Source organism: Heloderma suspectum, chromosome 7 (assembly GCF_057233095.1).
Source record: "Heloderma suspectum isolate Gila_16-S chromosome 7, 16-S_ref, whole genome shotgun sequence".
Lineage (NCBI taxonomy): Eukaryota > Metazoa > Chordata > Lepidosauria > Squamata > Helodermatidae > Heloderma > Heloderma suspectum.
The window spans coordinates 36,437,888-36,508,698 of NC_139464.1; the positions used below are offsets into that span (position 1 = coordinate 36,437,888).

The 70,811-nt window shown below is 44.2% G+C and overlaps 3 protein-coding genes and 1 long non-coding RNA gene across 14 annotated transcripts in view; 2 read left to right on the top strand and 2 right to left on the bottom strand.

The window, feature by feature from the left end:
• Positions 1-1,195: 1,195 nt before the first annotated feature.
• Positions 1,196-9,963, bottom strand: CKAP4 (cytoskeleton associated protein 4). The gene is made up of 2 exons (XM_084809666.1): positions 9,355-9,963; positions 1,196-3,890 (listed from the first exon to the last, which is right to left on the bottom strand). Exons 1-2 carry the CDS (start codon positions 9,733-9,735, stop codon positions 2,565-2,567), a joined length of 1,707 nt encoding a protein of 568 aa, XP_084665792.1. The 5' UTR covers positions 9,736-9,963; the 3' UTR covers positions 1,196-2,564.
• A 3,768-nt stretch (positions 9,964-13,731) lies between these two features.
• On the bottom strand, positions 13,732-19,586 carry LOC146339538 (uncharacterized). The gene is made up of 3 exons (XR_014784271.1): positions 19,368-19,586; positions 16,189-16,467; positions 13,732-15,663 (listed from the first exon to the last, which is right to left on the bottom strand). It is a non-coding gene; the product is annotated as an uncharacterized LOC146339538 (long non-coding RNA).
• Positions 19,587-19,793: 207 nt separating this feature from the next.
• TCP11L2 (t-complex 11 like 2) lies at positions 19,794-54,911 on the top strand. Of its 8 annotated transcripts, none has more exons than XM_084809668.1 (13): positions 19,837-19,994; positions 20,474-20,589; positions 30,333-30,422; positions 31,998-32,061; positions 33,172-33,344; positions 34,983-35,118; positions 35,455-35,575; positions 37,327-37,547; positions 44,121-44,257; positions 47,221-47,411; positions 49,447-49,628; positions 49,777-49,949; positions 51,857-54,911. In XM_084809668.1, the coding sequence occupies exons 5-13, from the start codon at positions 33,206-33,208 to the stop codon at positions 52,099-52,101; spliced, it is 1,545 nt and encodes a 514-aa protein (XP_084665794.1). In that variant the 5' UTR covers positions 19,837-19,994; positions 20,474-20,589; positions 30,333-30,422; positions 31,998-32,061; positions 33,172-33,205; the 3' UTR covers positions 52,102-54,911. The 8 variants fall into 8 exon arrangements, with proteins under 8 accessions (XP_084665795.1, XP_084665794.1, XP_084665793.1 ...); XM_084809670.1 differs by having other exon boundaries at positions 19,858-19,994; positions 20,511-20,589; XM_084809671.1 differs by lacking the exon at positions 30,333-30,422 and adding an exon at positions 21,793-21,924 and having other exon boundaries at positions 19,881-19,994; positions 20,511-20,589.
• A 4,454-nt stretch (positions 54,912-59,365) lies between these two features.
• The window catches only part of POLR3B (RNA polymerase III subunit B), a 79,262-nt gene continuing 67,816 nt past the window's right edge, over positions 59,366-70,811 (top strand). For 3 of the 4 annotated variants that reach the window (XM_084809665.1, XM_084809662.1, XM_084809664.1), the window contains exons 1-7: positions 59,401-59,535; positions 61,985-62,017; positions 63,637-63,693; positions 63,794-63,858; positions 64,754-64,829; positions 66,182-66,282; positions 68,514-68,605. In XM_084809665.1, the coding sequence (XP_084665791.1) occupies positions 59,464-59,535; positions 61,985-62,017; positions 63,637-63,693; positions 63,794-63,858; positions 64,754-64,829; positions 66,182-66,282; positions 68,514-68,605 (496 nt within the window). In that variant the 5' untranslated portion in view covers positions 59,401-59,463. Of the gene's footprint in view, positions 59,536-61,984; positions 62,018-63,636; positions 63,694-63,793; positions 63,859-64,753; positions 64,830-66,181; positions 66,283-68,513; positions 68,606-70,811 lie in introns of all 4 variants that reach the window. The other variant, XM_084809661.1, reaches the window with a different exon arrangement.

The window sequence follows — 70,811 nt, forward strand, 5'->3', positions numbered from 1 at the left end:
TGCCTCCTGAGGAATCTGTATAACGACCAAGTAGCAACGGTAAGAACAGACCCTGGAACAACGGACTGGTTTAAGATTGGGAAAGGAGTACGGCAGGGTTGTATACTCTCACCCTACCTATTCAACCTGTACGCAAAATACATCATGCGACGTGCTGGGCTTGATGAATCCAAGGCTGGAGTTAAAATTGCTGGAAGAAACATTAACAATCTCAGATATGCAGATGATACCACTTGGATGGCTGAAAGCGAGGAGGAGCTGAGGAACCTCATGATGAAGGTGAAAGAAGAAAGTGCAAAAGCTGGGTTGCAGTTAAACCTCAAAAAAACCAAGATTATGGCAACCAGCTTGATTGATAACTGGCAAATAGAGGGAGAAAACATGGAGGCAGTGACAGACTTAGTCTTTCTAGGCGCAAAGATTACTGCAGACACTGACTGCATCCAGGAAATCAGAAGACGTTTACTTCTTGGGAGGACAGCAATGACAAATCTTGATAAAATAGTTAAGAGCAGAGACATCACACTGACAACAAAGGTCCGCATAGTGAAAGCACTGGTATTCCCCGTAGTAACCTATGGCTGCGAGAGCTGGACCATAAGGAAGGCTGAGCGAAGGAAGGTAGATGCTTTTGAACTGTGGTGTTGGAGGAAAATTCTGAGAGTGCCTTGGACTGCAAAAAGATCAAACCAGTCCATACTCCAGGAAATAAAGCCAGACTGCTCACTTGAGGGAATGATATTAAAGGCAAAACTGAAGTACTTTGGCCACATCATGAGAAGACAGGATACCCTGGAGAAGATGCTGATGCTAAGGAAAGTGGAAGGCAAAAGGAAGAGGGGCCAACCAAGGGCAAGGTGGATGGATGATATTCTGGAGGTGACGGACTCGACCTTGGGGGAGCTGGGGGTGGCGATGGCCAACAGGAAGCTCTAGCATTGGCTGGTCCATGAAGTCACGAAGAGTCGGAAGCGACTGACCGAATAAACAACAACAACACGCCTAGAGAGCTTTGGCTATTGGGCGGTATAGAAATGTAAATACTACTACTACTACTGGCAGCTTTCCTTCTGGAGCTAATGTGCTTAACATCATGTCCCTGTTTGGTCCTTAGCTCATTTCTGTCCCCATCTTCTCCCAAGTTGCAGAACTATGGTGGACTTCATCCATAATTAGTTGCAAAAATATATAACAATAAAGAGTTCAAAGGGTTTATTAGGAGTTACAGGTACTGGAAGAATGTTAATTTTACAGTCAACTATACAGTCGTTCAAGACTCATGAAAGGAAAGTCCATGAAGAGCAGCTTGGGAAAGTAATAACTGATCTTAATGCAGTGCATCCTTCTTGGGTTTTAAGGCTTAAGGTTTCTTGGCAGCAGTTTCTGAATATACACATCACTGGTAACATCAGAGGCAGTCGGACATCTTTTCTGCCTTCCACCTGAGGAGTGTCTTACCTTTACTGCTATTTTAATTTTTTACCAAAACTGTAACAATTTGGGTAAGTCAGTATGGGTAGTTTGTAAAAGCATTCCTCAAAGGTCTGCTTCTATTATTAGATAACTTTAAAACATAAGTAAAAAAAAAAAGTGAAAGACCAAAATGCAAATATTTCCTGAAGGAAGTAAACAATAATCCAGGCAGTTGCATAATTCAGCAGTTCTTTAAAAAATGAATATTAATACTTTTTATTTTTTCAATAATTTGCAACATCGGAAGTTTGTTTATCAAAACAGCATTATTTTTAGCAGGTTTTATCTCTCTGACTTGGTTACTACAGATCTCTGCAATAAGGAATTCGGACACCCAAGCTGAAAACAAATTCAGCCTACAACATAGTAACAATCCCATTAAAAGTAGACCCATGGCAAAGTTCTAGCCATTATTGCCAATTTTTATTCTCCATGGCCGATTCAGAAGCATCAGAATAAAGAGCATGCTCTTTGGATACTTTTTATGGAATGGCAATGTTCATTATGAGAGCTTGCAGAGTAGCCTCATCACGGAAACAAAATCCTGAATTTGATTACACTATACTTCTCCATACAAGAACTTGCTTGTAAACACTGTCTATATTACACCTGCACTTGCACACATGGAGCCCTATGCACACTTTGATACGTACCTAGAACGCTTGCATGCACCAGCTGCTTTACTTCAATGGAGGAAGTAGATCTACATGTGCAACGCAATGGGCATGTGAGTCTAGCGTCATTTCTTCAAATCAATGGGGGAGCTTGGTACATAATGAAGACCCCATGTCTGTCAAATGGACCAAGGCAATAGTCATCATACTTTGTGCCCCCTAAACCCTTACTCATGCACTATGGATTAAGCAGCAGAAACAAAAATGATTTGTCCAAGCAACTGAAAAAATAATAATGAGGGAATAACTGGAATGTCTTATGATTTTTCTAGTGGCATCAATAGATCTTTGTTTCACCCCCACCAATATTCCACTTCCCCAGACAACAACAAAACCCCTTTGGCCTATGAAAGCTTCTTTTTTTTTTCCTTTTCTTTTTTGGCAGTTCAATAGTTCAGCATGCATTACACCAGATGCTTAAACTTTTTCATGTATCTTTTCTACTTTCACAAACAACCTGTCCAGGTCATTCCTTATGTCATCTAATGAGCTCTTCACCGACTGCACATCGTTCTCATTGGCTTCTATTTTCACAGAGTAAGCAACTAAACTGTCAACTGCAGCTCTGAGCATTTTTAAGTCAGATTCAACCTGGTCAAAAGAAGATTGAAGTTCATCAACAGAATCTTTCACAGATGAGAGTTCTTCTAGATGATATTTAGACTGCTCTGCATCTGTTGGAGGTCTTTCTTGATCCAGCAAAGCACGAACTTGTTTCTGGATATTATCGAGTGCATCGGCGTTGTTTGGCAGGTCACTCACACTTCTCCTTAGTTCTTCAACATCACTGTACGTTGAGAGCTGAGCTTCGCTAAGACTCCTTACAGTATCAGTCACCGAACGCACATCACCTTCTACTGTACCACGGAGAGACTTCAGATCTTCGTCTAATGTAGCTAGCTTGCTGTCATACAGGGACAGAAGAGATTCTATCCCTTCCATTGGCTGCACAGACGGTGACCTCAGAGTCTGAAGGTTCTCTTCTATGGATTCAAGCCTGGATTCAAATCTGTCATTGCTCTTTTGCAGACTTTCTATCATATCTTTGGAGAGCACACTGCCTTCTTGTACATTATTAGAAGCCTTGATGTGCGCCAACTCTTCACTGAGTCTCTTAAGTTCATCAGGAAGATGTAAAACAGACTCTTCTGCTTTAAGAACTGTCTCTTGTAAAGCTTGTAATGAAAGGTGCTCTGTATCAGCAGCCTCTTTGAACTTTTCATGCTCCTGCTTGAGGTTGATGAGTTCTTTGACTTCAGACAACACATCGGACTCCATCGAATCTATGGTACTTTGCAATGACTCTATGGTCTTCTCTTTAGCTCTCATGGACACTTGCATTTCATTAACAACACCTTTCAACACCTGGAGTTCATGTTTATATGCCTCTGTTTCACTGAGTGAAGCCACCTTTGTTTTTACTTCATTGATTTCATCTTGGCTCCGTTTCTGGACATCAGTGAATTCGGCAATATTGTCATTTATAGACCTGGTTAACTCTGTTAGCCTTTCTTCCACAGTGTTTTCTAGTGATGTGAAATCTCGTTCTCTGGCGTCTTTTACGACATGGATACCATCAGACAGGTCTTTCAGGATTTCGTTTTGTAGTTTCTGAAGAACCTCACTAATGCGATTGATCTCACTTTCCCCTTGCCTAACAGCCTTGTCGGTGACTTCTTGCTTTTGCTGAGCATTTTTCAGTGTCAATTCAAAACCTCCAAATGCAGACTGAAGAGACTGCACCTGAAAGTGAAATACACATATAGATAAATCTAGACATGTCCATTGATGTGAATCCCAAGCAGGGTGGGGAAATGAGCAGCAGAATGGGACGAGGTGAACAGCACTGACATAGCAAAAAAATGCGATGGAGGGAGCGCAATCCTACAGTCCCTGGGCAAGTGTCCTAGGGACCATAAGATTGCTTGGAGTCCCCCTTCCAAGGTGGACTCCAACCTTGTAAGATGGAGTTGGAGATCTGATCCTCCTCTCCTGCCCCCTCGCAGCCAGTGTGGAAAGAACCACACCGACTTACCTCCAAGGCTGGAAAAGTGACCAAGGAGGAAGAAAGGGGCTGTTCCAGTGGGCGGGGGGAGGGAGACCGGAGAGGTCAGGATACGAGTCATCCTGAGCCTCTGCCATCCTCCTTTCCTCCCCCTCTGAAGCACCCTCACTACACAGGCTTAAAAGCCCGTCTAGCAAAATCTGAAGGCAAAGATCACCTTCACCCCTCCTCCCACCCTGCATTGGATGATCAGATACCTCCAAGTTCAGGGGCTTCCGATCACCAAGACTGTAATCAATAGGACTGCGCCCTTAAGTGCACTTATTATGTTTGCGCTCACATCTGTGTTGATACACCAGGAAATGAGGTCCAGTGGGTTGGACTGCAACACCTGCCAGGTTTCTGCTTGTGGAAGTTCTGGGTGCTTATCCTTTCTATTCCTGTATGCTGCTGTGCTTAAGGTGGAACCAAGTTCTATGATCAAAAATCTGGGGAGGGGCCTATAGATCAGTGGTAGAGCACATGCTTTGCATACATAGGGCTTAATACCCAGCATCTCCAGTTCAAGGGTATCAGGTAACAAGGCTGGGGAAGACCTCTCTCCCTGAGTCCTTGAAGAAATGCTGCCAGTACTTGGCTAGACAGAGATATGGTCTGATTTCGTATAAGGCAGCTTCATATCTCCTTTATAGGTTTGTCCGAATTGAGCATGTTAGCTGTACATTTTCAAACTTTTTGTCTAACACCATGAGGACCAGAAGCTTGCAATGTATTTATTTATTTTTAATGAAAAAAGGCTAAAATTTTCATGGTCAGGTTTTGTGCCAATGTTTATGTTCTGCACTGCAAAAACACATGGAACATACAAACCAATTGGTGACAATGCTTCAAAATTGTAATTATACAACTACAGCCACAGTTTTAATCATGCCAGTTGCAATATCAAAGAAACTGATGCATGCATGTGCCTCGAATGTGCTATGCTCTATTCCTGAGCACGAATAGTAAATAGGCTGCAATCTAGACTCAAAATCTGTGCTGAGGAGTTTAGATTAATTTGTTGAATTGCATATTTTCTCCGCAGTCGTGTATACTACTTTCAAGAGTCTGTGTGCACAACAATGGATTGTGGGCAATGTCTTTCCTTTAGCAAGCAACAATAAGACATAATAATGGCACCATTTAGTGTTACTGGAACGGAATGCAGATTTCCCTATCTTAATTTTTTTACACTGGCACAACACAAGACATTAGCTTAGGAACATGGCTGTTACCAGGTTTAGAAGTCTGAACTCCTACAAGCACATTACTTTGCAGGAGACAGATATGGTAGGCTTCTTTAAAAAAACAAAACAAAAAAACTATCCACTTTCACAGCCAAGTTTCATGAACCAGTAGAGGAAACTCTGTGCCAAGGGCAAGTTTCTGAATGTAATTTTGGTAATAGTTAACTAAATTGTAGAGTTAAATCTGTCTAAATTTACAACTAAACACCCTTACAGCCTGGCCCAAAGGGTAACTTGAGCTGCAGCAACGCAGGCAGAGTTTTACACCTTGGTAAGTCTACTCACCACTGAAAAAACTTACATTAAACCATTTCCTTTAATTATCTTAAGTTAAGGCAAGACTTAAGCTTAAAGCTGTTCTGACAACCCCAAGGACCTTGTGCAAGGGATCATCAAAAGTTGACAATCGTACCACATCCCTGGTGGAGTTTAGCCCTTTGCATGACAGTTATGCTGGAAAAGGGGAAACTGCAATGGCTTGTGTTACAGCAGGGGTAGGGGACCTGGTGCTCCAGATGTTTTGAACTACACCTCCTATCAGCCCCAGCCAGTAGGGCCAGTGATCCAGAATTATGGGAGTTGCAGTCCAAAACATCTGGAGGGCACAGGTGGCCTACCCCTTTGTTACAGCAACAGAGGTGGTTCTCAGTAGCAGTATACAGGGAGAAGATTTGTAGGATATCATTCCGCTCAGTTCCGTGCATCAATGCAAAAGTTTCTATATAGAAAAACACCCCATGGGAAATATACTATGTGGAAACAGAATAAACTGCTTGTACTAAAGCCAGTGCTAAAATCATTCATGAGATGATGTAGTAGGCAAACGTGAAAAGCATCAGTTTTACTTCTGAATGCATTATATTAAATTGGATGATACCCAAGTCTCAGAAACATAACAAATCCTTGGGCATCTCCATATACCCCTTTCCAACAACAGCAGCTGTGGGTTTGACTCATCCCAGGATGACTTTTAGCTGCGCTGCCTGCCACAAAATAAGTTTTGAAACTCTACAGGACTGTTGAAGCATGAATCAAACCCAGGTTCCAGCAGGGTTCCTTGCTCATTTTAAATATGGCTAGGTGTTGAGCTACTGAACTACGCTCACAGACTGGCTTAGGATCTTTGATTTTATCCTATGCTAACTCAGTGCATAATCTCACAAACTGTGCTTAGTCTAGCTAACAAAAACAATGAGTTGCACCAAATGTCAGAATACACCCATCGAAATGGCTGTGACTTAAGAGTAACATTGGATACAACCCAACACTTGGAATTCATAGAGCACTTTAGAGTATTCCAAGCACTTTACGCATGTGATTTGTTGAGATCTTTTCAACAATGATGTGAGGTACGTCAGTATTATTATCCCCGTATTGCTGATGGGGGCTGAGAGAGTGATTTCCCTAAGGCTAGCTAGTGAATTCATAGCAGAGGTGAGATTTGAACCAGCAATGTCCTAATTCATAACCCAGTCTCTCCAACACTCTGCTGAACCAGTTCTCACCCAAACTGAGGGTGCAATCCTATGCATGTTTAGACAGAAAAAAAGCTTATAATTCCCAGATGCCCCAGCCAGCTGGGAGCTGTAGACCTTTTTTCTGTCTAAACACGCACAGGATTTTGCCTTAAATGGCAGTCATCTCATAGAAACTAAAGACTAGAACGCTGCATCAGATCAATGACACTGGGCAAGGTGGTTTAAAGAAGTCATTGTGGTAGTGGCAGCAAACTGTGGCCCACAGATAGCCTCTTTGGCTTTGTTATGCAACCTATGAGTTGCAAGAATCTTGATTTTTCTAGACTGCATGGCTGCAAAGTTATGTTTAAAACTTGGTGCAAAATGTCCAGTGTATTCCTCTGTGCTGAGCAAGGTGATTATTTAAAATGCTGTTGCTGAACTGGCTTTTTGTGAAGTGCCAAGAACTTGGCTAGGCTCACTATTGCTTCCCCCCACCCCAGCAAAACTCCTACAATTCCCACTGTCCCTTGAGTAGAAGCCCAGACACCAGTTGTGTTCTGTTGATTGGCCGGAATGTGTGATGTCTTGAAGCCACTTCCCTCTCAGAGCAGTTTTTCAACTTTTAAAGAAATTGACTGTGGTTTAAAAAGAAAAGCAGTCAAATCTACATTTAATTAAGATAAGTATGTATATATTTAAAAGTATGTATATATTTACAGGGGAAAAGAACGCAGGTAGCTGGACCACACATCTGGATGTCCTTGCGCATGTTGCTGCCGAAGGCCCCCCCCCTTCGCTCTTGCTGCTGCCTGCCAGCCCCTCCTGCTGCAACCCCTCATGCCTGGCCCCTCACATGCCCCCCCACTTCCCCTGCTTCCCCCCTCCCCTCAATTTCCCCCTCTGCTCACCCCCTCTCCTGCACTGCTGCTGCTCCCCAAACCCTCCTTTCGCTGCTGGCTGCCACGAAATGCCTGGCTCTGATTGGGTCTTTCCTCAGAGCCAGGCGTTGTGGAGACTGGAGAGGTGTCCTAGGAGACTACCTTTGCCACGGGTGATATCCTGGAATACCTCTTGTCCTGCCCATCCTCTGTTAGCTCTGGCCGAACGGAGCGTGGGAAGCTGCTCCTGAGGAGAGGTGTCCTGAGAGATGTCCTGGAACACCTCTTCTGTCTTCATGATGCCTGGCTCTGAGGAAGGAACGCATCAAAGCCAGGCATTTGGGCCTGGATGGTTCTCTAAAGCATCGAGCCAGCCACCTTCTCTTGCTGATGCGGGTCTCCAGAGGACCGGTAGTGGCGGTGGACCCAACAGAGCTTACTTCTAAATAAACACACACAGGCTTTCATTGTTTTATTTACTACAACAGATGAGGGTGACTAGCTCAAACATCCTCTCCCACAAATGTCAGCCAAAATATTCACCTCCTCCTGACCTGCTCTTTGTATTGCCCGGTGGAGACGAACGAGGACACATCCTCAGAGTTAGGATGACAGGCTTCCCCACTAAACTGCAAAGTGGGACGAGACAATGAAGGGAAGAAACACAGCACAGGCTGGAGTGTTCCCTGTTCTCCTCAACAGGAAATTTTAAAAATGCTTTAGGGTGCAATCATGTTTAGACAGAAAAAAGTCCTGCAACTCCCAGCATTCTCCAGCCGGCCAAAAAAAAGTAGGGCTTTTTCTGTCTCCACATGCATCAGATTGCATCCTAAGACAGCTTTCCCCAACCTGGTGCCCTCCAGAAGTGTTGGACTACAGCTCCCAGCAGCATGGCTGGCTGGGGATGCTGGGAGTTGTAGTCCAACCCGCCTGGAGGGCACCCAGGTAGTGAAAGGCTGCTTTAGGATAGAAATGCCTACCTGACACTACTTAGTCTAAGCTGCCTCTGCGATTCCATACAAAGGAACACTTCAGCATCTCAACGTGTAGCAACGCCATGCCTGTGCACGTGGCGCATTTGAGCAATCAGGTCGTCCTTCCAAAATTCGCAGGTTTTCAGCCCACTTTCTCCTCCTCCCCGCTTACACCTACGTGAGGTCAGATTTACCAGAGGCCTTGGCAAAATCCTCTGCAACACAGCACTCACCCCTCCATCCTTCACAAGGATTTTAAGAATGCAGAGGAAGCAGGGGGGCGGGATTTTGATGGGGGACTAACTGCAACTAACTTAAGACACAATCCCATGAATGTTTAGACAAAAAAAGGTCCTGAAACTCCCAGCCAACCACGCTGGCTTGAGCATGCTGGGAGTTGTAGGACTTCTTTCTATCTAAACACTCATAGGGGTCGTATCCAAAGTTAGTCCTACGTAGAGTAGACCCACTGAGATGAATGAGGCTTCGGTTAGTCACAACTAACTTAAGTCCCATTCATTTCAATGGGTCTGCTCTATATAGGCCTAAATTTGGATACCACCCCCAGGGTTGCGGCTTTGTTATCCCCCCTCCCGCCCCTCACCTTTTGCACAGCCCCTTCCAAGCTGCGGGCCAGCTCCTCTCTCTGGTTAGCCAAGCCTTCTTGCCTGAGGCCGATCTGGTTCACTTCTTCCAAGAGGTGATGGACGTAGTAGCCCGAGAAGGCACCTGAGGCCAAGAGAACGAGGATCAGGAGAAAGTTCAAGAGCTTGCCGAGGCTGCAGGAGGAGGAGGATCTGCCGCCGCCCCCGGCAGCCGGCGAGCCTCCTTTGCTCCCCTTCCCGTGGGCCGGATTCTGCTGCTGCTGCTGCTGCTGCTTCTTCGCCACGTCATCGGGGTGGCTAGAGTGGGCTCCCTTCTCGGACGGGGCGGCGGAGCTCCCGCTGCCGCCCTTGCTGCTCCTTTGTTTGGCCGAAGAAGACATGACGGGCTGGCGTGCTCGGGCTGCTGCGCACCGGGGCGCGCCAGAAGCAGCCGCTGCGCGCGGATGGCGGGACGCTCACGCTGCCGCGCGCGACGTGAGCCGCTGGAGCCCCCGAGGTGCACGAGGCGGCGGCGAGACGACGCGAGCTCGGAGGCTCCGCTTCGCCATTCAGCCGTCGGCGCAGAGAGACGGGAGAGGGCGCAGGCCGGGCTTCCTCCTCCCCGCTCTGCCCTGCCCGACGCCCAGCTCCGCCTCCCGAGTTCCTTCCCGCGGGGGTGGGGAGGGCGAGGCTGCCACGCACACCGAGAGGAAGGGCGCCCGCTCCGGGGGGGTCGACGGGCGCGGAGGGAGGCGGCGTCGGCTGTCCTGGAGAGCTGCCGTCCCGCAGATCTCCCCAGCGCCGGGGAATGTCGCGGCGCTGCGTTCCTCCCGCCAGCATGAAATGCGTGGCTCCCGCCTTTACGCCCCGCCACTTCGAAACGTGTTTTGCCAGGGAGGAAACCCCACACTGGGCCTCAAATCGGAGGGGAGGCTTTGCTGCAGTTGAAAGCCTGGGTTTTATGGGCCTTCTTCCCAGGTAAGCGTGCATAGGCTGGGCAGCCTGACACTGCTCTCCGATGCACATCTGTTGGGAGGCCCCGTCGAGTTCAATGGCGCTAACCCCCAGATAAGTGCGTATGGGATGTACAGCCTGACTCACTTTCCTGGAGTAGTCTCTCACGAGAGGGGCTTTTACATACTGCCCCAGTGCCTGCTTAATTGAAAACCCCTACTGAGTTGGACAGGACTGACCTACTCCCAGCCGGCCCAATGCATGGCTACTCAGAAGTAAGTCTCACTTTACTCTGTGAGATTTACCTCCCAAAGAAGCATGCAGAACATTTGCAGCAATTATGCACGTTTATGCATGCCATGGGGTTTGCACCTATATAAGTATGCATGGGACTGCAATCTATAAAAGTTCCTTGTTTTGCATGGTTTGTTTCTAATGCTAGATCACTTCCACGCTATAAAACAGAGGTGCATCCCTGGGGGAGGAAATTTGAGGGTGGTGGTTGTGGCAGTGCAGGGGTGGGGGTTAGGACACTCATTATTTTTATATAGCACATGGCACTGTTCAGAATAAAACAAAACAAATCCCTGCCACAAAGACTTACATTTTAATAAAATCAAACCAAAGGGAAGGGAATGCACCAAACGGACACGGGGAATACTACAAAAATAATCAACATTACCAAACAATGAATAAAATCTAAACTAAGGTTCCAAAAGCTTTGGAAAAGAGAGAAGTTTTTAACTGAGATTTAAAAACAGTAATTGAAGCAACCATGCGGGAGGCACAATTAAGGCCTTGTGGGGCTGCAGGATGTGCACGCCTGCTATACATCGTAGCAGGAGTCTTCATTGTAAAAACACAGGGCCATTGAAGACCATAAAATAAAGGCCGAATTTAAGCAAAATCACATCATATCCACGATACATACCAAGGGCAAGGTAAGAAGGCAGGCCAAGGTCCATACGGGGAGGTTCAGAAAAAGGCCATCGGGAAATACAAAGCAGGAGTCTGGCAGCTAGTGCATAGATATTCCAGCATTCTATGCCTAGAACTGAAAACCTCTAAGGCTGAACCTTCAGAACCCCACCAGGCAGAGCTGCAAGCCATCAGTTAAGCAGAGGAATGGTCTACTCACAAGGAGGGTCTCACAAGTATCCCTTTACTAATGAGGTGTCCTTATTCCTCAGGCAAGCATTTCTCTGTCTGGTAGCTGGTCAACTCTACATATTTAGGTGCCTGTGCTCCCTAGTATTAGGTAGCCTCTTGGTTCCCTAGGGTTAGGTGGCCTGATTCAAAGTGGGGGCTATCTGCATCTTGAAGGGAAGGTTCCACTACCATCTCCCTCAAGGTCCCTCAACACAGGCTGGTCTTTTGCAGTGTTTGGCTTGCAGGCTCTAGGTCATCCTCTAAAGAGGGTTCCTCCAGAGGGGCAGGACAGGGATGGGGAACCTCTGGCCTGCAGAGGTTCCCCATCTGTCCTATGGAGACTTGGGCTCCCTCTGTGGGCCTGGACCACTTCTACCGCAAGCCCCACCCCTGGCTTGGAGGCTCCCGGAGGCTTGGGGAGGGGGCAGACTCCCCTTGTTATCTCCAGTCTGTGACTGGAGATAACAAGGGGATTCCCCTTACAGGCAGCTCCCCTCCCAATTGGAACTCCTGCAAGCTCTGGCTGAGCATGTTTCTCTCGTCCTTCCCCATGCAAAACAAGCTCCCTGGCCAAAGCACCAGCTGAAAAAGTTCCAGCCGGCAATGTGCTTGGGAACCTAATGACATCAGGGGATTTGGCCACACCCATGGATGTCATTTGGCCTGAAGACAGCTGGGGGGAGGGTTATTAAGCCCGCCACCTAAATGTAATGTCCCACCCTGATATATACCATACAAGCGTGTGTATATCTCTCATCAGGGAAAGCTTTTCCTGGCATGCCAATGCAGTGGTAGTTAAAGCTTCACCCGTTAGTTTTCCATCCCTCAGGTAGCTATTAGAAATGAAGGCATAAAAATGGCAACCTAGTTGAACCAATCAGACTGTTGCTCTGGCTAGCCATTGTGGGTCAGTGGACAGATTTGCCTATGGACCAGGAAGATGTGGGTTCAAATCCTTGCTCAGTTCTTAGACTTGCTGGATAGTTTGGGGGAAATCACTTCCTCCTACCCTACCTCACAGGGTTGCTGTGAAGCTAAAATGGGAGATGAGCCCATTTACACTCAGCTCCTCAGATAAACGTGGAATACAAATGTATGAAACAGAATAGTTAGCATAAATAGAACAGAATAAAGAAGAACTCTGTGATAATTGATTGGCAGTGACATGGAATGAACCAGTTTCTATTTCCAACCTGTCTGTAATGATAATGTAGCTAATTCCTGTCAAGCATATTGTATTCACAAATATTAACAATTGGACAATTAATAATAATGTGTAAAACATTTCCAATGAACTTGAGAAGTTTCTCAGCCTGCTCCTATCCATGTTGAGTGGGATTTACTTCCTAGAAAATGTGCTTAGAATTGCAACCTCTACTGCACAAGTGTTGACTTAAATATTTAAGTTTATTTACAACATTCATAAACTGCTCTATATCTAAAAAAGATTCCCTGAATGGTGAACTGTAAAGAGAGAGAAAGAAAAAGAATGAAAATATAAGAGTAAAAACATTTAAAATCAAGTTATACCAATAAAACTGGCTCCTAATTCAGAAAAGCTTATTTAAATAAAAATGTCTTTGGTATATGCCAAAAGCAAATCAATGTTGGCACTTGCCTGACATCAACTAGGAGAGAATTCCACAGAGAGGGAGCCAGTGCCCTAAACGTTTTACTCCAAGTGGACTCTAAATAAACCTCAGGTCCATGTGGAACCGCCAGGAGCACCTCATCCGATGACCTTAGTGACCAGGCAGGCTGATACAGGAAAAGGCTAGCTCTCAAATATCATGGTCCTCAAGTTGTTTAGGGCTTTAGACACTAGTAACAAAACCTTAAACCTATTACGGCAGCAAATAAGCAGCCAGTGCAGTTCGCTCAGCAAAGGGGTAACATGCTGAAAAGGGGGGTCTCCCTAACAACAGCTGAGCTGCTACATTCTGCATTTGCTGCACCTTCCAGACCAACCTTATGGTCAGCCCCACATAAAGCATGTTGCAGGAATCCAGTCTTGAGGTTACTAGTGCCTGTACCACTTTAGCCAAGCTATCCCTGTCCAGGAGAGACTGTAGCTGGTATGCCAGCCAAAGCTTTATAACCTTTCTTCTATCTTCTGTTTATAACTCCCCTTTCTTCTGTCATGGAACTTAAGGTGGCATACATCAATTTCCCACATGGTGCCCCCTCCTGTGTATACTTCCTGATTTTTAGCTTAGCGACTTAGAGAAGCCGTATTGTCTAAAGCTGTGGGGAAGCATCATTGGCTGACTCAAACTGGAATTTGGGATTCTTTCAGCCAATTACTAATGTTTATTATTTATTTAAAACATTTCTTGGATGCCTTTCAGGACAGGAGCCCTCCCAAGGTTGCGTACAACAATAAAACACATAATAAAAACTGATAGGGTATTAAAAACAATTCAGACAGTAAAAATACAATAAAAACAGCAACAACAACAAAGTAACCCTTCTTATTCAGAAGAGAACAATGGGACATACTTCCAAAGAAGTGTGCATAGAAGTGTGCATAGGGAGCCTTTACAGCAGCCTCCCCAAACCCGGTGCCCTCCAAATGTATTGCATTACAGCTCCCATCATCCCCAGCCAGCTCCCTGGCTGGGGATGAAGGTGGCTGTAGTCCAACACGTCTGGAGGGTAATGGATTGGGAAAGGCTGCTTTAGACAGTAGTGTAGTTTGTCACCCATGAGCAGTCCAAAATCAATTCATGAGTTACCCTGGCTGTTTTAGTACTCATTTACATTGCTGCAAAAATCTTGCTTTCTTTAGACCATATTCCGAAAAAGAGTGACTAGCTACATAAAGTCACTTTTTAAAGGCTCTTCCTTTTCCCTTTGCCACAATGTATTGCTCTAATCTAATACATGGTCCTCCACCCTCAATGCTCTGGCTGCAATCCTACACTCACTTACCTAGGAGTAAGTCCCATGGAGCTGAAGGGCAGCACATTCTGGCCTTATCCATTAGGCAGGAGAGCAAGGGCCACTAGGATGCTGCATCCCCCAGCCTCCCAGAAAGGATATTATTGCAGGGGGGAGACCAGCCTGGCCCTATCCATCAGGTAGAAGTGGTCGTGCTGCTCCAGTGCTTACTTTCCTCTTCCCTCACAGTCCCTTTCCCCTTTTGTATCTTGTTTGTTAGACTACGAGCCCGTGAGCATTTGGCCCAAGTGGAGACATTCACAAACCCTCAGAGGCCCACTGTGATAAATTTACCTCAGGATGAAGTCTCTGGCTTCCTCTCTGGTCATGCTCTGGTAACCTCTGGATGACTGCAATGTGTTCAGATGCTTCAATGAGTTCAAAATACAGCTGGGCAGAATCTTGACTGGGACAGCCCAAGCAGACCACATTTCACCAATACTGAACAAGCTTCTCTGGCTGCCTAGTCATTTTCGAGCCCAGTTCAAAGCTTTGAACTCTTTGGAACCGAGCTACCTTACAGGGCAGTCTTCCCATACCATTCTTCTTGCACTCTAAGGTCATCTGCTGAGGCCTTCCTCTAAGTCTCCTCAGAGGCCAGACGTCCATTGACTCATGTGAGGGCCTTCTTGGCAGTGGAACAGCCTTCCAGTAAAGGTTTGCCTGACATCAGTGTGTTTGGCTTTTATGCACTAAGCCTTTTTGTTCTCCCAGGCATTTTAAAATTTCATCTTAACATCTGGTTTTAAGTATGACTGTGTTATCTGTTACTTGTTTCAATTTTGTTCCGATGTTACCGTTTATTTTTTTGTAAGCTGCCCTGAATTCTTTCCTGAAGAAAGGCAATATATAACTGTTAAATAAACACAATTAAAAATACTGTCCAGTTTTATCTGTTGGGATGTATTCCACCAACTGATGTTCAGCCATGTACCTTCATATCATAAAATAGGGAATTTCCTTACCATAAAATTCTGGTTCTTCAAATAGGAAAGAAGGCATTTTAGTCATGCTTCTGGTTGACTCTTCTTATCTGGCTGGGAGGCAAAGCCTGCAGTTAATTAAAGTGATTATAGTTTGTCCCAGGTAGCCTTTGTTCCTTTCCCTAAGCAATCCTGCTTCCCTCAGGTGTGGTGGAGGATGCAGGCCTATCACCAGTGCTGAAGTAAAATTAAACTGCCAGTCTGGTTGGTTTCTGTATGTGGAGTAGAGAGGCGCCATCTTCTCCTTCACCTCAGGCAGCAAATTTTTCTTCATTCAGCCCTGCTCCAAAGGCCACCTGTGACCTATAAAAAATTACAGAAGATCTATCAGGAAAGGCAGAAGGGACAGTTAAAGTCCAGTTCAGTAACAGTAGCTGGAAGAAGAGAGTACCCATCTTTCTCCCCTCTAAGACATCAACTTGTTCAACTGAAGAGTCTGGCATAATTTGGGGGCCTGAGAGGTAACATCAGTTATAAAAAACAAAACAGTATAAGCTACAGGAAAGTGTGACAACCCACCCAACTGAATAAACTACAATTGATGCAGAATTACTGATTGAGAAGAGCACTGATATAATCTCTGCTGTTGTTAGGCTAATGATAAGGTATAATGCTCTTGAAAACTCAGAACAACCATTCTTGTTCCTTTGCATATTTAGTATACAGTTATGGGACAGATACTGAAATCTTGAGTTATGAAAAATCCCCACTGTGTGAAAATTCACCTCCCTCTATGTTTTTTATAGAACTTGGGAGATTTTAATATATTTGATATGCCCTCTCCCTACTCATTTTAAAATAACTTTATAAGAATTGTAGTGTTGTTACCTTTTGGCCTCAAAAAGGCTCCTTGAAGAGTTCCTAGACAAGGAGAAATTTGACAAGTCTGTGTCCCTTCTCCATCCATCAATGCTGCTCTGATAGGAAGAGGTAAACAAGGGTACTGGGCATCTCTAGCTGAGGTTGTTAACTCCCCCTCCTGCGCGTGCGCACACACAGGGATCCTATGCCTTTAACAAGTGCATAACAGACTGAAATTCAGCAGCTGTGTCTTTTCCGGGCATCAAGGTAGAGAGGTAGGGTGAGCATCACCTGGTGAAGTTCTGCCTGTAATGCAGGTGTTAAAAGCACAGGTGTTAAAAGTGCCAGGAGGAAAACATTTGGTAACTCTAGCTAACCTTATATCATGTATTGCAGTCATGTCCACACCTCTCCAGTCTAGCGAGGATGTTTCACGTTATAGAAGACTTGTTTGGGTTGAAGAGTGACACTCCTAATGTATTCCTTTTCAGGATTCAGGTACAGGCAGTGCTGGCAGATAAGTGATACAACCTCTCTGCTTTTAACTCAATATCTACTCTCCAAAAGGCTGGATCAGTGCAAGCCCCATTGACAAAAAAACAGCTACAGGCCTGTGCATGCTTGAGAGTAAGCCCTGTTGAGTAAGCATTGGGCTGGATGGGTGCTATCTCTAGGAAGTAAGCTTTCTTGAACCCATTGGCTGGCACTTACTAGCACCTGTCAGGTTACGCAGAGGCTTTTGCTCATTAAACAGTTTGAGGAATCATAACTTGGCACAGTTTCTCTGGGATTGTTATTCTAATGTGATGCAGACCTAGGAGCAGAACCAGTAATGTGATATCTGCTGTACTACTGATACCATTAGCTGAAATGTTTTAGCTCCTGAGAGCTGTATAATAAAGGATAAGAGTGGCAGTATGTATCAGGTGTTGCAGTGAAGAAAGAAGAACATTGTATAATATTGCTGCAAGACCGGAGTGTATTTGGAGTCTTGGGTAATGCTAATAACATAGTTTGGCATCCTGTCTTCCAAGAAGGTAGAGTTCTATATTCATGACACAGTGCTGATTCTAACAAGGTGTGGGTTGGCCATAGCAAACACTACTTTAGTTACATAATACAGTCCCTGTGTGCATTCTTGATTAAACTACTTGATTAATAGTGGAAGAAATGATACATTGAGAAATATATGTAGCTAATGTCTTTGCTGAAGCATACTGCTTGATTTAAGTTTAATACTGACTTTCAGAAATAGGACTTTTTTCAAACCAGATTTTGTGATTAAACAAATATTTTTGCTCCATTCAAACATCAAACATTGACAAGTTGGGAGAACACAAGAACAGCCCTGGTAGATCAGGGTCCATCTAGTACAGCAGGGATAGGCAACCTTTATGAGCCATCAGCACATTTTGCCATTTGAAAAACTCCTGGGCACTGCCACAAAATGGCTGCCTTGAGAGGCATGGCAAAGGACAAATCTGCCTCAAAGACTGAGAACAAGCCAGAGGTGAGATCTGAGCCCTAAAACACTACACAACTCCTTTGAACCCACAGTTTTCAGTACCAACAGAAACCTATTTCAAAGCAATCCCAGCTGCCAGTAAGGAAGTGTAGGAGGGGCAGGGCACCTTGGCGGGCACATTGCCTCCCTCTGTAGGATAGAACCCTGTTTTTCCACAGCAAAGAATCAGATGCCTCCAGGAAGCCCACAAGTAGATCATGGAGCAACAGTCCTCTGCCACTATACCTACCCCCCACCCAACAACAGCTAGTATTTAGTGGTATACTGCCTCTTAAATGGAAACTCCATTTAGCTATTATGGCAGAGAGTGGTTACAAAAGAACGTAACCATAAGAACATAGGAAGAGCTATGCTGGATCAGGCCAAGGGTCCATCTGGTCCAGCAGTCTGTTCGCACAGTGGCCAACCAGCTGCCCTCAGGAAACCCTCAAGTAGAACATGAGTGCAATAGCACCCTCCCACGGATGTTTTCCAGGAACTGGTCTACATAGATATACTGTCTCTGATACTGGATGCAGTATATAACCATCAGGAATAGCAGCCATTGATAGTCTTATCTTCCATGAATTTGTCTAATCCTCTTTTAAAGCCATCCAAACTGGTGCCCATCACTACATCTCATGGTGGTGAATTCTATAGTTTAAGTATGTGCGATATGAAGAGATACTTTTATTGTCCTGAATCACCCACCAATCAGTTTCATAGGTGACCCCAGGTTCTAGTATCATAAGAGTGAGGGAGGCAAATGTCTCCCTATCCACTTTCTCCACACTATACATAATTTCATACACCTGTCATGTCTCCACTTGCTCACCATTTTTTCTAAGTTAAACAATCTCAGATGTTGTAACCTTTCCTCACAGGGGAGTTACTCCAGCCCCTTGATCATTTTGGCGGGCTTTTTCACTTTTTCCAACTGTATGAGAATTCTTTTTTAGGTGTAGTAACCAGAACCCTACACTGTATTCTGAATGTGATTGCACCATAGATTTGTATACGGGCAGTATGATATTGGCAGTTTTATTTACATAGGAAGCTGCCTTATATGGAGGCAGACCATTGGTCTATTTTCAATTCATTTCCTAATTATGCCTAACATAGAATTTGTGTTTTTCACAGCAGCCACACATTGGGTCGGCCTTTCCACTGGGCTGTCCACCACAACCCCAAGATTTCTTTCTTGGTCAGTCAGTCACTGCTAGTTCAAATCCTATCAGAGTATAAATGAAGCTGGGATCTGTTGCCTGTTGATCGACCTATCTTCTTGCATTGAGCAGGGGGTTGGACTTGATGGCCTTGTAGGCCCCTTCCAACCCTACTATTCTATGATTCTAGTGCATCTAATCCCATTTTAAAGCCATCTAATACATGTCTACTCAGAAGTATGTCCCACTGAGTTCAATGGGGCTTACTCCCAGGATTGCTGCATAAAGCTCATTATTTTTGTTGGGCAGAAAACATTGCTTTTAAGTTAATGCGTGGTAGAGAACCTCACTGCTTTATTGTTTTAATACAGAATTTCATTTTTCTGCTTTCCCCGTGTAGAATTCTGCTCACATTCAACTGGTGCCCCCTATCCCCACCCCCCAAAAATAAACTTTAGCGGAATATATAACCAGCATGCACCTATTCATCTCTGTGGGGACAACATCAAGCAATCTAAATGCCTAGAAATGCATACAGTAGTTACTTCTTGATGGGCTTCGCCTTAAAAGCCACAATGGCTGTCCACTGCTGGGGACGGAGAGCGGGGGAGAGCGATAAGGGGGGAGATCCGTTTTGGCTACACCGCTGGCACCAGCCCCGGAATCGAGAAGCTGGGAGAGGAAACTCGTAACCCAAGGGAGACAAGGAGAACTGAGGACATCTCTCCCCCTTCCGTAAACACCACGCAGTCCCCGCCCATCTCCCGGGAAGGTAGCACTTTCACCGGAGGGAGGGGTTATGATCCCTTCCGTGTGGCCCACGGTTCTCCTTTCCCCAACCTGTCTTACGCCACCTGCTTGGAAATCGGCTGAAATACTGTGTTTTCCTCTGGAAGGTCATTCTTTGCCTCCGCGCGTTGCCAAAGCTTTGTGGCATGCAGGATGAAATTGCTCCTCCCCCCCTCCCCAGGGGAAATGGAAGCGTCCAGGCAGCTGCTTACAGACAGCCAAGGACTATGTATAAATAAATGGAGGAGGAGGGAGTTAAAGCTCTGGTGAGAACAGCTGAGCAGCAGCAAAGGCAAAGCAAGGCGGACGGAGGAGACCTCTCGGTACGGGGGGGGGGGGGACAAAGCTTCCCCTGCATGGGAGAATCTCTTGAGGTGAGTGAGTTGAATCTGTGTAGGGGAAGGTGGCTTTTCCCCATCTATTAGCCCCTTTTCCCTCCCCCCGGGAATTTATCTAGCTGTAACCCGGTTCAGCTCCGCATCCCCCCGCCGCTTCCAGTTCGACGGAATTCTGCCTTGCAGGGGGCTATTCCAAAGCTCATTTTATCGATGTGTGTTGAGGGTTCAAGGTGACTCTCTTTTACTTTTTTCTTTTTCTTTTTTTTGCAACAAGGCGAAGTATATATAAACATCTTTTTTTGTTTGTTTTTGTAGCTCGATCTCACGGAAATTTACTCGGAAGCAAGCCCCCCTGTGTTCGGCGGGGCTTGCGCCTAAGTAATTGTAGCTAGGATTGTAGCCTTCAGCCGAATGGTCTTAGTAAACAATGTGGTTTCCCCTTAACTATAAGGAGGGGGAGTCATGGCTTACGATCTTAATTGTCTTGTGCATTTTTTTAAAAAAAACAACAACAGATTTTTCCTCCTCTCCCCCCGCCGCCGATTGTTAAAGAGCCGGCAGTGTTTTCTAAGAGGCCTCGGCGTAGACAACTTTTTACAGATGTTAGCAGGCGAAGTGGCGAAGGGCTGCGGTGAGTGTGTGTTTGTTTTTAAAGGCTTTCCTTAGAAACGCTGCTTTTGTTTTGATCAGAGAGTGCCAAAGCGCATGTGCCTCAGACTAACTGCCAAAAATGCATCTGCGGGGAGGGGGTAACTGAAACAGATGGGAGGAAGAGGAGGAGCTGCCAGGGGAGCTTGTACTCTAAAGAATAAAGGCGCAGACGCTTGGAGGGTTGGTGGCTTGGCGTAGGGTCGTTAGTCCCAGTCTTCTTCAAGGTCTGAGCAACAGAGGAGGGAAAGGTTGACCAGCATGCAGCCCAATCCAGTAGAGGTTGGTAGCCAATCTGAGTAGTGGGGTAGAAAGGGGATCACTAGAGGAGGAGCCAAGGACACCTATTTTGCTTCACAAGCGTTACTACACAAGCCTTTTGCTAAACAGTTCAACCCGCCAACGCCACCCCCCAGAAATTTCCCTAGAATAATAACACAGAAAGCAATTTGTGGCAGAGTCCACTTCTCTGTGATTGAAAACAAACGGGGGGGGGGGGGGAGAGAGCAAGAAACCCATTTCACACACTGGCAAACAGAGGCAGCAGGAAATTAGAGTCAATGACTGCAAGACAGAGAATTTGGATTACATAATCACAGCGTACTAAGTTCACAATACCAACAGAGAGCAAACTGTTGGCACGGTGGTGGTTCAGCGCATCCCCAGCCCCAAGAAAGGATCTGCCCCTGGCCAGATCCTATGCCTGTTTCCACTGAATTATGTCCCGCCCACACACACACATATGCAGTTCAGTGTAAATTGAAACTCATTTTAGGCTTGCAGTTGCAAGTATAATAATAAATGTGTCTACAAACTAAACGTGCCTGCATTTCAACATTGACAGGCAAGACTTGGCTTGGCAGAAAACCTGGGCTGAATTGACATTTATTTATTTATTTATTTATTGCATTTATACCCCGCCTTTCTCCCTCTTGCAAGGAACTCAAGGCGGCTTACATTATCCTCCTCCTCACCATTGTATCCTCACAACAACAACCCTGTGAGGTAGGTTGGGCTGAGAGTCTGTGACTGGCCCAAAGTCACCCAGTAAGCTTCCATGGCCAAGTGGGGACTAGAACCCGGATCTCCCGGCTCCCAGTCCGTCACTCTCACCACTACACTACACTGACATGAAGAGCAAAGATCCTTGGTTAGCATGGGTTTTCTTCCTGCTTTTTTCCTTCAGAAATTAACATACCCGAGAAAGCCCTCCTGTGTCCCTGATGCTCTTTGCCTGTTCTGTGTTCATCCGTCCAAGATTTTCTCTGCTACTACCACTGCCAAGATTTAACCTAGGGTGATTTCTTATCTATGGAAGGTAAACTAAGAATGACATTTTTCTGGATGAGCCAGTGGGAAGGAGAGTAAAATGTGTCACTTACATGTTGGTAGCTGACCAGAAGGATGCTGTACTCTGGATCAAAGTCATTCACATGTAGTCCTTCAGTTAACAGCCCCAAAGCATGTGGATAACAGAATCTGGAACATCGTTCATTCTTCCTAATCCTATCTGCTCTGGAGTCCCTAGCATGGGGCCCATGGGCCCTGCTGTGCCTTCAGACTCTTTTCTTGGTGCCTGCCAGGCTCCTGGCCCCTCCTAATCTAAAAAATACATTCCTTTTTTTTTTTTTTTAACCATGAGGTTGGCGTGTTGCGATGTGAAACATTGGTCTTCAGCACCATCTCCCCCTGCCTCCCCAATGTCTCTGGGGCCCAGTGGCATTTTTAGAAAATAAAAATGGCACATGGCTGCAACCCAGCACTTCATTTTGAAGCATGCTGTACTGCCCAGAAAAAAAGTAACTGGGGGTAGTAGGGAGCATCCTGGGAGGTTAGAGAAGGTGGCTCGAGCATCCTAGGGGACTAGAGAAGGTGGCAGGGAGTAAGGGTGTGTGTGTTTTGTGTATGAGGAGTGTGTGCATATGAGAGAGTGAGATATTTGCCTTTTTTTGCAGTTGTGGTGGTCTGTGTTTGTGTGTGTTAGCTGGCTTGTTTGTTTTGGTGAGCTCTGTGTTCTGCCTGAGTTTTGTGTATAGTGTGTGTGTGTGTGTCTAGAGCTTGGTTCAGGGATGTGGATGCGACGCGTGCTTTGCCTGTGTCTGTTTCTCTGAGCCTCACCAGTTTGCCTTCTGTGAAACAGGCATCTTGTTTTTTTGTGGGGGGAAACATGTGATTTGGTATTTGGTGCTCAGGTCCTATGTCTGGCTTGTACTCACTTCCTTGGCTAAGTTGATTGTCTTCCAGTCAGTTTCCCTTCCATGAAATGGGTGCGGGAGTACAACTCGGTTCAAATTCTTGGCTTTGATTCTTGGAGCTCAGCCCCTACCTCTGCCTTGTACTTAGATTCTTGGGAAAATTACTTTTATTTTAGCCTTACCAGTTTGGCTTCTGGCAAGTGGGTGCTTTGTGACTGGCCACACCCACCATGACAGCTACTATGTGACTAGGTAAGCCCCCTGTGGCAGCCATGTTGTGAATGCCCACAACTCTCTCAAAATTCCAAATGTGCCCGCCATCCCAAAAAGTTTGGGGACTGCTCCTATACACCTGTAATGAACTAATTTTCCGAGCTTGGATTCTTATGTAACCAAATAGGCACCATCCATGCACAAGAAGGAGATAAAGCAGGCTTATAGGAGCCCCAAGGTTTCTAGAAGTGAAAAAAAAAAATATTTAGGGGGAAAAACTTCATGGGTGGAGGGCACAGAATGCTGATTGTGTGTGGAAGAATGAAATGAAGTATACTGGAGGAGGGCATGGCTGCCTGCCTGGAATTCTGAACAGGAGCGTTCTGTGCTTGTCTACGTATGACATCACACACTGATTAGGTTTCTTCAAACAGTGCATTTGAAATTTCAAATCGTCTAAAGTAATCTTGTGTATGTGTGTTTAGAATGAAAATATAAAGCAGAGGAGAGACTTTAGTGCTGGAGATGTAAATGCTCTTCATTTTACCCATGGGTAGAGAAATAAGCTGAGTACGGTATAGTTCATGCTAGCACTCTGTTCAGGCATCAAAGTGGTAAGGAGCTTGGCACATCAGAGAAGTCCTACTCTGTGTCTTCAGTGGCAGAATGGTAAAAGGTATCTTAAGCAAATTTGTGATTAGCTCAGCAAAGAGCAATGGGATGACAGAATGAGCTATTAGTGGATCTAAACTGAAGTAGTCAATGTGATAATCCCAAATTATAATAATGTTTATTGAGTCACAAGGCTACTTGGAATGACAGGGGATGGGTTGGTGCAGGCCTGGTTATCTGGGGGAACACTTCTGGGTTAAAGGATTGATCAGATGACTCTGAGGAGTCTTGAGAACTGTGGAGGCAGTATCCTAAATATCATTCACTCTAATGGTGAACACAGGTGGTGAGTGCCAAAGGAAATGGAGCCAAATATTGATAAAGAAGAGGGAGGTACTGGCATGCTCAAACTTTTGCAGAAGTACAAATCTTTAAAACTAAGCGTTAACAACTTTTCCAAAACAGCCCAATGTGGACTGAGCATGCTCATCATGGGGGGGCAGGGATGGCTAGCTGGCTGGAACGCTGAGCAGGAACACTCCTGTTAGGAGGAATAATTTGCTGTAACATTTTGTTGCACGGCCCACTTGTTCCTGTATATTGATGACAGCCAGCCACAATCCGATGCATGTTTATTCAAAAGTAACTTCCACTGTGTTCAATAGGATTTACTCCCATGTAAGTGTGCATAGGATTGCAGCCTGCATGTTCAACACCAGGAGATAAAATTCCAAGTAGAAAGCCTGCAACAAGCAAGGACCCAGACATTACATTTAACACTTTTTCTTAAGAGGGGAAAAATAGGAACTATACCTACATTTGCAGAGACCAACAAACTAGCAACCTTTCTCCCTTCCTGTATCTCCATCTTCTTAAATTAGGTAGGGGTGTGTGTGTGTGTGTGTGTGTTTATTCTCAGTGGAGAGCTCATAGCAGCTTGGGATGACAGATTTAGTTGTGGAAAGTAGTACAGGGCAGCTTTCCCCAGTGCAGGGCTGGGCATCAAGGGTAGGCATGGTTGGGCACCTGCTGAGGGCCCACACCCGAGCAGTGCCCCACTGACAAGAGCCCTTTAGAGTTGCTCCTCTTCTTCACCATTGCAACCTGCTTGTTCACCTGCCTCTCGCTTTAGCCCAGGCAGTGGGGGGGGGGGGGAGGAGGAGGAGGAACAGGTGCCACTGCCTATTTGCTCCCTGGCTCTCTGCCTGTCAAGCAAGTAAGTGGTAGCAATGATAGAGAGGTTGAGGAGTGGTAGCAGCTGATGACAATGGTGGTGGGATTGTAGATTCACTGCGGGAGGGGCCCCATTGAGGATGGGTTGCCGAAGGGCCCTACAAAACCTGGAAACAGCACTCCAAACCTAGTTTTGGCTGATAACTCAGGCCTAGTGAACTGTATGGCCTGGATAGAATAAACAGTAGGTTAAAATGTCCTTGATGCACATACAAAGGCAAAACAATCGGCTAATGGGGGGGGGGGCAACCTGCAGCCCTAGGGCTGTGTGTACACCTTGGTTTAATTGTGTGCTGTCCTCAACCTAACTTCAAAAGCTCTCTGCAAGTGATCAGTTCAGACCTCTAGCAAGAGCAATCTGTCCCTTCCTGGGCAGCCCCCAGGGTTTGGGGACATACACACACACGTGTGCACACACACATACGTTTCGCTCTGGCCCCCAACAGATTGTATAGCATTGATTGTTAATGCAGTCATTAATTAAAGAGAGAACAGCCAATGTGTGTAGCAGTTAATCATTCTAGCCAAATGTCAGTGCTGGGCTGCAAACAACAAGTCTCGCAAGGGCAGACTGAAACTGAGTGGGTCAAAAAAAGGTGATGGTGGCAATTGAAAGCCAGAGTCTGCAATGAAGTATGAAGTACAATCTGGGCAACAAGTACTGTGGAAAATCAGCAGGGTCAAGGGAAGCGGAGGCCAAGAGCCAAGTAATCCTTCCAAGGGAAGATGGAGGGAACTAGGAACTGGGGAATGCACTGAGCAAACAGACCATTGTTCAGGAAATGATCTGTACCTGACCAGGAAGTATTTATGGCTAAGCAAGATCAGAAGGAACTGATGGAACTGTTTGAGGGGAGACAGTAGAGGTACGCTGTGCCTTGAAGAGCAGCCAGGCCTTGGGGCGTAATCCATGCTGGCTGGGGAATGCTGGGAGTTGTAAGACTTTTCTGTCTAAACTCGCATAGGATTGTGCCCTTACTTTCTCTTTGCTCTGTGTCTCTCTCCCCCTGCCCCAAAACACAGGCACCACTACACAAACTAAGAATCTCTAAGTTCAGATAACCAAGCGTGACATCTATTAATTTGTGTCTGATGTTGATCAGTTTGAGTTTACAAGAAGGAAGATACTCCAAGCAAAACTAGTAAAGGGGTCTTTCTTGAGTTCTTGATATCCACCCTAAGGTGGTAGAGTGAACTGATTTCTGTTGAACTTTCCACTTGTTCAGTAGAAATGTTATAACACTCCCGGAGGGATTAAGCCCAAGCTGTCAGTGGCTATATAATGTCATCTGCAACACCAGTTATATCGTCTGGTAGAATTCATGGAATCCTAGCTTTGGGTGGCTCTCCATAACCCTGCCTGTATGGACTAAGTCCACACAGTCTCTTTGCTTTGAACTCCTGTCATGGGCAATCCATGCTAAATTAATTCTAAAGTTCTATGTGCTTGGGGTCAGTCTAAATTACCTTACAGGGATCCTTTCCACCTCAGTGCCTCTGACTGTAGAGAGATTGAGGATTTTCCCCAACTGTGTAACTCTTGAACATAACCTTTTTCCGCTATGCACTATGGTGGGACATGGGAGAGAGCCTTCTCTGCTGTGGCACCCCGGTTGTGGAATACCCTCTCCTTGGAAGCCCGATTGGTGCCTACATTCGTTTCCTTTTTGCGGCAAGTAAAAAACATTTTAGGGCTAAATGCATTCCCTAAAGTAGCTCACTGTTTCAACTGTTTTGTTGTTTTAGATTTTAATTGGTATTTGTTTGTTTAATCGTTTAATAAGGTTTTATCACTTTAATGTTTTTATTGTTTTATACTGTTTAAATTGATTTTATCTGTATGCCACCCTGAGATCTTAAAGATATAGGGCAGGATACAAATGTTTTTAATAATAATAAAAATACTAGACCAAGGGGAGGGGCCTAGTGAGGCCTGTGGTGTAGCAGGAAGCCTGGCTCGCAGAGAGTGGATCTAAGATGGAGGAGGGAGCTGATTTTGGCTCTCTGCAGTAAATCCGTAGACAGCTGAGGGGTGGCAGAGATCGGTTGGACTGCCAATTTTGTGGACCCTCATCTTGAGCCCAGTGTAAAGGAACCTTTTATGAAAGAAACCCCACAAGTCTCCAGTGTCCTCAGGAAACTGAAGTCTGAGTAAGTGCTGAAGCCCCTGAAACTTCTCACCTCTCAGAAGTGGGGTACAGGAGCATAACCCTTGGGCTATTTCTTTATTGAATGTGTAGGAGAAGATATGATATAAATAAATCCACCACTTCAAGCACTTGAAGTACTCCCACCGGCAAGGATACAGGGTGCTAGAAAAATCAATATTACTTCAAAATTTGTATCTGATGGATAAAATATAGATTTACCTACAACTAAATTTGTTTACAGAAAGGATAACAATGGAGTTTAATAATCCAAACCCGGCCTTCCCCAACTTGCTGCCCTCAATGCCTTGGACTACAACCCCCAGGATTCCTAACGATTGGCCATGCTGGTTGGGGCTGATGGGGTTTTTAGTCCAAACCATCTGGACAGCAGGTTGGGGAAGTCTGGTTTAAGCCATCACAGAAGTTCTGCCCTATTCCCACCCAACCGCCCCGCCCCCAATTGACAAGGCAGCTCTTGTTCAATAGCTGTGGTGCACAATTGAATTGTAGGCTCTGCTCATAAATCCATTTTCTTTGTCTCAGTCTGTAAAACTGCCAAGCGCCTTCTTAATGTTCTTACATGCACAAAGTGCTGAAAGCCTAGCCTTCAATGAATTGCATCAGGTTGTGTATGAGGAACAACTCCTGAGCAGGTAAGGATTGACAAGACTGAACAAGCTATCCAAAGTAGAGTACAGTTTCTAATTTAGGCTGGTGTAAAAAAAAAGAAAAAAAAAAGGAAGCATAATGTTGTTGACCTTACAACTGTTTGTGTGTACATATTCCTCTTTCTACTTTTAGAGCAGTTTTATTCCAATTGCTTCTAGAGTTTCCCATATGTTGAGGGGACTTGAACGGTGATGACATTTCACTGTCCATTCAAAAGGAACACAGCATAGTGATGGGGCTATGAAGATCTATTTAAAGTTCTGTTTTTTCTCCTCCAGTATATCTGATTTCCCAGTGGAACTCTGTTACCTAAACTGTATCCAGTATGTGCCTATTGAGCAGAACAAACAAAACACATGGAGCTCTTGATAACTTAGCCTTCTGCCATGGGTCTGTTTGTGGAGGTTCTCTCCCACTCCCAAATTCCCCTCTGACCAAAATGCACACACTTCACATTTGTCCTTGGCAGAATTTGGCCCAGTGCTGGCTTTGGCAGTAGGAATGGATGACTCAGTCTATTTCCAGTCTGTGTAAGTTTTGCATGTACTTAATAAATGTGATCAGGCAAATTCCACATCAGTCTGCAATGTATTTTTTAAAAAAACTGCAAGAAAATACACAGCCAATTTTCTGTGTAACTTTCCCTAATATACACACCCTTGTACGAAACTTTAGAGCCAAAAACTGCATCGCAATATTTGGGAAGTGCGCAGTCTGAAGGATAATTGTGTTCTGATGTGCGTGTTAGTCTGGAAGTGGAACACTTCGCAATGCATGCATCCATCATGACAGTCTCCATAGCCGTTCCCCTAAGGAGGGTCCAAAAATGCAGGCAACTCTGTGTGTTTTATACACATGCGCACACACCAGTGCTACATAGTGTAATACCCAATTTATTAGGATCAGCTGGTAGTCACAGAATAGTGAGCAGGCAGCATAGTGGTTAGTATATTTGACCTTGACTAGAGAGCCCTGAGATTGCATGAGAAAAGGAAGGGAGGGAGACAATGGCCCAGTTCACATGATCATAGCAGGGGAAATTAGCCACAGTGATAATGTGAACTGACTCAACATGTCCCCAAACAGCTTAAGACCACCAGCTCAAGATTTACCAGGAGTTTCTTTTCCCAGCATCAGGGAAAAAAATTTTATCTTGAAGACAACCAAGGGGTTGTAAAGCTAACAGGCCTTAGTTGCCTATTCAAGACCAAGCCATTCCAAAGTACTTCTTGATAAACCAGGGATTGCTCTCAACAATATATAATTACAGGGAAATTCATCCCCCCTCTACTGTAAGCATTTTGCAGCTAAGCTCAAAGGGAACATGGCGGAGGGACAAGGGCGCATAGGGCATCTTTGTCCTTGTTAATTAAAAAAGTCCCAGTGCTTCAACGATGTGAACTGTGGCTCTGCTACAACACTGCATGGGAGTGATGGACTTGTTTCAATTTCCTAAGCCAGCGAATCATGTTCCTGTGTAGGTCTGTCCAGTATGATAACAAAACACAAAACTTTAAGATACGTCGTATCCCAACCACTTGTGCCTGGAGGATACCCCCTCAGCCTGTGAGTTAGGGCTCGCACAATGAAATTCTCTCCCATTTAAAAAAAATAAATAAATCCATATAGCAGAAGAGGTGAACCTTTTCCAGCCTAAAGACTGAATTCCATTTTGGAGAAGTTAGGGGGCGGCACATGCTAGTGGTGGGTGAGGCATTCATCCCCCCCAAATTCATCCCCCCCAAATTCATCCCCCCCAAATTCATCCCCCCCAAATTCATCCCCCCCAAATTCATCCCCCCCAAATTCATCCCCCCCAAATTCATCCCCCCCAAATTCATCCCCCCCAAATTCCACTGTTACCAATTTATAGTAAGAAGCATGTCTGCTAAGAAGTAAGGATGAGCAGCATGACTGCTCACAAGTAAGCATGACAAGCCGCTGCAGAACAAAGGTCGGAAGGAGGCAGGACTGAACTGCTCAGGCTTGGCCCCTCTGCCCCACAGGAAAAAGCTCTTGTCTCCGATCAGCTGCTGATTGGACGTAACTGCTTTCCCCTGCTGAGCACTGAGAAAAGGAGCCTCTATCAGTGCTCAGCAGGGAAAGGTTGAGGGGGCGGGGCCAGGGCCAGGGGAAGAACTGCAGGGCCAGAGGTTCTCCATCTCTGCCATACAGAGAAGACTAGTGTGTCAAGGAGAATCTTTCTATGTGCTAGCTGTTTATTTGTGGGAATTATTTTTTCCTAGGGAAGAATTCCATCGTGAGCCTCCACACACAGTGCAAGTGGTGTGGTCCAGGCAGTTTTACCACCTCAGCCTGCTCTTTGTGAGAATGAAGGCTTGCCTTGCTTGGTCCAAATAGCTTTCCTTTTGTAGGCAGATTTGTGTTAGGACTACTTGAGCATCAAATGAGTTCCTCGGTGTCTTCATGACAACGAACAGCTATGTTACTTTGCAGCTGCAGTGATGTACTTACGTTGCAGTTGGGAGTGGGCAAAGCTGTGGAAGTATTGTCACTGTACAGTAATGTGCAAGGTTTGAGACGAAAAGGGGTTGTGTGATCTAGGCAGATTATCAAAACAAAGGGCTTATGCTCTGTGCATTGGCACATGGACCTTAAAAGTTCTGAACTAAAAGGTATCTACCTCATTCTAGGATGTGTGTCGTTTTGGAACATGGGCTAAAGTAAGGGATGTCTGGCCAAGTTCTTGTTTGTAAAGAAGATATCTAACCGTGGCCTGTCAAGTAAGCATTGGTCCATTGGCTCATAGCCAGAATATAGCTTGAGTAATTGTACTGTGACTATCTAGATTCCATTTGTTTTAGTGGGATGATGACATATTTGCTTCCTGTCCTACATGTGTGTCTGGTGCATAGCTAGTGCTTTTTTAGTCATCTGACCCACACTGAAAATAATTGCCCTTTCTTGGCATAGGAAGTGATCTCAGCCACACTCAAGTCCTGAGAAGCATAAATTGCTCCCTCTAATTGGTGTAAAACATGTGTAACTACTTCTCAAATGACTGGTTCTTCAATGATGAGAGCTGGCATCATCATAGGGTGCAAAGCTGTGCATGTTTAGACAGAAAAAAGTCCCACAACTCCCAGCATTCCCCAGCCAGCATGCCTTTTCTGTCTAAGCATACATAGGATTGTGCCCTTGGTGTCTGAGGCAGCTATTCCCCATCCATCTTGGCTGCAAGTGATGGGAGTTGTGGCCCAACACATCTGGAGATCACCAGCCGGGGCAAGGCTGAGCTAAAGAATGTGACATCGGTTGTACCTGCCTCCAGTCTCTCCTCAGTCTGAGATCACTAAGATTGCTTTCATAATGGGTAGGAGTTGGCACACCATTTAATAGACTGGTCAAAGATGATCAATTGACCGGTCAGTTGACTGCCCGATATTTGACTGTGGTTAAACATTGTCAAATATTCCAAGTGAAACCAATAAATGCAATGATGTAGGTGGCGGCTTGCTTTCTAAATTTCATTGTGATATCACTTGTTAGCAAGAGCAGGAATGTGGAGGCTGGTTGCCTGCAAACCTGCAGCAGTTGGGGGCAAAGCTTCTCCATACCACATGTGAGAGCTGAATATATCACCAAACGGGAAAAGGAACACAAGCAGGCATCCAGGGCAAAGGTGATCACTGTCTTTGACTGCCCATGGCTCCATCTTGATTGCTGTCAGAGCCAAGGAGTGTCCCCTCCATGTGATCTGGTTCTGTGCTGTGTGAAATTTCCTGTGAAGGATTGGACTTGGGCCTAGATTCTCCTCACATATCTTGTTTAAAAGGAAAATATCTTGTTTTAAAGGAAATTTGCTGCCACCACCACAGCAGCAGATTCAGTGGAGGGGAGGGTGAGAAAGGCCATAAAAATGGCTGGGGGTGGTGGTGCATCCAGCCCATGGGCTGTATGTTGTCCATCCCTGGTCTAGAAATACAGTTCTCTGCTGAAAGGATCAGAGGCTGAAACAAACACACGAGATACTTCTGTGAGGTTGATGCTAAATTATGGAGAGTCAAGGGAAGCCAAAGGTTTCTTTGTTCTAATGAAGTTATTGCTTCAAAAACACTTGGCCATTATTTTTTTTTTCAATATTGGACCAGTCAAATGCCCAACCCTCCCTTCAGCAAGCTACTATCTCTCAGCCCAAGGCTTGCCTCTCCACCATGTGCAATATAGAGGGAATATTGACCCACCTTAGAGGGCTCCTGCAAGGATTACTTCAGTAGTGTATATTCTGAACCCCCTAAAATGCTACATCAATGCCAAGTATAAGTCTAGTAACATCTGGGTTGTTTTTTAATTTGCAGGTTTGCTGCTTCTATCTTGGCACGGTTGTGATAGCATCATTCCGTGGGTTGCTTTCCTAGATAGGTTGGTATAAGGTTTTGATTAGTCCTCAGTGACAAAATTCCATGCTGTTGTGTTTGATGCATCAAACAATGCATTGCTAATCTGAAAATGAGGTGGAACAAGAGGATTTATACTGGGACCCTAATATATGCATGTGCTAAAATGCCTGTATGCTATTCTCCTACATAAGTGCGGACTTCTCAAAGCAAATGGGCAGAATACTCCTTGTATGTTTTTTGTTTCCATAATGAAAAAGGCTGGTGATTCCTTCCCCTTCCCTTTAAAATGCTAAAATAAAGCTATCACTGAAATTTGAGGGGAGGGAGCTAAAATCCTCATGAGTTCCTGATGTCTATGAACTTGTGAATGGTATATAAGTAAAGCTTTGCAACGTGACTAAGCATAAAATTACCTGTTCATCATATGAATGCGAGGAACTTCTATTATCCCACTCACCCCTTCTAACAGTAAAGCCCCCCACACACATTTCCCTCCTTCTCCAGCATTGTATAACCATGAAAAGACTTCTTTAAAGTTATAGCCATCTTTCATATGTGTAAAGTGATTTGGCCATGTTCTTCTCTTCCTTCCTCTTCTGTACTTTCCTCAGTCTGTTTTAGTTTGTAAGCTCCCTGGGAACTGAGAAACCTGTCTAAGTTGCCTATGCCACTCTGCAAGACACTGCATATACTGATGGCATGCTATTAATAGTAATAATAATATATTTTTAAATATACTAATTGAATATATTTATACAAATGTACATAATTTAATCACAGTGAGGGGATTTTTTGTCACAGAATCTGGAATAATTAATGCAAAATTCTAGACACCCTATTAACTGGGTTAAAGACTACCAAGCACTATACAATATAAGCCAGCTTGTCGTTTGTTCTGAAAACCAAAGACCAACCATGCTTAATAATCTGATTGCCTGATTCAACTTCGCATGGAAACTAAAGTTGATAAAACTGCATTTAGATAAGAAAGCATTGCTTATGTGTGGTTTACAATGCAATCTGTATATTATTTAATTTTTTAGCCCGCTCTTTTGACTTTCAAAGCCCCTTTTGGAACTAGATCTGTAGACTCAAGCAGATTTTGGTGACCCAATGGGTCTTTGTGTTTTAGGTTCTTTGTACTGTATCAGCGAAAGTAATCCAAAATGCCTCTCAACGATGAGCAGAACAGTGACTGTGATTCTTCAAGATCCTCTGAAAGTGCAACTGCTTCTTCCAGTGACTCTGAATACTCGAGACAGAGTTTCACCAGTGACTCTTCAAGCAAGCCTGACTCTCCAGCTTGTAAGCTAAGCTAGCATGAGCTGCTAGTACAACCTTCTGTCTGACTGCAGCTCCCATAATGGCTGGGAATTATGGGGGCTGCAGTCCAACACATCTGGAGGGCACCAGGTTGGGGAAGGGTGTACTAGGACATACTGTGAGATGTACGTGATTTGGTCCTCCTCCGAATTGCATGAGTTCCATGATTTTCAAACTGTTTGATTCGTTGGACACTCATTGGGCATTCTTTGGTGAAAATGGGGGGTGACTAATTGGGGGGGAGCTTGGCAAAGTACCCTCTTGATGGGTCCTTTCCTTCGCTGGTGGGCCCTAACAGGCTTATGTGATGGTGGGCAGCAGCAAAGGGCCCGGGTGCCAGTGGCAACACAAATGCTGGGCTCCTTTGCCCCAGGATTTGTCCAAAGATGCCACATGCTGATGCTGGACCTGAGTGGAAAGATCACTATTGGTGGACAAGCTTCCCTGAAAGAGAAGTCCCCATTACAACCAATATTTTCCTGCAATGCCTATCTACAGGAGAGTGCTGGGTGTGTTCCTAGATACGCTTTCAGTGGTTGCAGGGTGATGAAGAGGCCAAATAGGTCTGTCTAGTTCTCCACATAAATAGACAGCATATCCAAGAACATGCCTCGGAGTCTTCAGCAACACACAGTAGTTCCATACATGTAGAGGTTCTGTGGAAGATAAATCAATGTGGAAAAGGCTCAAGGCAAAATTTTACAGACCATTACCTTGGATGGAAAAATACAGCTCCTGATTTGTGTCATCCCCCCCGCCCCAACGCAAATATCGAGGGTTTCATCTGCTGGTTCCAGTGTGCAAGCAGCTTCCACCATTCTTTGTGGAAAGGGGCAGGAGCCAGGGTCAGCCCTACCATTAGGCAGAGTGATGTGGCTGCCTTGGGTGGCAGAAGCTGGAGGGAGAGCCTGTGGATTTTCTTTTTGCACATGGGGAAAAATGGGGTGGGAGCAATAACTCCATGGTACATTGCATGAATGCAGTGAAATTTGGGTGCGGGAAGCTCTCAGGGCGAGCCTTCAGATGCTGTACTTGAAAACTGGGGATGTTGGCTTCTTCAGGGAAATCTGCGCACATGGGGGGAAATTAGTTGCTCTCAATAATGTAGTAGCTGGGGGGAACCTGGACAGGGGTGGGAAACAAGCCTCTCTCATTGGTTGAGCAGCCCCTGCCAGTTTGATGATGTTCAGTTCTACTCCCCCCATCTCATCCAGAAGTATGTTCCTTTCAAGTGCTGTGTGACCCCTGAAAACCAGATTTTAAAGGCACTATACATTCGGCTTGCTTTGTGTGTCCCTGATGGATCAAAGCCAATTCCACGAAAATCCGGGTAATACTCGAACATACTTCTTATTCCATTGTCGTGAAGATCCGCCCCAGGTCTGATCTAGCATGGTTGCTCTTACATTCTCAGGCAGCAAAATATCCTGAGTTGGTCCTAACTGGAGCACAGTGGCTTGAGTGCGTGCTTTCTGTGTGTGTGTATACAGGTCTTCAGGTTTGATCTTTATCATTTCCGCTTACAAAGAACCCATTTAGAAATCTAAAACGCTGAATTGTTTTCATGTCAAATGTCCATGCTGAGCTAGTATGGCATGTCATTCTTTCCTTTTGTTCTAGCAATGAGCCCGCCCAAAGTGGTTACCTTTGATGAAATGATGGCAGCAGCAAGAAACTTGTCTAACTTGACTCTGGCTCACGAAATTGCTGTAAATGGAAACTTTCACATGGAACACGTCGAGCATCCACAGAACAGGTAAGCTAGAGGTTTTTTTAAAAAACTGTTAGCAAAAATTGCTGCTGTGGGAGCCACAGTGTCTAAATAAATGAATTATATCTTGGCAAATCGCAGATCACTTGCACAGCTTTAGGGGTCCCTGCAAACGTTTTCTCATTCAGGGCACTTACTTTGCCACCTTTATTTCCTAAATTTATAGTCTGTTTCAGTCTAGTAGACCCAAGAGTTCTTCTGTACCAATTGGAGTAGTGATATATAGATCTTGCAATTAATCAAACTAAAGATTCTTTGCTTGGAGGAAGGAATCTCAGTCTTACTTCTTTTGAATGCACATTCTCCTCATCCCCCCGGTAGCTTGACTGGAAGGGTGAAACGAATGGTACACAAAGCATTCTGGGATCGTTTGGAGGAAGACCTGAATGAAGATCCTCCTGAATATGAGCATGCCATCAAGCTGTTTGAAGAAATTAAAGAGGTGAGCTTAACCTTGGGATTACTCCTCCTCCTCCTCTCATGAGAAGTTTATTGTTTTGTCAGCTTAGCTCTGGCCATATAATTGAGTCAATATAGTGGCACCTGTTCTAAATCTCTGACGTATGCAGATTCTTAAAGAATAAGAGGAAAGAGGAAAAATTGAAACTCTATACTTCAAGGCTTGGTATGTCATAACTGTTAAAAACCTGTGGATTTTCTTTTTGTTTATGATGGCCAGAAGGTCAACACCAGGTTTGAAAGGGCCATGGACAAGTTAACTTGGAGCCCACCAGCACCACCCTAGTGGCTGGTGCCTCCCCCCCCCGCCCCCCCAGCTTACAGGTAGCTGCTGGGAGAAGCATCAGTGGGTGACAGGACTTTTAAAACACACACTCTCTCTCTTACTTTTTTTGTTTTGGCAACCTGGCCCTGATAGAAGCATTGAACTGGGTGGCTGCAGCTGCTGCTATCTGTATTTCCCGTCCAATGCCTCTTAGCCCTGCTGCAGTGTCCCTACATCTGGTGTGGGGCTCAAAGGCATGGGGTGGGGGAATAAAGATGGTGGCAGCTGCAACTGTCCAGCTTGGTGCTTTTCCTTTCAGCACTAGGCTGTGGGGGGTGGGGGGAGCTGAGGTAATGAATGCACATGGTCAACCCCACCAGGCCCTTTCTTCAGTTTGTGGGCTTTGGCATTTGCCCTACCATGCTGGGTAACAACACTTGGCCTGGTTGGCCAGCACTGTCCATCATTATCAAAGTTTATATCTCACTCTTCCTCCAGGCAGTTCAAAACTGCATCCATTGTTGCAGTGCTATCCACACCTTGAATAGCTTCTTTAGAGTCCTGACTGAAACCTGGAGCGGATTCCACCCCACTGACATCAGAGCCACCAGCCTCTACTGCATTGTTCTCCTTGACTCCGTGGGATAGAGAGTAAGATGAGTGAGAGTGACGGGTCCGAAGTCACTCAGTGAGTTTTATGGTTGAGTAGGGATTTGAATCTCTGTGTCCCCAGTCTTCGTACCCAACTCTAACTAATGCATCAGGGGAGGGTAACCTCTGTGGACCCCACCCCGTGGTCTGGGGAGAAGAATCACCATGTTATCTCCAATCTCTGATTGGAGATAACAAGGGGATTACCCCACAGTCAGATGGGATTTGCAGGAGTGGTTTCTGCAAGCCACCTGCACCCCAGCTTGGACAGGAGTGGCCTGGGAAGGATTCTCCCGACTTGGCCACTGCTTGCGGGAGCCAGCTGCAGAACATCCTGGCCAAGTCGCTTTCTCCATGCAGAAAGTGGCTAGAGCCTGCCCCAGTGATGTCATCCAGCCTGCCAGCTTGGTGCTTGGGGGCAGTCCGGCCCCCAGACCAAAATAGGTTGCTCACCCCTGTGCTACATGTTCTCATGAAATGTAAACTAGATGTAAAACATGTATTTGTTTTTACATCTAGATGTAATATTTATGATTACATTTACTTTAATGAACAATGTTTACATAGTGACCCTAGGTGCAAAGACGGACAGGGCTCCTGTGCCTTTAATAGCTGTGTGAAAGGGAATGTGCAGCATGACATGCAGAGGTGAAATAAAGCTGCGTCTGAAATTCCTTCTAACATACAACCACTGGAAATATAGGAGTCCTGTCTTTCTTGTCTCTTTTTACACCTAGTCACCTAAGACTTGTATTACCATTGAGAGCCATTGACTATAGCTGGTAGATCTTGGTTGGTCTGTGTTTTTAATGTTGCAGATCCTTCTTTCTTTCCTGAACCCTGGGGCTAACAGGATGCGAAGCCAAATCTGTGAAGTCCTCGACACAGATCTGATAAGGCAGCAGGCTGAGCATGATGCGGTTGACATCCAGGGTCTTGCAAACTATGTCATTAGCACCATGGGGAAGATGTGTGCTCCAGTAAGGGATAATGATGTAAGCCAGCTAAAAGCCACTGGGAATATTGTCGAATTGTTGAGGTTGGTGTGTGATTGCTTTTTTCAATACTGTTCTTTAGCATCTCACCGCTCAAAAGAAGTGCCAAAATATGCTGCTTATCAAAATATATTTGTATTGATATGGAAAGAAATCAGGGGTTTCTAAAATGATCAAGGGGCTGGAGCAGCTCCCCTATGAGAGAAAGTTACAACAGCTGGTATTGTTTAATTTGTGGGGGGAAAGGCAAGTAAGGGGAGGCATGATAGAGGTGTACAAAATGGTGTGGAGAATGTGGATAGGGAGACATTTTTCCCCCTGTCTCAAAAGACTACAGCCCAGGGTCATCCCATGAAGCTAATTGGTGGGAGATTCAGGACAGATAAAAGGAAGGACTTCTTCACACAGCGCATAGTTAAACTATGGAATTCGCTACCACAAGACGTAGTGATGGCCACCAACTTGGATGGCTTTAAAAGGGGATTAGACAAATTCCTGGGGGATAAGGCTATCAATGGCTACTAGTCCTCATGTCTGTATGCTACCTCAAGTATCAGAGTGGTATACACCAGTTGCTGGGAACATAGGCGGGAAGGTGCTGCTGCACTCATGTCCTGCTTGTCAGTTTCTCGTGGGCAGCTGGTTGGCCATTGTGTGAACAGAATGCTGGACTAGATGGACCCCTGGTCTGATCCAGCAGGGCTCTTACGGTCTTAAGGGTTGCCTGTTAGGGTGCACCTAGACCATCAATTTAATTGCACTTCATTTTTCTTCTGTTGATTGTTCTAACCTTTGCCGTTTTCTTATTCACACGTGCTGCTTCTCAATATGTAATAATTTGGGGAGGGATTTTAGGATTGCCACGTAGCATATGCTTTGCATGCAGAATTCCCAGAGTCAATCTCTGGCAACTCCAGTTTAAAATAATCCCTATCGTCAGGTGGCTGGCAATGTGAAAGACCTTCTCTGTTAGAGTAGGCAAGCTGTGCTAGATGGATGAATGGCGTACGGCAGCTTCATACGTTCCTAAATGCATTCTTAACTGAAGATACTTTCACTTAATGATCCAAAAGCTCGCTTGTCCTTTCTCTCTCCAGTAATGTCTTGTAGCACCAACAGACCAATGCTTGTGGACAGGCGAGGCTGGTTTTCAATAGCTCCTTACATGAGCTTCTCCAAGCAGCAAGCTGTCCCATGTGCAGCGCTTTGCCACGTTGATGTGCCAGCTTCCTCTCTGCCATTGCAGACGCTTTAGTGGAAGCTGTCATGGCAAGGTGAAAATTGCTGCTGTGCATGAAGAGTAGCCAACGGGGGAAGCTATTTAAACAGGCCACCTTGTGGCCACTTTTTCAAATCAGTCTCTGGTATGGAAGTCATTTCCTCCTTTTGGAGCAAAAAAGGCGCTAGTAATTGTTATGAAAGTTGCAAACATGCACATATGTCCGACAAAGTGCACCTAACATCCTACTAACAGTTTCACAACGTTTCAGTGGAATTTCAGCCAATATTTTGCATCACTTTGCATTGGGGTCATGCATTAAATTTTTAAGAAAAGCCAAAATCAGTTTTGTGAAATGAACTGTTAATTCACAAATAGTGGCTTCTGTGCAAACTGCTATTGCTCGATATCTTAAACAAAAACAAAAGTAGTGTAACAGAACGTCTTTATTACAGATTTGACAAAGTTGCCATTTGCACTGTGTGCATTCCATACAACTAAGTTAGGAGTACAATCCTATGCAGGTTTAGATAGGAAAAAATTCTACAACTCCCCGTGTTCCCCAGCCAGCATGCTGGGAGTTATAGGACTTTTTCCTGTGTAAAACTGCATAGGATTGCACCCTAAGGGATTCATCACATGGAGCTTTTATCCTGCAATTGAGATTGCGCCTTCATGGAAGTTTGCGGGCTCTTTTCATGACACTGTGACCCTGCTGTGACCCTCCTGTACTAAATGCCCTTTGTTCCATTTTTAAATAGATCACAGATAATGAGCTATCAAATTACCCTGTTTTCTGCTTCAGTTACCTCCATGAAAAGAGTTAGCAAAAAGAGAAGCGAGATCAATGAAAGATAATGGAAGACTCAGATACGGGGAGAAGGAGGGGGGAAGGGGAGGGGGGAAAGGAAGCGCATGTAAAGGGAGACAGTGGTGATCCTGCATTTAAAACGGAAGCAGAAAGCCCCATTTTAAATGCAGGATGTTAGGCTGGTGTAGAAATGCCCTAAGACGGCGTCAGCTCGTATCTTTTGTTGCCCAATGGCTAAGGAGCTCTTAGTAATGGTAGAATCAATGTTGTCATGATTAGGGTAGAGACTAATTTATTAAAAGTGTGGAAGGGCTATGATCTTCCAAACTTACCCACACACACACACACACACACACACACCATTCCCTGCCCATTGCACGTAGATGGGATATCACACTATGGGTGCGGGTTTGGGGCTAAGAACGACATCCAAATTATCATCTGGAAAATCTCTTGGAGGCATTTCCCATTATGCATCCTGTAAGCTGTTCCTTGGTGCAACAGCATCACATGGGAAGGCTTAATGTTTTACTCTCTTTCCCAAAAATGCAGGTATTGCCAAGGGTCTAAGAATGTCCCCTCAGTACCTTCTGGCCCATTGCAACATCCTTAATTATTGGAATAATTCAAAACCATGTTGTGCTGGGGTAGCCCTTAGATTGCTGTTCCCCAACCTGGTGCCCTCCAGATTAATCCAGTGTTGGATTAAAACTCCCATCATCCCCAGCCATCATGGCTCTTAATGATGAGATGATAGCAGGTGTAGTCCAGCACATCTGGAAGGTACCAACATGGGGAAGCCTGCCTTGCATCATTCCAGTGGGGTCTGTTGGCTTAACTGCACAGACATTACTTAAACTGGGTTGTAATATACAATGTTCTAACCTTACATTTTCTTCGAACACCTGGGGCACAATCCTATGCATGCTTAAATAGAAAAATGCCCTACAATTCCCAGCATTCCCCAGCCAGCATAGCTGGCTGGGGAATGCTGGGAGTTGTAGGACTTTGTTGTTGTTCAGTCGTTCAGTCGTGTCTGACTCTTCGTGACCCCATGGACCATAGCACGCCAGGCCTTCCTGTCCTGCGCTCTCTCCCGGAGTGTGCTCAAGTTCATATTCATTGCATCGGTGATGCTATCTAGCCATCTCATCCTCTGTCGTCCCCTTCTCCTTTTGCCTTCAGTCTTTCCCAGCGTCAGTGTTTTTTCCAGAGAGTTTTCTCTTCGCATTAGGTGGCCAAAATATTTGAGCTTCAGCTTCAGTATCTGTCCTTCCAATGAGCACTCAGGGTTGATTTCCTTTAGGACTGACTGATTTGACCTCCTTGCAGTCCAGGGGACTCGTAAGAGTCTTCTCCAGCACCACAGTTCGAAAGCATCCATTCTTCGGCGCTCAGCCTTCCTTATAGTCCAGCTCTCACAGCCATACATTACTACTGGGAAAACCATAGCTTTGATTAGACGGACCTTTGTCGCCAAGGTGATGTCTCTGCTTCTTACTATGCTGTCTAGGTTTGCCATAGCTTTCCTCCCAAGGAACAAGCGTCTTTTAATTTCATGGCTACAGTCACCATCTGCGGTGATCCTGGAGCCCAAGAAAGTAAAATCTGTCACTGCTTCCATTTCTTTCCCTTCTATATGCCAGGAAGTGATGGGGCCAGATGCCATGATCTTAGTTTTTTTAATGTTGAGTATCAAACCAGCTTTTGCACTCTCCTCTTTCACCATCCACAAGAGGCTCTTTAGATCCTCTTCGCTTTCTGCCATTAGGGTGGTATCATCTGCATATCGGAGGTTGTTGATAATTCTCACAGCAATCTTAATTCCGATCTGTGATTCATCCAACCCGGCGTTCCTCATGATGTACTCTGCATACAAGTTAAATAAGCAGGGCGACAATATGCAGCCTTGTCGTACTCCTTTCCCAATTTTGAACCACTCGGTTGTTCCATGTCCGGTTCTTACTGTTGCTTCTTGACCCTCGTACAGGTTTCTCAGGAGACAGGTAAGGTGGTCTGGTACTCCCATCACTTTCAGAATTTGCCACAGTTTGTTGTGATCCACACAATCAAAGGCTTTAGCGTAGTCAATGAAGCATAAATAGACGTTTTTCTGGAATTCTCTTGCTTTCTCCATGATCCAGCGAAAGTTGGCGATTTGATCTCTAGTTCCTCTGCCTCTTTGAAACCCAGCTTGTACTTCCGGTAGTTCTCGGTTCGCATACTGCTGAAGCCTAGCTTGTAGGATTTTGAGCATCACCTTGCTGGCACGCGAAATGAGCGCAATTGTGCGGTAGTTTGAACACTCTTGGCATTGCCCTTCTTTGGAATTGGAATGTAAACTGACCTTTTCCAGTCTTGCAGCCATTGTTGAGTGTTCCAAATTTGTTGGCATATTGAATGCAGCACTTTAACAGCATCATCTTTTAGGATTTTAAATAGCACAGCTGGAATACTGTCATCTTCGCTAGCTTTTTTGTTAGTAATGCTTCCTAAGGCCCACTTGACTTCACTCTCGAGGATGTCCGGCTCAAGTTCAGTGACCGCACTATCATGGCTATCAGGGACATTCAGATCTTTCCTGTATAGTTCTTCTGTGTATTCTTGCCACCTCTCCTTAATCTCATCTGCTTCTGTTAGGTCCCTGCCTTCTTTGTCCTTTATCATGCCCGTCTTTGCACAAAACGTTCCCTTGAGATCTCCGATTTTCTTGAAGAGATCTCTAGTCTTTCCCATTCTGTTGATTTCCTCGATTTCTTTGCATTGTTCATTTAAGAAGGCCTTCTTGTCTCTCCTTGCTATTCTCTGGAACTCTGCATTCAGTTGGATATATCTTCCCCTTTCCCCCTTGCTTTTTGCTTCCCTTCTTTCCTCAGCTACTTGTAAAGCCTCATCAGACAGCCACTTGGCTTTCTTGCATTTCTTTTTCTTTAGGAGTGATTGAGGTGCTGCGTCCTGAACAATGTTACGGACCTCCATCCATAGTTCCTCAGGCACTCTGTCTATCAGGTCTAATCCCTTACATCTATTCCTCACCTCCACTGTATATTCATAAGGGATATGATTGAGGTCATACCTGAATGGTTTAGCGGTTTTCCCTATGTTCTTCAATTTAAGCTGAAATTTTGCAACAAGAAGCTCATGATCTGAGCCACAGTCAGCTCCAGGTCTTGTTTTTACTGACTGTATAGAGCTTCTCCATCTTTGACTGCAAAGGACATAATCAATCTGATTTCAATATTGACCATCTGGTGATGTCCATGTGTAGAGTCTCCTCTTGTGCTGTTGGAAAAGAGTGTTTGCTATGATCAGCGTGTTGTCTTGGCAAAACTCTATTAGCTTTTGTCCTGCTTCATTTTGTACACCAAGGCCATGCCTGCCTGTTATCCCAGTGATTACTTGACTTCCTACTTTAGCATTCCAATCCCCTATGATGAAGAGGACATCTTTTTGGGGGGTTAGTTCTAGAAGGTGTTGTAGGTCTTCATAGAACCGATCAACCTCAGTTTCTTCAGCATCAGTGGTTTGGGCATAGACTTGAATTACTGTGATGTTGAATGGTTTGCCTTGGATTTGTACTGAGATCATTCTATCATTTTTAAGATTGTACCCCAGTACTGCTTTTCCCACCCTTTTGTTGACTGTGAGTGCTACTCCATTTCTTCTCAGGGATTCTTGCCCACAGTAGTAGATATGATGGTCACCTGAATTAAATTCGCCCATGCCTGTCCATTTTAGTTCGCTGATTCCCAAGATGTCGATGTTCAATCTTGCCATCTCATGTTTGACCACCTCTAGCTTACCTTGATTCATTGATCTGACATTCCAGGTTCCTAAACAATATTGTTCTTTACAGCATCGGATTTTCTTTTCACCACCAGACACATCCACAGCTGAGTGTCCTTTCGGCTTTGGCCCAGCCGCTTCACTCTTTCTGGCGCTACTTGGAAGTACCCTCTGCTCTTCCCCAGTAGTATATTGGACACCTTCCGACCTGAGGGGCTCATCTTCCGGCGTCATCTCTTTTAGCCTTGTGATACGTTCCATGGGGTTTTCTTGGCAAGAATACTGGAGTGGGTTGCAATTTCCTTCTGCAGTGGACCATATTTTGTCAGAACTCTCTGCCATGACCTGTCCGTCTTGGGTGGCCCTGCACGGCATAGCTTATGGCTTCACTGAGTTACGCAAGCCCCTTCGCCACAACAAGGCAGTGATCCATGAAAGGGGTTGTAGGACTTACTTCTGTCTAAACATGCATAGGATTTTGCCGCTAATGTAAGACTGTGTTTCTTAACAAACCATATACAAACGTACACAGTATGTCCACTAATACTGTGGATATTAAAAGCCAGGGTAGCTTCTAATAATAGTTCTGTGGTGTCATACTTTATCTGTGATTCTTCTGGGACGGGGAGGGGGACGGTTGCCCATTTCCTACTGAACTGCTGGAGAATTAAGGTGTGTGTGTGTATGCGTGCGCACCCTTGCATTCTCTGTTGTTGGAAAGGACTGCTGCCAAACCGCTGCCTATGTGAGCAGGTTTCTCTTGATGCATATTTGTAAAGTTGTTTCTTGTCTTCCTTTCAGGCAAATATTCCATGTTCTGGATCTCATGACAATGGATATGGTTAATTTTACTATTCAGAGTCTCAGACCTCATCTTCAGCGTAACTTGGTGGATTATGAAAGAGCGAAATTCCAAGATATACTTGAAGAAACACCCAGTATGTTCTCCCTTTACATACAAGGATAGAGCCAGTGGCCTGGCAATGCAGCTTGTTGCCTGGGGCTACGAAGAGGCCAGGGGTGCGTGGGGTATTTGCGTCTTCTTCCTCCTAGCTATCTTGAAAGAAAAGCCCCGAACAGATGAGGAGGAAGGAATTTACGTCTTAGTCACCTTCTAAAACCTGTTCAGGGTGTGGTACCAGAGAGATAGCCTTTAGTCACAAAAGTGCTTTGGGTCAGAGGTTTTATCCAGGGTCTCTCCTGTGCTTATTCAGCAGGTAAGAGACCTGAAAGCTATGTGATGCTCCTGTGCAATTTGGCCTGATACCTCACCTGACCAACACAATTAACGAAAGGAGTTGCGCTCTGTATGCAGGCTGCATTGTCTACCAGGGGTTCCCAAATGGCTGTGTCCCCTTCCCATGGCTGCACCCCTTTTCCCCACAACTACCAACTGTTTGGTGGCTTCCTGGCTTTGATGCAGTTTTTTCCCCTTTCTCAAACATTGAAATGCCTCTCCTAAGGCTTAGTCACTGGCAGGAAGAGCTTTAAGCTACAATATGCTGGTATTTTAAAAAATTTTGGCCTTGGCTCTGCCCCCTTTGTCTCTGACCCCACCTGCCACTGGGATGCAGCCCCCAGAGCTTTTTTTTGCAACTGAATTCAGCCCTCAAGCTGAAAGAGGTCTCCCACCCCTGGTTTAATGGTGGTATTATTACTACTACTACTACTACTACTACTACTATTATTACTTACATTTCTATACTGGCCCACAGTCGAAGCTCTCTGGGTGGTTTACAAAGGTTAAAATGTTAAATACAATATGCAACATTTAAAAATATAAGAAACACACAAATGGACAGTATACACAAAGATAGCATATCTAAAAACAACTTTGAGCAATCAGCCAAACCATAAAACAAATCCAAGATCTATTAAAACTCATCACATGCTGCCAGATGCCTGGGAAAAGAGAACAGTTTTGAACTGGCACTGAGAAGATAACGTTTGTGCCAGGCAGGCCTCATCGGGGAGATCATTCCATAATTGGGGGGCCACTACCAAGAAGGCCCTCTCCCTTGCTGCTGTCTTCTGAGCCTCCCTTGGAGGTGGCACCTGGAGGAGGACCTTAGATGTTGAGTGTAGTGTACGGGTATGTTTTTGCCAGGGGAAGTGCTCCAGCAGTAGGGCTGACCCTGAGCTCCCTATGCAGACATGCCCCAAGAGCAGCTTCAGGTGTTCTTAAAAAACAGCGGCAGAATTTTTTTTTTAATCAGTCTCTGATGTAATATTTGTTTAAAAAAAAAAAAATGATTGGCTGAGAACGCATGAGTTCTTTCTGCCCTCAGAATATATGCATTTTCATTTTCCATGCAAGTTCTTTAGTCTTGCACTGGAAGTACAGCAAGAGGCAAGTGCAAGCTGGCTAGGTTCGTTTAGAAGATCCGCATCCAATCTTAGAGCTGTTATTTGAAACAAAAGGCAGGGTTGGGAGTACACCATGGATAATGAAGCATAAGAATGATCCAAAGTTTATTTCCTTGAGTTAAAAATAAAATGCTCTTTTGATTTGCTTATGAAATACATGTGGAGTAAGGTTCCTGAAATCTCAAGCAAACAGACTTGAAACTCTGCTACTGGGTGCAGGCCATAAAAAATATGCAAGAATAGTAGGAGTCTCCCCCCCCCCCACCCCACAAGTCATTGCATGCTATGTAATTGGGAGTAGGGGTTCTCCTCATGAACCATAGCACACGACAACATTGCAGTGGAAATAATGCTTCGCTATTGTAAATCCGCAAAGGAATTACTATGTGGCAGTTTAGAAAATAACTATTGGGAAGGTTGACTGGTGATGTACGTAACACACGCTGGGCTGGCATTCCTGAACGTTTAAGTTAAAACTGTCTCATGAACTTCTGCTACAATGAAATTGATTTGTTTTGAGCTTGGTACAATCGTTTACTTAAGACAGGAATCCGTAATGGCTTGAAAAGACAGGACATTCTGAAGAAGCATAGTCTTTGACCTGCTTTGCACGATCACTGCAGGCCACTGTGGCTTATTAGCCCCGGTGGGTTGTGGCACCCACAGGCGCCAAGTTAGCAGTCAGAGCCCCCACCACTTGGATCACCAACCAGGGGTTCATTACGTGTGAACCCGGTGAAGGTGGGTTGTTGGATGGTTGACAAGCCACCCAGAACTCACGGGCTGTTTTAGGGTTGCTGATGGCTTGTCAATCACCCCAACAAATCCACCCTTGCTGGGTTCGCATGGAACGAGAAACTACGGTGCACTCCCACCACACCCCAAATATTCAGAACAGTCACTGCCGCCACAACAGAAAGCCCTGCAGGAAAACTCATCCATGGTTGCTTCTCGTTGCATGTGAACTGGGCCTTTGTGATCCGCTGTGGGTTGTCTTTAATAAAAAAAAAAAGATCTCAAACATGTATAAGACTTGCTTCTAATGTCTGAAATCATCTCTCTTGCACAAGTCACAACTTGCTTGTTGTAGTTTCATGTGGAAGCACTGGAGAGAGAGAGACTTTATGCTTCCAAATGAGGCCCTGCCTTTCTGAACTGTTATGATACTATTGTGTCTGGTTGCGTGGGCAGAAAGTGCACAGACTGTGCCTACGTTACGCAATGACCTTCTCTCTTCCTGCCATGAGTGTCTCCTGTGTTGTGTAGTGCAGTGACATGATTGCTGCTGTCCCATGTAGGCTAGAATTGCAACCAGTGTGCCATGAAGTGGCCTTGGTCAAATAGCTCTAACTTTTCTTCCCCTTTCTCCCATTCTAAGTTTTCACCTCCTCTTTGTTAGTAGGGCTCTGAAGTTTACCGCCTCCACATAGGTTTATTTGCTTGGCTATGTAATTATTACCTGTAGCAAGCTGAATGTTCTCATGTAAAACATGCACTATAGTTCTTTCTTTCTTTCTTGTCTTGTAACTATAAGGTGCGCTAGACTTGACGACAGAATGGATAAGGGAATCAATTCAGGATGAATTATCTTCTGCTTCCTGTGAAATGTCTCCGTCTCCTGGTGCTTATGGGAACTCTAAACCAAATCTGAGCCCTAATTTGGTGCTAACAAACAGCTACTTGAAACTCTTGCAGTGGGATTATCAGAAAAAACCTATTCCTGAGGTAAAACACAAATTTTGTTGAGTGTCTAAGGACTTTTAAAGCTTCCCTCCCCACTTAGGTCTTTTGACTGTGCTAGCACACATCCAGCACCTGGTGCATTGTATCCTGTCTCCTACATGATGAAAGGGGCCTTCCTGAACATGGGTGGGTAGGAGCAGGTTTGTGGAGAGGAGGAAGGATGAATAGCCAAGTGATATTTAGCATGCTCAAGGATTACAGAGATGCTAAATTGGCTCTGAGGGGTCTTTTCAGTAAGGGAGTTTTTCACTTATTTATTAGTGCCATCTAGGTACATGACAGTTCACAAATAACAGATCTGACAGATCCCCACACTAAGGGGCTTCCAATCTAAAAACAGGAATGGAAATTGTGGTAGGGGTCAACATGGGAAGAATATGCAAGTCCTTCCATTCCTGGCTGTTTGCTGGTGAAATGTGTTTGTTTATTTTGTTTTATATAACACCCTACAACAACAATTTCCAGGGTGTTTCAGATAAAAGCTTTATAAAATAAATGCATAATAAACAACAATTAAACAGTGAAATGAGAAAACAGCAGCAGCACAAAAAGAATCTCAGAAGTTAAAAGGCCTGGGACACTGAAAAGCTCTCTGCCTGGTACTGAATAGGCATTAATGTAAGCACCAGACGAGTCTCCTTGGGAAGAAAATTCCATAAAATGAGCAGCGTATTTGAGAACACCCTCTAGTCACCACCTGCCTCGCCTCAGATTAGCGGGGCAGGAGCATCCAGAGGCAGCCACTGAAGATGATGTTGGTACACAGGGAGGTTGATATGGGAGCAGATGGCCTTTCAGATACCCAGGTCCCAAACCATGCAGGGTTTTAAAGGTAGGAATCCGCAACAACGAGACCTTCATCATCTTTGGACCCAGTTAAACTATCCCCACTCTGCTAGATGTTATAAGTAAAGGTGAAGAAAGCATGTGATGGACTGGAAATATCCCCTCTCCCCCAGCAGAAACAGCACCTTGAGGGAAGATGACTGGATCCCACAGAATTAAAGAATGGTCCCTTTTTGTAGAGCATATCAGGCTTCTCATATTAAAGTTTCATTTTCATTAGGCAAAGCATACAATATGTGGGGTTTTAAGCCATTTCTTTGCATTATAGCAATGCATGCCTTGAATTTGATATGGTAGTTACTGGGTTTTCTGGAAGATTTTGAGATTAGGTTAATTTGCATAAAGTAGTTTGCATCAAAAAATTATCTGATGCCTGAGAGTGATCCAACTTACCATGTTTGTTTCACTTGTATTTAGTAACCAACAAAGCTAAAAAGGGGGGGGGGGGTTGTCCCAATACACTGCAAGTACATGACCTGTACAAAAAAAATGAGGTGGGGGGGACTAAAGCACACTTAATGTTATTTAAATGTTATATTATGTAGATTTTTTTACTGGGACATTTGTAAAAATGCAGAGTCAATCACACATAATTCCTTTGTATTGTTTAAATTTAAGCGAGGGAAAGGTACTGAAAATCGTTGACATACTAATAAATGTTAGCAATCTAAAGTATCTATAACTTTGAAACTGCCAGAGTTGCCTATTATTGTATATGCAGCTGCCATCCATTCTAATGAACTTAACAAAGTGGAACATTTTCCACCCCACATCACTGGTAGCTATTAGTTACTAATGAAACATTTGACTGTATGATGGGCTTTCTGCCATAGAAACTGATGGGAGCCACTGATGTATCAAGTAAAGTTAACACAGTGGAGGTGGAGGTGCAGTTCACTGTTACAGATTTAAGAACAAAGAAACTAATTCTGAATATTTATGGAGAAAGTAAACATGGAAATGTTATGTTTTATAGCACAGGCTTTTTTGAACACAGTAGGATGCCTGGTAGCTTATATTTCTTGGAAGCCAATTTTTGTCCTCACTAAATGAACTCCTTTGATAAAAAAAAAAAACCTGAACTCCTGGTAAAGACATATTTCTATATTAAATCTTATTGGAGGTTTGATGGCTTATAAATGACACGTTTTTCTCTGAACTTCCATTCCAGACACTAATGACGGATGAAGGTCGCCTTCGGGAGCTATCAGAGAAATTGAATCAGCTGAAGATTGTAGCCTGCATCTCTCTCATAACCAGCAACATGGTGCCTGCAGCTATGGAGGTCATTCCAGAGTTCGTTGAGAAACAAAAGAAGATTTCCTTTGTCCTGCTTGAAGGAATGAATAAGAAGTAAGATTTAAAAAAAAAACACAGAGAGAAGAAAACTAACATGGACTTGAGCATGGGGAATTACTGAAAAGGGAATTGCGGGGCCGGGGGGGATCAGAAGCAGTATCAGTTAACTTTCTTTCTTTTCCCGACCCTTTTTTCCCCACAGGACATTTGATTTGAAAGAAGCACTTAATGCAGTCGGTATTCAGACGTGTAGTGAAATAAACAAGTCACTAACTGAGAGGGGCTTTCCACCACTAAATAAGGAAGTTCAATCAAACCTAGTGGGTCAGCTCTGCAGCATCACTGAAGAAGACAATCCTATCAGCTCCTTAATTGGTTAGTAATATAAAACTCTTGGGTCTCCCAGAATCTTAATATTATTGTATGTTTAAATGTAGTTGTGTTTTTTGACACAATGAAATCCTCCTTCCAGTTGCTATATATTGGATATGTTTAGCTTGAAAAAGGCCGCCCTATTGTGAAGTGGGAGCTGCAACAGATAATCCAGATTCAGTGATGAATGCTGGAGGGTCCCAGATCAGTGTAGTCACTGCCCCATTTGGGTGATCAGATGTGAATGCACATTGGAGGGCAAGCACAGCAAGCTCCACCCTTCCCCTAAATGGAGCCCCTTCACTTGCAGCTGCATGCGCTGGGGACTCTGTCCACGCAGCTGGGAACCTGATCAGCAGCATGGGTTCTGACTGTGTAGACTCGCCTTCCCCAACCCAGCGCCCTCCTGAAGTGTTGGGCTACATCTCCCATCAACCACTATTGGCCATGTTGGCTGGGGATGATGGGTGCTGTAGTCCAACACAACTGGAGCAGGCCAGGGGAGGCTGGTGTAGTGCATGCACCAGTGTTCAAACATTCAGTGAGTGCATGTAGGGTGAGGGGCGTACTCTGTGGCCATCCCTCTGCACGCATTCAATCAGGGCCGGCCTTCCCACAAGGCAGACTGAGGTGGCAGTTGGTTTTGGGTAACATGAAAGGGCAACAAATTGTTAGGTATTCTATTATTCTTATATTTTTACTCTAAAGGAGAGGCACTTGTGGGATTTTTTTTGCCTCGGATACCAAAATCAGGCAGCCTTGGGTTGTATGCACCTTCAGTTGGGGGTGTGGAGGGAGAGAGATTTGCAATTCTGCCTCAGGTAGCAATATGTCTTGGGCCTGCCCTGCATTCAGTGGAGGCCTGAATGGGGCTTTTCTTTACCTGTTTATGTCTATACTGTATATATTTAGTGACATTTGCTGCCACCACTCTTTGGCCTTCCCTGGTCCATTTTACCAGTTCCAGAGAGCAAAGAAGGCTGTGATTGTTTTGCAGCTGAAGGGGGCTGCTCCTGATTGATCTAAGGAACTTCACTGTCCCTCCTTTACTGAAGTTAACTAACTGGCAGGGACACTGTTTCAGAGGCAGCCTCTTGGATTCAAAGGCATCCTCTCAGATATATTCACAATCAAATTGCCACATATTTTAAAAAGCCACCTTTGTTGTGGTTGTTTTTTATACCCCATAATAACAGGACATGTGTGCTCCTGAGGAATAATCGCATGTAGTCTGAAACATAGTGGAGTGAGTGTGATTGTTCCCCTTCAAGACCTACCTAAATGTTACTACTCCTGACCAGGGCAGAAATACAGTGGGACAATCAAAGGAGAAGTAGAGGAGAAAGCTAGTAGTAGTTGGCCTGACCTCTGCGGCCATCCCATCCCATCCACCAGGAAGCCTGCTTGGAGAAACATAATAACCCAAACCTCTGTGCAGGAACTGAGTGCACGTGAATGTTAAGCCCAGACTTAAATTTAGCTTTACAGAAAATGCAGAAACCTTCTGAAAGCTACCATAGCAATGCAGAACATTGCTTAAACTTAAAAACATTTAAAGAAAATAGTAACTGGACTGGCCTCAGCGTCTACAGTCCAGATGTGGATATCTGAACTGGGGAAGCCTACCTACATAAACCTCTGTACAGTATAGGCTTCCCCAGGAGCTAAAACCTGGGGAAACCTAAATGTGTAGAGGTCTTCACACATTTGTGTCCCTGCCTCAGATGTCCATATCCCGCATGTGGATATCAGGGGTGGCCCAGTGTTGAGGCCCTTCTGCCCCTTTCTGTGCCTGGACCCCTTCATGCCCTGAACATATGAAGGTGTCTCTGTCATTCATATTTAGAATGTTTTGCTATCTGTACTGAATGATACAAGGAAAAAGTCTAAAAGTCTCTTTCCCTCCCCAGATAAACGAATTCATTTGTACGCGAAGAGCCTGCTTGCTTCTCCGTGCTCTCAAAAGTCTATGCCTGTAATTCCAGGAGGCCTTGCCGTGATTCAGTCTGAGATAGAGATTATTGGAACGCAGTATGTCAACATTGTTAACCTTAATAAACAGGTGTATGGACCATTCTATGCAAATATTTTTCGAAAGTTGCTTTTCAGTGAGGCAGAAACAAACAAAACAGAACTTGTGCCTTCTACTAACTGAAATATTTAGCCCTCTTTTGTTCCTTCCTTTTCCTGCAGTATTTATACTGTGATTGTTGTTCTTCTGAACATGCATTAGCTTACAACAATGACTGATAATAAGAGAGATAAATGTGTGTGTTTGAAGCGGATTAGACTATAGAGATTATATTCAAATAAAAGTTCCCTGAATCACTGCAAAGTTACTAAATTATAAAAATATATATATGTGTATGTTTGAAAGGATTAATTCTGTTTATAATGATGGATTGTAACATTTATTGCACTTGTTTACTGTAAATGTTTTCTCCTACATACGCACTTGTGATATATGGGGTAAATACCTGCTGATTAGCTACTAAGATTTTTAATATGCTTATTCCAATGCCTTCAGTACAATGAAACAGGAATTCAATAATTTAGTTCAAACTGAATCTGAACTAAAATATTAGGCCCCTAATCACCACCACAACCCTCCTTTCCCAAAGTGGCTTGCTAATAAAATGTTATTCTGTCCATCTCCCAATTTTGCTTCTGCGTTGACAACTGGGAGGGGGTGGAGGGACACGGCAGTTTTCAAACTTGTCCTGGACTCCCTGGTTTTTGACCCCTACCTTATACAGTCTTCCTCGTCCCAAACTATTTGGATGTTAAAAGAAACAACATAGGCCTGGATGGCATCTGGAAGGGTATCAAGTGCATAATTTTTATGGAAGTCAGCAGAGCATTTTAATGTAGTAGACTGCTTGAACCTGCAATACTATACTTAAGCTATATTTTTGCATTTCTCAAACTATTGAATATAGAAGGGCTACAGTACATTGGACATATAATCCTCCCTTTTTATATTAGAATCAGTCATAACTTGAAAAAACAAAACAATTCTAGGAAGTATAACCTACAGTACTGGTTCACTGTGATTCTATTAAGTAGTGAATGTTAGACCTGTTAACTATAACCACCTCAGCGGGTATGTCTTTAAATACTCCCTGTTGATGTTTTATATTCCTACAGTGTATTTTTGGTAAGAATTAATCTTTACCCACTTTGGGAGTCACATGCAACCCACTTGCCATATAGTGCTTCTGGTGGGCCTATCACAAAGATTTTTTTTAAGTCCTTGGTATTAAAAGCACTGTGGTTTTTTGGGCAAATATGGATTTTTAAAGAACAGAGCTATATACGTCCTTAAAAAAAATCTCTACCAAGTATGCTTTGCTTGGTTATCTTAAACTAAGGCTGACTTCTTGTTGAGAGGGGAAACACAAAATGATTTCCTTCTTCCTATAAGTTCCTATTTTCCTGTGGGATCAAGCCAAGGAACAAAATGCTGTGGCAAATGCATGTTCAGCAATCGTTTAGTTTAATGAATCCAGAGATGCTAGCAGCAGCCAACTTTGACTTTACAAATGACTCTCTGAAACCACACAAGTCTTTTCAAGGTGCCTTTTGGAAGAGAATGTCCAGGGCCCTGTTCTTGCCTTGCTTTTTTTTTTGTTCCAATTCAAAGGAAAATTAATTTATTTTTCACTTTTCTAGATAAATTAAGGTGATTTTGAGAAACTTCCCTTTGTGAGAGCTGCTGCAATTTAACATGTATACTAGGCATGTACAATAGGGCTGGCAGAAGCGGACCTCCCACCCCCTTCCCACGGCACCCCCACCAGCCTCTTGAAAATATTACACAGATCAGGGGACCCTAGTGAATGGGATGGGGTGGGAAGGGGGACCAAAAACATCAGATGGGAGCACCTTCTGTGAGCAGAGCTCCAGTCATGGAAGGTACCGTCCCATCCCACAATTTGGGGGGATAAACCTCCCCCCCTGCACTGCAGCCCATCCTATTCAGCAGGGTATCTGACCCTCTGCCTAGGGTTTTCAAATGGCTCCTAGGGCAAGGAAGCCTGCTTCCATTCGCTCAGTTGCACATGCCTTAAATGATCCAGTCCTATGCATAGAACCGTAAGGTGTTCAGTACATAAACAACTTGTATCAAGAAGCAAATAGCATCCCAAATACTGATAAGGGAACTCTGTACTTACATTTGAAAGAAAAAATTGGTCTAAAACAGTATTTTGGACCTAGATATGGCTAGGTGATATAAACTTCCACAAGAAACATTATTGTATTCATTTTGTGGTAGACCACACCCATACACACACACGCGTTTTCTTAACCGCTGTACATATGCAGGGACATGAAACTGAGCAATAATACCTGCACAAGCTTCTAATCAACTTGGGGAAATTTGGGGTTGGACTGAGGCAAATTAAGTTGTTGAGCCCCATTGAAATCAATGGGACAAGTTATTAGTAACTTAAGTTCCATTTTGATGGGGGCTAATTGCAACTAACTTAAGGCACAATCCTATGGATGTTTAGACAAAAAAAAGTCCTCCAGCTCCCAGCATGCTCCAGCCAGCTATGCTGAGAGTTATAGGACTTTTTTCTAAACATGCAAGGATTGCACCCTTAGTCTGTAACTAGCCCTATATTTATTGGAAAACAGTTGTGCAGAGGATTAAGAGAGCGATCTTTATTTTGTGTTTTTACAAATGACTTGAAAAGGGCATTTTATATAGCATGGTATGACTGTTCAGCAGCCTTTGAGTATCGATCGCCTAACTAATGTCCGTAGCTTTTTCAATGTACGGAATAATCAGTCGAGTTAACTTGTCCCTCTTGCATGTTTGCTGGAATTATCCAAATATGTTTACCTTCATTTCCCCCCTCCCCTATTTTGCTTAATGAAAACAAGATACTGTATGTACCTGGTTTGTTAGGTGGCTTTTGTGTTAATATTTGTATGAATTAAATTCTGTTTGCAATTAAAGAGGGTTGTGGAAATTAAAATGAAATTTAAAAAGTAGCAATGCAAAGCATGAAGACGTAACTGCAGGTGCCACCTACACTGATTCTTGGATGTTTTGAGCATGGATACTACAGCCAGAATCGACGGTAAGTGAGCCGAGGGTGGCAAAACAATCCCAGGGGTGGGGGGTGGAGATGAAGCAGCAGAAAACCATTTCCAAAGCCCTGCCAGCTGATGGCAGCCAAGGCAGGGAGCGTGTGCGTGAGATTTTTTTTGCCTGTTTTTTTTTAACTAGTAGATTTTTTTCACTTTTCCCACCCATCGTAACCAATAGGAAGGTATTTAACTACACGAGGTTCAAACCTAGTGTAGTTATGGAGCGCGATCTGGGGACATGCTAGGGGAGAAAGGGGGCTTTGGAGCCAGTGGATCTAAGGCCTGCCCCCAGAATGTCTCAGCCTAGGGCTCTTCCAGATGGAGGGCTCCCAGGGCCACCAATCTTTGGACTTCCATTGTAACGTACAAGTGGAATTTCGGGGGGCTGCTCACATTGTTGGGGGGAAATTGCCGCTACATGTCACAAACTTATGTCCGCACCACTGAGCAGAGAATAGCCAAAGCTCTTCCCTCCCTTTGCTACTTCCTCCCACTACATTCTTTGTGCCAAGGTGATTTTTTTGTTTGTTCTCCAGAATTGTGCAATTCTAGAAGTTCAGAGGTTCACCATTGCACTTTTACTCCCATGTAAGTGCATGTCACCCTGACTAGGATCAAGACCATGGTCTTCCAGGAGCAGAAGGTTAAACTGTCTACCTCCCCGCACCAGTTTTTCCCCTGATATTCCAGCCCCACCATGTTTTTGTTTTGTTTCTTAAATAAGAGTATCCACTTTAGTCATTTTTTTTTTTAATCCGAAGGGTTAGTGGTAGAATTTTGGGAGGAAAGGTTTAACTCTCCCCTCACAGAATGCCATAGTCCCAATCTCAATTGGGCCTGTGGTGTTTACACAGGAGTAAAAGCGCAGCAGTGAACCTTTGGACTTTCAGAATTGCACAATTCTGGAGAAAACCAAAACTGTCGGATGTACAAAGTTGCCTCAAACACACCACCCTTGATTTTGTTGCTAAACAGGAGCGTGTGTGTTGAGGAGGGGAGGGGAGGGGAGGGGAGGGGGGAATGAAGGAAAGAGTAGTAGCAGTGGGGAGAGCTGTGATCAGCTTCCATGGCTAGGGAGAAATGTGGCTGTCTGGCCACCCTGAAACCATAAAAACACGCCCTCAGCAACACCACCTTACACAAAACACAGACACCCCCCCACACACACAAAACACAGCATGCTCTTGAAATCACACAACCACACCAATATTTGTTTGTTTTTTGTTTGCAGAACACCAGAAAATGGGATTTGCAGAATGACAAAATATGGGGGAAAATATGAGATGGACTGCAGGAGGCTAACAATGTTGGTGGGATTTGGGGGGCAGCCCACACAAGACAAGCCAATACAACCTTAAACCCCCCATCTGGCAGAGCCCTTAACCTCTACAACTGGTGCAAAGACTGCCAGTGATTCTCCTATGCCCACAGGGCTTTCCATGGATGTACGGGGGCCTCTGGACCAGATGGGTTGCCCCACTGGTGCAGCTCCTCTCTGCTGGAGGGGCTATTGCATCCCATTCTAACCTCCCTCAGCCAGCCTTCAGAGGGGGTTAAGACTGAACATGAAAACATAAGAGTCCTGCTGGATCAGACCAAGGGTCCATCTAGTCCAGTCTTCTGTTCACACAGCAGCCAACCAGCTGCCCACAGGAAACCCACAAGCAGGACATGAGTGCGAGAGCACCCTCCCACGCATGTTCCCCAGCAACTGGTGTACATAGGCATATTGCCTCTGATACTGGTGGTAACATATAGCCATCTGGACTAGCAACCATTGATAGCCTTGTCCAGGAATTTGAGACAGCTCTCTAAATGAACTTCAACTGACATAAGCTACCATAGTTAAGCCCAAAATCTAGAAGTGAGTTAATGGTAGAATCCATCATGTGCAAAGATCTGATGAAGTAGCTTTTGTTTTATTGCAACTCTGGTATTAAGGATATATAAAGCAGTTTTATTCACAGATCCTCACTCAAAGACACATTATTAAAAGGAAGAATATGCAACTGTTGTTTTGTAATAAATAATTTGTGTTTGGGCTATAAATGCATGTGTTAACCTAATCTGTACTGACAATGGAATCAACTATAACTGCCCCCTGAAGGATTTTTTGAACTTCAGATTTTTTGATGTGCAGGCCATGTAGCACATCAAACTGGCATGTCAATTTCCTCTAATGTACATGGGGAAGTTATATGAGGAATACTACTTCTGACTGCCTTTGACTTCTTTAGTAGATCAGATCAGGTTTTCCCAACCTGGTGCTCTCCAGATGTTGTGGACATCAGCCCCCGCCAGCATGGCCAATGGTCAGGAATGCTGGAAGTTGGAGTCTAAAACATCTGGAGGGTGTCAGGTTGGGTCAGATACTTGAAGTGACATCCTAACCCCAGAACTGCTGGATGGAGTGGGTTAGGATGGAGCAGAGGTGTACCTCCACCTATGGATGGATGAATCTGTCAGTTTCACTTTGTCCCACATTTGAATTTGTTTGTTCAAGTTCTTACTGTCCTGTTTATGAGAAAATTTGTGGATATTGGTAGGTTCTTATAAAAAAAAAATGAACCAAACAATTCTCACCCATCCCTATCTCCACCACATTTACACCCACAGAAAATTCTGGTGTAAATCTATTGCTGATGCTGTATGGCCAGAAGGCCCCAAAATGGAATGTTCTGGGTTATCCTGTGATCAGCTGGATCCAAGGCCCTTAGGTTCCCTCACGAGGCCCTAAGATTAAGCCCCTTGCCTAAGTCAACCTCAGGTTCGCGCAGGTATTTTCCCTCTTGTTGGTTTCAATGGGAGGAAAAATAAATCACTGGCAAGAGGGGAAAAAAGTAAGACCTCCACCTGCCTTGGCCAGCATGAGTTGGCAGGGTTTGGAAGTGGTGGACAACTCGTCACCACTTCATTCCCGCTCTCCTTACAAATGCTCTGCCCATTGCCAAACTATGCATGTTTACTGTGGACTCACTGAGGTTACTTCCGTCAGATTTACTTCCAAGTGTGCATAGACTGCAGAATTCAGTTTGGTTGGGAGTAAACTCAATTTGCTTGGGAGTAAACTTAATTCATTAAATTCAGTGTAACTTTTTCCAAGGCCAGTCCTATTCATATTTATTTGGAAGTGGGTTACATTTAAAAGTTGTCTTTCAGCATAGGATCAAACAAGATACAAACTATCTAATCATCAGGGCTATAACAATGAAATCTTTGTATCATGAACATGGTTCTTCACATTTACATATGTGCATAGTAAATGTCATTGGCCTGTAGGTGTTGGCTGTTAAGAATGACATTTACTGAAGGAGCTCAACTGTGAATTTACTGGTAAACTAGTAAATGTCTGTGGTCTGTTCAAATCTGAAGACTTACTGGTAGATGTCAACAAATGTCAGCCATAAACAATGGAACCCAATCTCCCTAAAAATAAGCCCTGTTCAACTCAAGGATGGCTAATAATACACAAATATGTACACACACACACACACCTGACAATGGAGGATCAAACTCCATGCATCTGATGAGGTGGGCTCTAGTTCACAAAAGTTTATGCAATTCTAGCATGTGTTAGATTTCAAGGTGCCACTAGGCATTTGTTTGGTTTTACTGCAACAGCCTATTCTGAGGTTACCATTTCTCTCCCCTCCATAACAGCTGCATATCAGAAATTCAACAGGCACAGGTCTTCCTGCCATAGAAAGTGGGGATTTCATGCAGCAGCGAGCAATTATGCACCTGTTGAATTTCTGCCTGTCAGACAAGCAGGAAAGAGATGGCATCCACTCATAAATCTTACATACATGAGAGTTAAATGCGATATAAATTGTGTAATCAATCACAAATGGAAATGAATAAAAATATATGCAGTGAAATGACTGAGGATGCTGAACAGATTCCTGGTGAGATTTGGTAAGACATAGTAAAGGATTGTGTTTCTATTGCTTTCATCTGAAAGTATTTTAATTGACTGATTTTAATTATTTCTGTTCTATTCGGCACAAGTCGAATAGAACACATACCTGTTGTCAGGAAATTGGGAAAGAAGCCCCAAGCTAAGTGATGGATTTTGGGGTACATAAAGGCACAATCCTATGCATGTTTAGACAGAAAAAACATCCCATAACTCCCAGCATTCCCCAGGTTGGGAAACGCTGGGAATTGCTGGACTTTTTTCTGTCTAAACATGCATAGGACTGCGCCCTCCACTAGTATTCTGATGAAACGTGTTCACCCTCTCCCGACCGAGGAGTTCTGCTTTCCAGCGTAGCAACGCATTTGAGAAAAGACGGACAAAGTGACGGAACCTCTACGCAGCCCGCTAGTTGCAGCAGGGGGCAGGTTTCACCGACGCACGCAGTGTACCGCGAATACCGGCTCTCGTCGGTTCTCGGACTGGCCGGTTCTCTCTGTCATGGACGCGGTGGCGGCGGAGCTGGGAGCTTCAACTCCGGAGCAAGCGGCGGCTCCCATAAACACGGTGGAGGTGAGTAAAGGCCGCGGGAACAATAAAAGGAGAGGGAGACAGGAGCAGAGATAGAGGCCCTCCGTTGGCCCTTTCCTTCTGAGGAAACCCAAAGTGCCTGTATAAATGTGGCTTCTGATACGCATGCGTGTAACTTCATATTCTTACTCCTTCGGGGCTTTTATCTAGCCTTCAGGTATGGTTGCGCATGCGCAGAGTCCGTTTCTCATTTACCTGCTATCCTCTTTCTGATACTGTTTTTCTCTGTCTCAGAAAGTCAGCAGAGAGAAATCGGATGGCTTGGATGATAGGATAGAGCAGGGGAATTTGCACACGGAGTGGTCTTCAGATTAGTATTTTCCTTTTCATTCTACTATAATACAGTGGAGTCTTATATGTGTTTACTCAGAAGCAAATCCCATTGAATTCAGTACAGCCATAGTGATTAGAAAGAACAACAGAAACAACGAGTTTTTAAAGTATTTTAGGGCACAATCCTACACATGTTTCGACAGAGAAAAGGCCTTCAACTCCCAGCATTCCCCAGCCAGCCATGCTGGAAGTTGTAGGCCTTTTCTCTGTCGAAACATGCAGAGGATTATGCCCTTAACAATTAAGAGTCTTTCGGCCCATTAAAGACTAATACACTCTGGCATAAGCTTTCGTAGACTACCCTGCTGAAAATTGTGGTATCTTAAAGACTAACAATATTATTAGGATTTAGTATATTCAACGGTATATAAGTGTCATAAATAAATATTATGGAAAAGCTTATGCCATAATAAAATCATTAGTCTTTAAGATGCCGCAAGGCTCTGTTGTTTCTGCTGCAACAGACTAACACAGCCACCCCACTGGAAATTGAAAAGGAAAACATTGCTGGAGTACCACAAGCACTGCCACCTCCCTTTCTGACTCTGCTGTTCGGTCTTGGCCAACTCCTTGATAAGGTTGCCAAGTCCCAGGGTTTAATTAGAATAATCTGCTTAACAGCCCCAGGATCTCCAGGAGAAGAAACACTCGAGACAAGGGACCAAACCCAAGGACTGAGCTATTTTCTGTTTGGCTTGATGAGTGCTTCTGCTATTATCACTATTCCCATATCCATCAGTTGCCATGCTTGAGCCACCAGGTATAATCAGGCTCTACTTCTGTCCTGTCAGATGCTGTTGCTTGCCACCACCAAGTGCCAGTAATGCTCTCCCCACCCCACACTCCACACCTTCTCTCCTAGGCTTCTCCCCTGATTCTCAGGTCTGAATCTCTGGAGACTGGGCAACCCTAACCAGTGTTGCATCTTGGGGAAGCCTGAATCAGCAACTGCTGCTCCAGCCTGTATTGCTGTGTCCTGCAGGCTCAGAGCAGCTGTGTTGCACCATGGAGGAACGATATGCATGGTACATCAGTAGATCCATGCCCCCCCACACACATGTGCCCTGTGACTGTGGTCCCACTTGCATGGGAGTATGCCTAATCCAGAACAAGAGACATAAATAGTATAACTTGCAAGGCAAGAATTCTTGCTATACTAAATGTAGCATGAAAAAGCCATTTCAATAGTTCCTTCTGCCATTTCTCAATTATTCTAATTAGTACTATATGGCACAGGGGAAAACTCAGTGCCTCTCGTGGGACCACTACAGCGACCTTTCTCAACCTGGCGCCCTCCAGATGTGTTAGACCACAACTCCCATCATCCACAATGATGGGAGTTGTTGTCCAACACATCTGGAGGGCATCAGGTGAGGGAAGGCAGCACTAGAGAAAGAAACTATTATGTGTTAAATCCAGGGTAGTTTCTTATTTCCATGGCAAAACGCTTGTCAATATTGATAAAGCAATGTGTTTTCCTGACCTACTGTGTTTGAAGGTCAGTAAAATTTAAGCAGAAGCTCCCTTGTACTACAACACTCTCTTGCACTGCATGTGGTCTTACATACTTGCATTTCAACAACGTTTCAGAAGAGATTTATAATGCACCATGGAAGAGCTGTGTGAGTGGTGGGGTATTAAAAGCTTCACTCTGACCTGCGGGCATATGATGTAGCCACCTTGATAAAGCTAAGCAGGTTTGGGTCTAATCAAGGCCTGGATGGAAGACCATATGGGAGCCCCATACATGCCAGTTTGAATCCAGTGATTATAAGAAATATGGGATATAAAAGGACTAAATCTGCAATCCTTTACCCCCTTATCAGGGAGTATGCCCGACTGAACTCAGGGGACGTACTTCTGAGCAGACAGGTATAGGATTGTGCTGTAAATAAATATATCTTAACACTCATGTCTCTGAAGATGAGCCATTGGTTTTAAGAGTTCACTCAATTAACTGAAAAGTTCTAGTACTACTATTAATGTCCATGTCTACATAATGTGAATTAAAGCCTTTTTGTAGTATTACCCATTTATCTTCTTGAAAATGTATGTCCCATCTTCTGAAAGGTGTTTCATAGTGTACTTTCATTTTCAGGAAAAATGGAGACTACTTCCAGCATTTCTGAAGGTTGGTATATCTGAAGAGTTGCTACTGAGTGCACTTACTGGCTTTAGTCAATTGAAATAAATTAAAATATTAAACTGAAGTGTTCTCATGCTTCTGTTCGTGATGGCATGTACTACTGATATAGTTCGTACCTGGTGCACATTTTTAGTTGTTACTTCACCATCTAGAATCACTAAGTACCAATTTCTTTTTGTTATATTGTAACTTTCCTTGTGTAATGCTGCATCTTTCTTTCCTCTCAGCTCTAATCCATTGATTATTAATATCTCAAGTGTGTATATGAATTAGAGTTTGTCTATGTGGTTTGAAAGCCCTCAGTTACTGTATAGCTTTATATTTCATACCTTGCTAACTAAGGAATGTCTAATTTTCTCCCCTTTCTTGTGTTTCTCTCCCTATTGCAATCATCTTATCACCTTTTTTTAATTTTTGCCTCATTTGTGTAGTGCTAGGGTAAACAGATGTTAATACCTAGAGATTCTGCCTCATGATCCTTGTTATAATTAAAGCCAACAGAAATAGTGCAGTTACTGTCACATTTTGTGTTCATTCTCATCTGTGTTATAAAGCAAATATATTAGGTTAAATCCAATGTTGCATGAGTGAACTTTCCCCTGCAGCCCTCTGTGTGCTCCCCAAATCCGCTCCAGAGGTTCCTCCAGCCTCTGGACCAGGTTTGGGGGTGGGGAGGAAAATCCCCACCCCCAAACAGGGGGAGGGGGGAGAAGAAATCCATTCCACTAGCAAAAAGCCAGCATTGGATACAACCCATGAAGACCTCTATATTGTGTAATGTAAGGGCAAATTGTAGTGGAATGTACATTTTTCCCTCTGAGTTTTCACAAGTGTGTAGAATTGATCTTAATTCACAATTATATTCACGTAAGAGCCATGCTGGATCAGATGGAAGTCCATCTAGTCCAGCATACAGTTTCCCACAGCAGCTGACGAGATGCCTGTCGGAAGCCCACTAGCAGAATATGCGGGCAATAGCCTTCTGCTATTTCCCCCCAGCAACTAGTACTTGGAGGTATCGTGTGTCCGATCTTGAAGGTATCATATAGGGAGCTTCAGTCAATCCCAGTTCCATGAAAACTGTAGCTGTATGATGCATGTGAGCATGTGAGTCACCTTTATGCATTATATTTTTAGGTGTCCACTTAAAACATCTTGGGTGTGCACCTGAGAAACATAATGTGTAAAGTGGCCCAAATAAATACACCAAATACTAGGGAAGAATTGGCAACTGTTGTTTTTAAAGGCAGTTCGTGAAATCCATGCATGTCAGTCTGGTACTACTGCATTCAGAATTTGTTCTGTGAAATAGCAGTTCAGGTTTCATTGGTGTGGTTGAATTGCAGTATGTAAAACCAGTCGTGTACTGGGTAATTAAGCATATTATGGAAATGCTTGAGTTAAAACATTATTTTGAGTATTAATTAATTGAGTATTTGAGTAGCTGGTTGGCCACTGTGTGAACAGAACACTGGACTAGATGGACTCTTGGTCTGATCCAGCATGGCTCTTCTGATGTTCTTATGTATATCTGTATCGATTTGAATGTTTTGGGTACTCTTTTTTTTTAAACCGGAGATAATCTTCCTTTGTGGTCATTTTAGGTGAAAGGACTTGTAAAGCAGCACATAGATTCATTCAATTATTTCATCAATGTAGAGGTAAGCTATTTTAATATTTTTTAGTGGCAGGAAGAATAAAACATGTGATATATCGTGTAACCTGGAACACTACATAGGTTTAAATGTCTTTTATTTCCAGATAAAGAAAATTATGAAAGCCAATGAGAAAATTACAAGTGATGCTGACCCAATGTGGTACTTAAAGTAAGTCTAAATTTGATTTTGGTGGTGTGTACAGAGAAACAGGGTGCTTGGATGACTGCTGTGTGAGCTTCGGGCTTGAATATCCTGATGCAGTTTCTGTGCAGCCCTTCAGCTTACTCCATAGAAACCTGAATACTATGAAATCTTGTGTGAAGCAGCACAGTTGTACAAAATATTATGTGATATCAATGATCCAGCTGAATAGGATTCAGTTGCAATATGGTCCAATGTGTGCTTTTCCATGAGATGGTAGGTTTAGGGGATATGCATCTTTAGGTTTCAATACTGCTTCCACTTAGGCTATGTCTTATGGATACACACACACACGCACACTCTTTAATCTCTATATGGTGATCCGGGCTTTACTGTAAAGAGACCTGTTCCCATTTATCCATTCTGTGTTTCTCACCAGCACAACAAGAGACAGGGGTCCAGGAATCTTCTTATTCTTCTCATAGAATCTGTTGAATGTTCACGTAGCTGAGTGGAACATTTTATTTATTATTACATTTATATCCCACCATTTTCCTCCTTGCAAGGAACCCAAGGCAGCTCACATGGTCCTCCTCCTCTCCATTTTATCCTCACAACAACCTTGTGAGATAGGTTAGGCTGAGAGTCAGTGACTGGCCCAAAGTCACCCAGTGAGCTTCATGGCCAAATGGGGACTAGAACCCAGGTCTCCCAAGTCCCAGTCCAACACTACCCACTACACCACACTGGCTCAAATAAAGATCTCCCTTTATTTGCTGCCATTAAATGTATGGTTCTTTATCTATGTTCCTGATTGGCTTTTAGTAAATAGAAATATAATGACATTGAACTTGAATTACATATTTGGGCTACTGGCTCATATTCTATTTTTTATTTGACTATATTGGGTCTTATGTTGCAGGTATCTTAATATTTATGTGGGTAATCCAGATGTTGAAGAAAGCTTTAATGTAACAAGACCTGTTTCCCCTCATGAGGTATCTAATTCTACTCAACACTTTTGAAATTTTGTGTGAACCAGCTAACTGGGGTTTGAATCTCTTGTTATAATTAATCACTTATGAGTGAGGTGAAAGAGGGTTTATCATAATTAGTCCCATGGAGCATACCACTGTTCAAAATGCATGACAGTGTGCATGTAGGAAAACCCAGACCGCAAATACAATAGTGATACAGTGTGTATTCTATATTTTCTGTACAGGGCTATTTTATGGGTTGAGGTTCATGAGCCCAAAATATAGAGATTAAGGGTGCATCCTATGCATGTTTAGACAGAAAAAAGTCCTACATCTCCCAGCATGCCCCAATCATGCTGGGAATTGTAGGACTGTTTTCTATCTAAACATGCATAGGATTGTGCCCTAATTGAGCTATAGACTCCTGACAACTCAAATCTAATACAATCAACATGTTTGTATTTCAGATCAAGAGCAACATTTAGGGTGTAACCCTATGGCTGCTAGACGGCCATAGGATAGGTCAGTTTCCGGGAACCGACCTCAGATCCTGTGCTGCGAGGTCGGTTCCTGGAGAACCGACCTCCACCCCCTCCCACGCCGCCTTGTAAGCAGCATGGATCAGCCCTGCACTCCACACTTGTAAGAGCTGTGCAGAGCAGCGAAAATGGGGCGTTCCCGGGGGCAAGTCAGAGAGATCAGAAATGCCGGTACGACACATCCTATGTGTTGTCCAGCCATCACTTCTCACACTCTGAGGTCCCGCGGCTAGACAGCAGAAATTGGCTGTCTAGCCGCGAAAGCAGGGTGGGGGGAGCGAGGAAGACATCCGCTCCTCACCACTCCTCCCACCCTGCACTGGATAGGCAGTTGCCCCCAGGCTCAGAGGCGACCGTCAATCCAGATAGGATTGCTCCCTCCATAGACCAACCTGTTTGCAAAGTTCTCTCTGATTTAAGCTTAGTGTTGTCATCTTAGGTATTTATAGATAAAATCATGTGTGCTACATTCTTTGAAGAATTACAGTGATATTTATCTTAGTGTTTCTCCTATGTTGATGTATTCCAGAAATAAAATATTGCATCTTAATAGTACTGATTTGGATAAACTAAGATGTGTACCAAATTTGCATTATTGGGTGGGTTAACTTGGCTTTGCATTGATGTAAATATTCAGATCTCTGGAGAGAGAAGTTACCGTGTCTCATCTGAAGGAGGACTAGCATGTGCTATGCGTGTTGCTATAAGCTTCATCTTTGCTGTAGCTTTCTCAGACAAAATCCTAGAGACTATCTTTTAGTCTCTGGGAACTGTGAAGGAGCATTGAGGCCTTCTACCTGAGAAATATTTAACTATATGGCTCTTTTCTTCAAGTGTCGCTTGAGAGATATGACCTATTCTGCCCCCATTACCGTGGACATTGAATACACTCGAGGTAGCCAAAGGATTATTCGCAATGCATTACCTGTTGGCAGGTAAGATACTAATAGAAAGATAAGTACTACTTACGGGGTTAGTTAGATACTGTGTTCATTGCTGTGCTAAAATGTGTGAGGCTTATTTTACTTTTAATCCAAGGGTACAACCCACCTGACACTGCTGTGGTGTAACATTCATTTTCAATGGGATTTGTGCAAAAATAAAAACAAAACAAAATATACCAGCATGTTGTAGCTGAAAGCTCTTCCTGCCAGTAGGAGAGGCATTTTTTAAAAATGCACAAAAGCCGGGAAACCACTAAACAATAGCTGGTTGAAGAAAAGGGAATGGGCCAGGGGAAGGGGCATGGCCATCTGGGGAACCCCATTCTAAAAGAGTTGGGACCCCAGGAGGACCAGATTTGGCCCCAGGCCTAAAGTTCCCCAGCCCTAGCATAGTTGGGTCTCCCACTTTTCTCTCCCTTTGCTCTTTGGGTTTGCAAAGCTTCTGAGTCCCTGTATGTAAGATGGTTTATAACCATGTGGGTAGGGGGCACCTGTGTGTATTTGACAGACAGGGAGAGGCTAGTGTTTATGTAAACACCTAGGTAGGTAGATGTAGGAGTGCAATTTACATCTTTCATGTAAAGTTGCCTGTATCAACAGTGGCTGGGGATCACCCTGCACAGTACTATTACAGTTATGTGTTCTCCAAAAGGTAATTATTGGCGTCCACTATGCATCCTGCCATCTTCCTCCTGAAGCGATTTAGATTAGGTCATTATACAGTTGCGTGGTGGATAATAATATACTTTTTTGTCTGCTATATAAAGACTGTTCCTCGGTGCTCTCTCTATTTTGTGCCTCTGGGATATCCGTGTAACATTTATGCACACACTCTGTTTTGGTTTCTCTATATCAAGTGACTCAGGCTTCTGAAATTAGTAACACTGGAATTAGGTTAATTATATTGCTGATCTAGAATGATTGACACCCCAAGTTAAACTTATCTCTAGCAAGTAAATAAAAATGCTTTCTCGGGGGACATGGCTGGAAGAATGAGGACGGGTGACTTGCAGTGCTGAATTGAGAAGATAGTATTTTTTAAAATGCTGACATCAATTCAAAACAGGCTTTTAGGCAGAATAATTTTTTTTTAAATTAAAATAAATTTGCTCTGCACAAATAATGAGGTGCTTAAGCATTGATAGGAGGAAGTGGGGATTGAATCTATAGATTTCTTAAAGCCAAGTCTACTGTGTGAAAGAATTATAGAAGTGCCTTTGGCCACAAACAGCTCCATCCACTTCTGTTGGCAAATCAACGCATGCTCTGTGATGTAGTAGTGTTATCGTTGCAGTTACTGTTGCTGGGACTGCAGCCAGATTGCCTCTTGCTTACTTGACTGAAGAAATTCCCACCTTCTCCCTAGCAGAATATCTCCCCCCACCCTTGCTTCCCCTATGAACAACCATTTTGAGTTGCTAATCTAGGTCAGAGGGTGGTAGTCAAATATATAGTTGACTATATGATCAACTAGTCATATATTTTGACTAGTTGATGAAAGCAACAGTGAAATATGCAAAGCTGCAAGAAAAGGAAGTAAAGTTTGTTTTACAAAACATCCCAAAGTACCAGGTTTTCAGCATTTGTATCTGCATTAATTGGTTGCCTAGATTACATATTTGCTTGATAGCACTTTGAAGATACAGGTAAATACAGTTCCTTGTCTTAGAATGGTATCTTGGGACACACTGGGTGGGTTCACACCCCTAGAACAAGCCATTGTTTTCAGGGTGGTTTGTAAACCACCCCAGCCACCTACTTTTGTGGGGTTTGGACGTCATGACAACTTGCGCCTGGCAACAGTAATTATGCTATTGGTGGCTCGCAACCACCATGCGCAGAGAGGGAAAATAAGCTACTGTGGCTTATTTTCCCACTGTGATCAGGCAACCCAGTCACTCTCTCAAATCATTAGAACCCTCGGACATCCAGTTAAATGGGTTGGCAAAGTCAAGACCAACAAAAAGTACATCTTTATGCATTGCATAATGTGGTGGCCACTAGTATAACTAGCTTTACTCTAGCCCTAGTTCATGATAGCGAAATGGAGGACTTCTGTATTCAAGAGCAGAAGATGGGATCAAAGGGGAGAGGCTGTCTTCCTTATGACCCAGCTTATGGTCTTCCTGATGGCTTCTGGCTCGCCACTGTGGAAGACAGCTGAATTAGATTAGCCTTTACTCTGGTCTGCCAAATTAATTCTTATTTTGGGGTTCTCACAGGATGCCAATAATGCTGCGTAGCTCCAATTGTGTTCTTACTGGAAAAACACCAGCTGAATTCGCCAAGCTTAATGAGTGCCCTTTAGATCCAGGTAACAAACTTGTTTCTGAACAGTCTTTGCTCCTTTTGGGGTGTGTTGTGATCCCTTTTAATATAATACTCAGTGGGATCTTGCAGTACATGAACCTGTGTGGACTATAGAATGAGAGCTTTTAAGACACAAAGCATGTTAGAAAGATTTTCAAGAATGAAGCTTTTTCAATACTCCAAGCAGTTAGCAAGACTCCCATCCAGAAAAAGAGTAGCACCAACAGAAGCTGTATGCCAACGCTTGCTATCCAGTTCCCAAATAACCCTAGTGTTTGCTAGAGCTTTGTTGTCTTGTGTTGCTTAAGGGTTCAGGAGGGTCATGTTAGCACACTGGAGAATTTCTGCAGGTAGCCCCCTACATCCAGACCAAGGGAAATACAATCAGGGCCAGAAATATTGGAACAAGGATAACTGTTTTGGCAGTTGGCATCTGTACACCACCACATTGAAGATGAAAGGAGGAAACACACCCAGATGGGAGCGAAGTCAGGACTTTCAGCTGTAATTCAAGGGGTTTGACAAAAGTGGGGCACTACCCTTTCAGGAAGTACAGTCAGTGGCATACACACACATCCATTGTTGGTGGCTCATAAGTAATGGAACGAATGGCTGACAAGCAGCTGTATGGCCAGGTGTGGCCTGTTTCCTGGGTACCTCATGACCAATCAAGCAGATAAAAGGCCTGGAGGTGGTTCTGAGTGTTACATTTGCATTTGGTATCTGTTCACTGGAACTCCCAACATGAGGTCCAAAGGGGTGTCCATGTGAGTGAAGGAGGCCATCATTAGGCTGAGGAAACAAAATAAACCCATCAGAGAGACAGCAAAAACATTGGGAGTGGCCAACACAACAGTTTGGAACATCCTGAAAAAGAAGGAATTAACTGGCAAGCTCAGCAACAGCAAAAGGCCTGGAAGACCATAGAAGACAGCTAAAATGGATGACCGCAGAATTCTGCTCATGGTGAAGAGGAACCCTTTCACAACATCTAGCCAGGTCAAGAATGCTCTTGTGGAGGTAGGCATGTCATTGTCAACATCTACAGTCAAGAGACGACTTTATGAATGTAAATACAGAGGCTTCACAACAAGGTGCAAACCACTGGTAATGCTTAAGAACAGAAAGGCCAGATTAGCCTTTGCCAGCAAACACCTAAAAAAGCCTGCCCAGTTCTGGAATCAGATTCTTTGGACTGATGAAACCAAGATTAACTTGTACTCGAATGACAAGAAGAGAAAACTGTGGAGAAGGAAAGGAACAGCTCATGATCCAAAGCATACCACATCATCTGCCAAACATGGTGGAGGCAGTGTTATGGCATGGGCATGTATGGCTGCCAATGGAACCAGGTCACTGGTGTTTATTGATGACCTGACTGCTGATAAAAGCAGCAGGATGAATTCTGAAATGTATAGGGTTGCACTTTCTGCTCAGATTCAGCCAAATGCTGCCAAACTGATAGGACGCCGCTTCATATTGCAGATGGATAATGACCCAAAACATACAGCAAAAGCTACCCAAGAGTTTCTCGAGGCAAAGAAGTAGGATGTTCTTGAATGGCCAAGTCAGTCACCTGATCTCAACCCAATAGAGCATGCTTTTCACTTACTGAAGACAAGACTGAAGGCAGAAAGACCCACAAACAAGCAGCAGCTGAAGGCAGCTGCAGTAAAGGCCTGGCAAAGCATCTTGAGGGAGGAAACTCAGCATTTGGCCATGTCCATGGGTCCCAGACTTCAGGCAGTCATTGACTGCAAAGGATTTTCATCCAGGTATTAAAGGCGATCCTTAAGTTTGAATTGATGTTGGTTTGTTCCATTACTTATGAGCCACCAACGATAGGTATGTGTGTATGCCACTGGCTGTCCTTCCTGAATGGTTAGTGCCCCACTTTTGTCAAACCCCTTGAATTACAGCTGAAAGTTCTGACTTCGCTCCCATCTGGGTGTGTTTCCTTTCTACTTCAGTGTGGTGGTGTACAGAGGCCAACTGCCAAAACAGTTATCCTTGTTCCAATATTTCTGGCCCTGACTAGATTCATGAGGTGAGGTGCCTTTTGGGGTTTACTGGAATTACTGTAGTTTTATCTGTGTGGCTTAAAAGGTAAAAGTGGAATAAGACATTTCTTCATTAAATACTGCATGTACATATAGTTAACAGAACAAAAACACACATTTTAGAGGTTTGCAAAGTCCATTGGGTAGATT

Excerpts from the sequence above, each read along its gene's own strand:
- CKAP4 (XM_084809666.1), bottom strand. The coding sequence starts at position 9,735 with ATGTCTTCTTCGGCCAAACAAAGGAGCAGCAAGGGCGGCAGCGGGAGC. Across the intron at positions 3,891-9,354 it reads TGGAAGGGGCTGTGCAAAAG|GTGCAGTCTCTTCAGTCTGC; the intron begins GTGAGGGGCGGG and ends TTTCACTTTCAG.
- TCP11L2 (XM_084809669.1), top strand. The coding sequence starts at position 33,206 with ATGCCTCTCAACGATGAGCAGAACAGTGACTGTGATTCTTCAAGATCC. Across the intron at positions 35,119-35,454 it reads GTCGAGCATCCACAGAACAG|CTTGACTGGAAGGGTGAAAC; the intron begins GTAAGCTAGAGG and ends TCCCCCCGGTAG. Across the intron at positions 49,629-49,776 it reads CTTGAAGGAATGAATAAGAA|GACATTTGATTTGAAAGAAG; the intron begins GTAAGATTTAAA and ends TTTTCCCCACAG.